Below are 72,089 nucleotides of genomic sequence, written 5' to 3' on the forward strand. Positions count from 1 at the left end.
TAAGCCAGTCTGCTTCCTGGAGGGGGTTTGTTATGCTAATCGTATTTTTGCAATCATCTTTGCTTTGGACCATTTTTATGAGTCTTTGAAAGACGAAGGACTCTTTTATACCAAGTGTCTGAAGAAAAACAAAGGCAGCAACAGCTGTAAAGTTACAACAGACCTCCTCAGAGTGTTTGATCCGTGAAAGAAACTAGACTATGCATGTGTACTCACTGTGGGAAGTGACCCAGACAGAGCAAAGAGAGTCTTGCCATTTAACACATTGAACACAGATGTATACCACCTTAATCCCACCCAGGAACCTAGGACCTTTCTCTTCTTCTTACTTCCAAGTGCAGTTCATCATGAGGCCACTGAAGCAGTATAAAACAAGACCACTTAAGGGGGCCACTCAAGCACAGTTTGTGCTCACTCCATGATCCCTTCCAGAAAAAACTGACGGAAGAGGGGGAACATGCAGGCTCCTAAAAATCCTTAGCTTCTCCAATTCAGAATTCAAAGCGATACTTGAAATTCAGACATAAGAAAGGGCTTTCGTGAAAGAAATACAAAAGAATGTAAATATCAAAGGGGATTTGTGTATGGAAGATGATAGAATTTACCATTTGGTCCCTCGGTCATGACCACACCCATCCTTTCCTTCCTTGGAAACTAGAGGGTTGGCCTGAGCAGCAGAATGAACCCCTCTTTGGTCTAGCCTTCTCCCCTCGCCATCTTGTCTTCCCGTTTCTGCTTAAATAGACTTCCAAAGAGAAGGGTTTGTTGTTGTTTTGTTTTGCTTTCAAATAATTGCCCCCTTTAAATCACCAATGTTTCATTACCACAGGACCCCTGCATCTAAAAGGGTAAGGTTGTCTTGGCAACTGGAAGATGATAGGCATCTCCGATGTTACCTGTCAACGGAATGTACTTTTGTCCCTGTGGGTCTTAGTGACCACAGAGCCACCTTCCAACCTGTTTGATACTTTAGGGAAAATAGAGACAATTTATTTTTATTTCTCTTCTGACTCTCCACCTTCTTCCCTGAGCCTATTACCATACTCTCTTGTCACCCTGGTATCTAAAACTGGGTCTGGCAATCATGGGACATACCCTGTTACCATTCCCTGTTACCTGAAAACATGACAGGGTAAAACAGTTATCTATGTCTCATTGTTTTTTCTCCTTCCCCTCCTCCTTTTCTATAATTCTTTACCATATTTAATAACTTATTGGAGTAAATATATGCAATGTATTGCATCATTATAAAGATATTACACTCTTGATGTTTCTCTGAGCCCATCTTCAACTTCTGTCTCCCTTTGGACACCAATAATATGTCACTAGGAAATCATACAGTATGTTTTTATTTTATGCAAGGCTTCCTTTTACTGGCATAATAATTTGAGATTTTATTAGGCATGTGTAATGGTTTGTTGGCGGCGTGGCTCTTTGGTGACCTACAGTCCAGTGTGTAGGAATGTCACTTTTCTTGACTGATCAGCCAGTGGGCATTTGTTTGTTTGGATTTTCACCTTTGACTCTTATTATGTGATTGAAAAATACTATAAAAATCTACCTGTATACATAAAAAATGCTTCAATGTCGCTTCCGCAAAAAATTAGATTGAATGGTTAGATCATATGGCAAACATATGTCCAAATGCTTAAGAAATTACCAGTTTTCAAATGTGGTTTTGCCACTTTTTTGGTCCTGTACTGGCTAGTTTTGTGGGTCAACGTGACGCAAGTTGGAGTTATCACAGAGAAAGGAGCCTCCCTTGAGGAAATGCCTCCATGAGACCCAGCTGTAAGGCATTTTCTCAATTAGTGATCAAGGGTGGAAGGGCCCATTGTGGGTGGTGCTATGCCTGGGCTGGTAGTCTTGGGTTCTATAAGAGAGCAAGCTGGGCAAGCCAGGGGAAGCAAGCCAGTAAGTAACATCCCTCCGTGGCCTCTGCATCAGCTCCTGCTTCCTGACCTGCTTGAGTTCCAGTCCTGACTTCCTTTGGTGATGAAACAGCAAGGTGGAAGTGTAAGCTGAATAAACCCTTTCCTCCCCAACTTGCTTCTTGGTCACAATGTTTGTGCAGGAATAGAAACCCTGACTAAGACAGGTACTAAAAGGAAGGCATGGATCAGTTCCATTGTTCCAAATCTTCAGTACTGGGCAGACTTTGTGATTTTCTCACTCTAATGATGTTGGGTGGTTTTATTTTGTAAATTTCTAACAGTTAATGTATAAGGCATCTGTAGCCTAGAGAGATGGCTCAGCCATTAAAAGCCGGGCTCACAACCAAAATAAATGTTGATGTGTGATGATTATCTTTCACCTATCTGTCCTTCTTATGTCATATTTCCTAAAGTGATTACATAATCATTTTTGTCCATTTCTATCACATTATTGTCTTATATTTTAATAACTGTATAGTCTGGGCTTTTAAAAAAGTCTATACACATTGTGGAGGGCTTCTGTGGTTCCACAGCTGGGTGGCTTTAAATGAGAAATTGCCTACTCTGCCCCAGAGTCTCAGACATTATGACACTTGCTCTCCGGTTAGTGGCGCTGTTTGGGAAGGTTGAATAGTGCAGCCTTCCTGAAGGAAGTCTGCTATTAGGATGTGGGCTTTGAGATTCCAAAGTCTCTCTGACTTCCAGTTGACCCCCTGCTTCATGCTAACTGTTCAAGATGTGCTATCAGCTTCTGGCTCCTGCCACCATGCTGTCCCCACCATTGTGGACTCTAACAATCTGGAACGAGTAAACCAAAACAAAGCCTTTCTTCTATAAGTTACATTGGTTATGGTGTCAGATCACAATGTAAAAGTAACTCATACAATGGCACTTTGATCTCCTTAGCAGTGCCTTCCAAAGAGCACAGATTTGCATTTTAAGGAACCAAGTAGCGTTTTTCAGACTTTTGTGGCTCCTTTTATTTGTGCGACACTGTAAAATCTTTCCTACTTTACTATTGTAAAAAAATAATTCCTCCTAACAGTTTCTGCTTTACATTTAACATTTAGACATATTGTCAATTTAAATAGGATCACATTGTGTGTGATATGAGGTAATTATCAATATTTTCCCCCAATTTCTAGCATCTTTAGTAACATTAAGTAAATTTTCTTTTCCCAAAGTAATAGTATGCTTTGGTCAAAAATAAAGTACATGGGGAAAGGGGATAACATTTAAAATGTAAATAAAAGAAATATCCAAATAATAAAGTAGTTCTCCTTCCTTTACAGTAAAATAAATAAATAAATAAATAAATTACATGTGAACCTGGTTTAGGTTTCTCTTTTCCATTTATTGCTATATTGCCTTCCTTTAACTAACTGTTAATATGAGTTTTTCTTGTTAATTTTATAATTGGTGATCTTAGCTTTACTTACATTAGTAATATTTTACTTTTTCTACTTCAAGTATAGTTGACAGATTAAAATTGTATATATTTAAGGCCTGTTTTGATATACATAAACCACTACAACTATTACCATCAATTAATAAAACATATGTAAGAATATATATCACTTCATGTATACATTGGCAATTCAGGAACCTTTCTCAGAAGATATGCTGTCGCTCAGATATCTGGGAACTTATAGTTTTGGGGTCATTTGAGTTCTCTCTATCAGTTGTACAAGATACAAAAGAAAGTCTGACCTTTCCCTGTGTTGCCTGTAAGCCTCGCCTCTATTTTCCTGTTATGTTTCCCCTTCCAGCCCATGCCACAATATTTAAGGTGAGTAATGTGTCCGCTGTTTACCCTGCTGCTGGAGCTGACTTTTTCCTTATTAAACATACACACTGAAAGGTTGTCACGAGAGCTCATTTTCCACAGCAAATCCCTGACTCTGTTTTCTTTTAAGAATTTTTATCATAAATGGGTGGATTCCCTCAAGTATTTTTTTTAAATGTAATCACAAGTTTTTAAAAATAATCATATTTTCTACCTTACTGTTGTATGTAGTAGATGACACTGTTGATTTTCTTTTAATCTCACATCTTCCACATACAGCCCAGTGTTCCAAGATGCTACCACCACCTTTAAAACACACCTTAGTTTTCTAGCTTAGGCCCTTATAACAGTGGGCAGACTAACAAGAAAACTGGCAAATTTATTGAAACTTTAATGATATAGATCGCTCAGAAGCAAAGGAACACATGAAACAATTGGCAAAGTTATGAGTTTTAAGGTAGATTTGATGATGAAGTAGACAGGAACTAATGTCTTTGCTCAGATCTTTTCCTGAGTCCTTGGGTCTCTGAGAAAAGCTAATTTCTTTCTTCTTGGTAGAGGGAGGGCACCACTCCAATGAGGGTGACATTGGGAAAGATCAGGAAAATCCTTGCCTGACTCTGTTACTTGCTCCAGGAATATAAAGGGCAAAGGTAAGGGTGAGGCCCGGTTTCTGCAATTTTGTTCAAACACCAGAGTGCCATAGGTGGGATAGAGTGTGCTTGAGTTGATTTGACTGTAGACCTTAGTAAAGAAATGCAGTATGATTGTTCACAGATTTACCACACCCTTAATAGTTTACAGAATGAATGAAAAGAGAGAGGGAAGAAAGCAAGGGAAAGGAGGAAGGACAAGGAGGTCAACTACTATAATTATGGTATAAGATGAGCTGTTTTTTGTTTTGGGTAACTACTTGAGTATTGTTGAGAGTTTCAGATGTATTTGTAGGTTTGTTAAGAGGAAGGGATTTCTAAAAGGAAATATAAAAGAATGGGAAAGGATGTGTGTTCCTCTATTATAAATATTGCCTTTTAATTTAGAGTAATAATTTAATTTATGATTGGATGTCTGAGTAAGTCAGAGTGCAAGACCCCAGGTTCAACCATCAATACTAGGAAAGTCTGTACTTAGTTGAGTTTTCTTTTTTAATCTTAAAGTTGGGGGGGGTAGTCAGAGAAAATTAACAATAAGAACAAACAGAAAAAAGTTGAGAAAATATTTAAGTTTATGTTAACTGACATTTAAGAAATCCCTAAGTTATTGATGTATAATTAATAAAAATTAACTTATTCATAAAACTTTCAATTAAAAAAACCCATTCACTATAATATTAAGTTTCTTTTTTTCCTTTATTGGATATGGTTTTATTTACATTTCAAATGTTATCCCCTTTCCTGGTTTCTCCTCCAGAAACCCGCTATCCCACCCCAACCCCTGCTTCTATGAGGGTACTCCCTCACCCACCCATTCACTCACTCCCACCTCCCCACCCTGACATTCCCCTACTCTAAGGCATCAAGTCTTGATAGGACCAAGGGGTTCTCCTCTCATCAATGCCTGACAAGGTCATCCTCTGCTACATATGCAGATGGAGCCATAGGCCCATCCCTGTGTACTCTGGTTGGTGGATTACACCCTGGGAGCTCTGGGGCATCTGATTGGTTGATATTGTTGTTCTTCTTATGGAGTTGCAAACCCCTTCAGCTACTTCAGTCCTTTCTCTACCTCCTTCATTGGGGACCCTGTTCTCAGTTCAGTGGTTGGCTGGGAGCATCCTCCACTGCATTTGTCAGGCTCTGGCAGAGCCTCTCAGGAGTCAGCTATATCAAACTCCTGTCAGCATGTACTTCTTGGCATCTGCAATATTGCCTGGGTTTGGTGGCTATAGGATGGATCCCCAGGTAGAGAAGTCTCTGGATGGCCTTAATATTAAACTTTCTTAACAAAAAATAAACAATTGTTCAAATATATAATTTGGGCTCTAAACCTATTATAATACTTTATAACTATTTATTCATTCAAGAAAAAGGCAGATTTTGAAAAACACTCTTCCTGAGGAGACATGGTTAAAACAAACATCTACTCACCCCAATTAGGAAACCAACCACAGATCAAAGTATGGATATGACCCAAGTTCAACTTGATGAACAAGTGAGTTTTATTGGAGTTAACAGGATATGAGTGAGGGGCTACTGAGAGGAGTGTATATGACTCACAGACAGCTACATCACTGCAGCCCACCACATCCCAACATGGCTCATGAAACCTGGAACACACTGTGCAACTTACAGACATCTCGGTAACTTGGAAAGTGGGGCTATCAGGAATTCAGATTATACAAGCCCATCGTGGGTGGCTTGGATGCCTCTTCTAGGCAATACACTTTGTCTGAGTGTATCTCTTAGTAATCCAGCCTGCTAATAAAGGCTTGTGGAAGGAGAGACTTGCAGAAACTACTCAATTTCATGACCTTCCTGAAGCTTTTAGTTGTTAAATTCCTGAGGTTAGGGAGAGCTTTGCAGAAAAAGAACGTTTGACTTCCCCTTAGACCATCCTCGTTTTTACTAAGCTTCTCTCCAAGATGGAAGGTTTTATCTCATAGGAAATTTCTGTGCAACACCGACCTGTTCTCCATTTTATTTCCTTCTTATACCTATGGTTTACGGCTCATCTCAGACATTCCTAGCCAATACATTGATTAGTATGATTAAAGAGATTTATTAAAACCACAAAAGAGCCGGCCTCTTTTTTTTTGCCTCTATTTCCTTAGCAGACACTACTTGTGTATCAATACATTGTGTCCCCCATTGTGATCCTTCATCATTCCATAATGTTTGCTTCTGAAAACATTTCAAATAATAAAAGTCCAAACCACAGAGAATAGAAAGTGAGCCACACATAAGAAATAAGTGACCGAGCTAAAAAGATGCACCCATACTTGAAGAATTTGGATGGTTTTGGACTCAGAAAGGGCTCATTGTTTTAGTGTGTGTTTGTTTGTTTGTTTTCAGGAAGTCTAAAGAAATTTCTCAAGTAAACCATACATCGGGAGTGTCTCTCTCACCTGCAAAATGCTCAACGGAGTTTCAGATTACACATTGGCACACCAGGTCCAATGCAAGATCCAACTGTGTCTTTAGAATAAATTATTCTAATGGAAATTATCAAGATCATCGGGCTTGTCCAATAAGACAACCCCAAAATCTCAAATTTCTTGTAATCCAATGTTCGAAGGTGGAAAAGGAGCCCGGGTGAGCACAGATGTTAAATGGGTTCTCTTGCTAAATGCCTGAACCAAAAAATAAAAAATAAAAAAAAATCAGGTCCCAATCTCCTTACAAATGTGTCCAAGATGTACTACAAAGAAATTCTTCAGTGTGGCATAAAGTCATGACTAGAGAGTGTAAAGGAAGCAGATTCTTGGCAGATATATTTGTCCATGGTGAACTTTCAGGATGTTGTAGTCTAACAGGTAAATGACCTGCTCATCTCAGGAAATACTGAAGTTATCAGCAAGCTATCTTTCTGACCACCTTCCACAGGCTAATGCCTACAGCCAGCCATCAAGAAAGCTGGGTGTCTCTTTACTGTAGTAAGAAGAAAGGCATTCCCATAGCTAAGCACTGTCTTCTTATATCATCAACTGAACAAACAGAATGAATGATCCACAGTCAAGTCAACGGTTCAAATCTATGTCTACTGTTGGGATCGGGCCAATATCTTCATTGCTTTCATATCTGTTGCTTACAGACAGGGATAATAGTTTGGACTTGTCTTTTGAAGGTTTCAGGAAAGACTAAAAGAATGAATACAGTAAGGTGCTTATAACTATACTGGCATAGTATAGTTATGTCCTAAAAACATTCATATTCTAAGATCTAGTAAACAGGTTTGGAGCGATGGCTCAGTGGTTAAAAGAATGTGTTGTTTTTTGCAAAGAAATGGTGTTCAACTCCCAGCACCCACATAGTGTCTTACAACCATCTGTAACTTTATTTCCTGGAGCTCTGATGACCTCTTCTGAACTCCACTAGCACCAGGAGTGCACATGATACACATACATACATGTGGGCAAAATATTCATACACATAAAATAAAATGAATAAAGCTAAAAGTCACTTTAGAAAATCTAGCCAACGATAGACAAGTCAGCAAAAACACCATAAACATCAGTTATGAGACATTTCTGAGACTGCAATAAGTACCTGGACAGATTTATAAATACACCATGTTACTTCACTGCAGGTGCCTTTAAATACTTAAAAGGTAAGACATTTCACATGGCATTTGAATAGATTAGAAGCATCTTTCCTGAGAGGATAACCAAAAGTCTAAGGGACTATATTTTGCTAGTTTTATGTCAGCTTGACACAGCTAGAGTCATCAGAGAGAAGGAAGCCTCAATTTAAAAAGAAAATGTCTCCATGAAGTCTGTTTTTTCTTAATTAGTGATGAGGGGAGAGGCCGAACACTGTGGGTGCGGCCATCCCTGAGCTGGGTGGGTGGGGGCTGTAATTAAAAGCAGGCTGGCCATCCTGAGCTAAAGTTGGGGATTTAGCTCAGTGGTAGAGCGCTGCCTAGGAAGTTTAAGGCCCTGGGTTCGATCCCCAGCTCGAAAAAAGAACCAAAAAAAAAAAAAAAAAAAAGCAGGCTGAGCAAACCATGGAGAGTAGGTCAGTAAGCAGCACCCATCCATGGCTTCTGCATCAGTTCATGTTTCCAGGTTCCAGCCCTGTTTGAGTTCCAGTCCTGACTTCCTGCAATGATGGACTATGACCTGGAAATGTAAGCCAAATAAAACCTGTCCTCCCCAACTTTCTTTGGTCATGGTATTTCATCACAGCGATCGTAACCGAAACCTAAATGACCCAGTCTGCTCTCTCTCCCCCTCTCTCTCTCTCTCTCTCTCTCTCTCTCTCTCTCTCTCTCTCTCTCTCTGTCTCTCTCTCCAACAGAAGCATGGCTCCTGAGTGTCAACATGCCCAAGGTTAGAGTTAATTTTTAATTATGGCACATACAAACCTCACCTTAAATGAAGGCATGCATCAGAATCTCAGCACACTTTTACAAAAACACCTGATATACCTGTTGCATTAAATATTTTTAAAAGGGGGCACCATCCCAATCTAGCACCAGCTTCTCTCTGGCCCCAGAGGTCTCGCTACCTCCATGGCTAGCCCCACGCAGTGACTACCCATCTCATGGTTAGCTGTTACGAATCCCTGTAACCCAGTAAATTTAAAACTCTAGAGGCTTGTAATTTATCAGCCAGATTTATATCAGTAAATCCTCAACCCACAAAACACCCAAACGAAGAACTCAGAGCCAATTGATATTGATATAAGCTGCCCACTTAGATTGGAGAAGTTGTCCTGTAATAATCCATCCTTTATATGATAGTCATGGCTACCTGTGGCTGTTTAAAACCACACGGATCTGGATTGTCCTTCTCTTCCTCCATCTTCCTTCCCTCTCCCCTCTCTTCTATCTCTCCCTCCTCTCAAAAACTCTCAGCCCGCCCTCCTTTTCTACTGTCCAATCACAGGCTCTAGCCTTCTGGCTTAAAGACAACAATCTACACATAACATTCCAGCTCATGAACTGCAGTTGCTCCTAGCTTAGATAGCAGCCGTTGTTCTACTGTTTACATTATTATGAAGATATCTGGTAATAGCCCTGTGTTCTACCCTTCTACATAATGATTTTCGATAACATTAATATCACGAAGCGAATGAGTAATGAAGCAAACTGTGCCACTTACAGCCCTGTGTTTGTGTGGGCGGTTTTCCTCTAGCAGTCTGGAACATCTGAAAACCAGTAGCCTTCTAAAGTGGTGCCGTGATTCCCAACCTCAGAGGACTGTGCTCAGGGTCAAGAGAGCCTTGAAGAATCTACAACTTCCTCTTCGCACCAACTGGTAAAGGTAGATCAATTCTCTTAACAACATGGCAGACACGAGACTGTGGCATGGTAAGATATTTATTACCTAAATGCCAAATTAAATTACATCATTCATTAATATATATTTACATACTTCCCTTTATTTATACATATATGAGAACCACTATCAAAGGTCAAATCTGACAACCTTAGAAGAGTCCTTTTTGTAAAATATTTGAAGAGAGATAAATTCAAATTTTAATTTTTTAGGTTTAAAGCAGAATTCATCTTCCATGTGGGAAAGATCCTAGAACCTTGGCCTTTTAAGTTACATTTTGGTTTAAAAAGAAAAAGGTTTCTTCTCTCCAAGAGACATTTGTTGAATTGCCTGCAATATCACCTTTCTAAGCCGTTATTGATGTATACTAAGTTACATTTAGATAAGACATGATGTCACTTTAACTTAGGAGCTGAAACTGTATTTCAAGGAATAAATAAAATCTGTAGAAGTCCTTCTCTGTCAGAGCTGCAGCCTGCCAGCTCATTTTCGTAGCCGAATCAACATCAAATAGGGAGAAGCACCTTCAGTCTTCAACTCACTGTAGAAAAGACACATAAATTATCAAAGCGGAACAAGGAAGAGCCTCCTAAGACAATAACTACACCACCATTATCTAGGGTTAGGACTAGTTGAGGTAGGCCTCAACGACCACCATCCTAAAAAGTCTGATCTAAGAGACAGCCATTAATGTATCTATTTTGATGAATTCCCCAAGGGATATATGGTAAAATCATATCAAAACAGCATTTACCGTCAACAATCTCATCTAGGTTGACTTGGGTAAGTGTGAGGTAGAGTGGGAGAAGGGCGAGAGTTGAAGCCTTTCAACTCAGTGGAAATATGAGGGCATTTGTGTTAGTTGACACTGTTGGTCTTCCTGTGGGGTTGCCATCCCCTTCAGCTCCTTCCATCCTCCCCCTAACTCTTGCATAGGGGTCTCCGACCTCAGTCTGATAGTTGGCTGTAAGGATCTGCGTCTGTTCTTAAAGCCAATGCTATTTTGAAAGTGAAGGACAAGCTTTCATGCCCTGGAAACTTTTATGTTTAAAAGATCAAAAAAATGTCTAGTTTTAATGTTTCAGTTAGGAAGTTTCTCTTAGATTACTTTTTCCAAGTCATAGGGGGAAAAACCCCTCCTAACAGTGTAATCTTGAGCTGTTAATTAGGTGTAGCTAGAAACCACCACCAATGAAATCGTCTTGCCAGTGTACCTCCTCTGTACCGGCCAAATTTGTAGCATTCAATACAAAATCATTGTAAATAGATAGATCCAGCACTTTCTCCAAGACCTCATTCTGCCTCTGTTTCCCCAGAGCCAAAGCCGCTTGGCTCTGACATGGTGCTCACCAGGTTCTAAAGAACAGTAATGCAAAGCAGGAAACAGAACACTGACCACTCTCCCTTCTCCGGGAGAACTGGCTTTCTCTTCCAGTGCCTCTAGGGCTTAATTCTTTACTCATTTTAGGAGTCGCAAGGCTAGTGACCAACTAGTTGAAAATTTCGCACCTGGAGATCTGAGAGGCCTTGATTCAAAATGGCCTTGATTCAAAATGGTCTCTCTAATTATGTGCAGCATTAGCCAACTGAATCATTGTTGCTAGGAGTTTTAAAGAGAGAGATGAATCAGTCTGAATTCCTAGACTAATGTTAATCAGAGCGAGTCTGATTTTCCACCTCAAGCCTGTGACCAAGAGACTCTGAAAATGAGAATCTTCCCTGTAGGGACCAGACAGTGGAATTCAAAAGCAGCTAGGACAGGAAGTTTTTAATCACTTTCTAAATGATTCTCGTAATTACAAGCTATGCTTTCTCTTAAATGAACATTTCCTAAAGCTTATGGAAATGAGATTGAAGTCCAGATTCAAATTCTGATTCAGCCAACAATAAATATCATACACAAAGCAATCTGTCTGGCTTTAAGTATCATTTTGATTGCTTCCTTCGGTCCTTATCACTGCTTGAAATCAGCCATTGGTAGCTGGTAGTTTTTGCAGTTATCTGTTCTTAGCAGCACAGAAAAGAAAAAGCAACAGGAAGACCTGGTCCCTTTCTAGGAATACTTAACAACCCATTTGGCTGAGAGCTGACATGAAAATTCTAGAAACGACTAACAACTCGTGATTAAAACATCCATGGATGGCACAAAGAACAGAGCAGCCAAGGAAGAAGGAGAAAAGAGAAAAATTATGGGCAATATTTGAAGAAAGTTCTGAAGTTAAGTCTGGGCTTCATGTAAGTAAGGCAGAGAAGGGGAGAAGATAAGCATTTTTTTTTATTTGGTATCAATATATCCAGTCTCAAGTACTCAGTAGTGGACAGTATGTGCAGGCAATGCTGAACAGTACTTGGGTGATAGAGGGTGTGGTGGTCAATCACCATCGACCTGATGGGTTTAGAAGAACTGAGGGGATAGACCTCTGAGGGTGTCTTGAAGGGAGTTTCTGGAGAGAATTTAAGGCGGAAGATGGGACTGAAGGGGGAAAACCTGTACCTTGTAGAGACGGCCTTAGATACTGATGTCCTAGGAGGTTCCGTCCAATGTGCCACCTTGGTTTTTAGTTCTTTATTCTAAAATTGGAAGCCATAAGGACAGAGATCAGACAGCAAATCCACAAACTGCCTCCATCCACAATGCGCATGCTCTGCTCCCCTCCTGCATCCTGCCTCCAGATATAGGATATTTGTTATGGTTATTTTATTAAAACCAAGGAAAACAATATGTAAATGCACCCCAAAAAGTACATAATGTACCAAGGGGTTAAAATGTAGTACTATGAACATCATCAGTTTTTGAACTATTTGAGTTTATAACCATTCCTTTTCACAGGCAAATGAAAATAATCTTAGTGATCCACACGATATTAATTACATAATTATCTTCCTGATGCAACCTCTTGATTATAAGCCCTATAAAAATGGGCACAATATCTTCTTAATAGTTCACGGTGTCTTCATCTTCAACTCTCTTGATATCTATACTCTTGGCAAAGATATCAGGGTTGCCTTTCTTACGTAAGTTACTAAAAGAACAAGAAACATATGATCGATGGTACATATTGATTCAGAGAAGTCACTAATTTGAAGAAAGCTAACACTAAAATGCAAAGTTTCAAGAAACAGACATTATTTTTGTTAAAAGTTCAAAAATTAATGAATGCCTAGGATATGAAACCTTTGTCAGGTACTTTATATACATTACTTCCCTTCACATGACTAGCTCAGCTCTACAAAATGTATTATGTATTAAAAAACTCTTTATAATATGTAACATAGATTATATAAAGTTAATACACGTGGCTTTTAACAAAATAAGACTAAATAAACTCAAATTGACAAAGTAGCTACTTTGGGTAAACCAGGGGTAGTGCATACAGCCCTCAGACCTAGCCATGTCTGTCGACAGGCTGTTTGACCCAACAGCACGTTTTCTTTTCCCTGTAAGACATCATTTTTCGCCGGAACCATCAAATTTAACTCAGCTTCCCCACTTTGCAACTGAATAAGCAATGGTTGCAAAAGGTACTGATATTCGAGTGTGTCTGAAGGGAGTCAGGTATCATAAAAATGTAACTGAAAAAATAAATAAAAGCAACAGTCAACTGCACTGGCCATTGAGCATCATATCCCATGCATCTCAGTAATCCAGTAACTGCCACACACACGTCACTAATGCAATACCAGGGGATGTGAAGAAGCCAACGAAAGCATTGGAAAATTCCTTTCAATATGCAGGATGCATATTATCATTGAAGTGACAGCAGAAATAAATCAAAAACAATGTAACAGTTGTCATAAAACAATCCATAACTGATGATTACAGGAAAGACGTAAACTAAATCAGAGTGAGTGGAATAATTTACGGCATTTTCAAGCACATAGAGATTGAACCTGGACCTTGAAGGCAAAGGGAAATTGGTGAAGTAGAACAGGGAAGAGGAAAAAAAAAAAAAAAAACCACATGGCAGCTGTTCCTACCGTGTAAGCCCAGGGTCCACAACCTGAGAATGGGCCACCTGAGAACTTGTGGGCTCTACACAGTCTCCATCCCTGAGGACACAGGGAAGCTGAACCAAGCGCCTACTGATGAGCATAGTAAAACTCAGCTGGCCCGTCAATTTTGGTCAATTTTGAGAAGTAGCAGATTGAGGCTGAATCATTGTCTCTAACATGTATTAGAATTTCAACACTCAGGGGGGCAAGGGGGAGTGGCAGGAATATCCAAAATTCAAGGTCATTCTTGGCTGTGTAGTAAGTCCAGGGTCATGTATATGTGTATACGTGTACGTATATGGATATGTATACATATACATGTATATGTATATGTATATGCACATGCATATATATGTATATAATGCTTATACTTTTATAGCTTTTATATCTCCAAGGGAATGACTATACTGCTCACAAGGAGAACATTTATCTACTGAAGAAAATAAGAGTTCAGAACATAAAAGCCAGGGTTCGTCTATACTCAGAGAGGCTAGGGAAACACTGAAGGATATCATCACTATGAAGTCAACTAACAAGTTTCCACGAGGGGCAACACAGGTCTGTTCAGTCCCCACCAAATGACACCAATAATCGCTGGCTCAAACTGAAATATAAAGACAGAATGGGATGAAAAGACACACCTTCCTGGTCCCACTGCTGGACCGTGACTAAATCAATGCACAGCATCTAGGATAAATTATAATAAACTTATAGGATGACGGGATTCTTCTTGGAGGGGATCCACTTTTGGAGGGCTTTTCTGTACTTCCTGTGAAGCAGACGGAATCTACTATGAAAAGCCAGGAAGGGTTTTAGAGGAAAGAAAATGAGTGCGTGGGAACAAAACCATGTCTTCTCACAGGAAATTAAAATACGTTGTTTCTGTTTTATTTTTAATTCTTTTTATTTTTAAGTCTTTATAATAACATTTCATTTAAAATGGTTATCCGCGATGAGCTGTTAAGTCAAAACTAACGAAAGTGGAATTTAATACAATTATAAAACTACTTTGGTTAAGTTTTCAAAGATCAATTTTTGATATATCCTCCATGTGGCAAACTCTTGATTTTTACCATTGCAGCGAACTTTCTACTGTGAAGGAAAGCAAGCTCACGCCACTTTTCCAATCAACTCCCAAGAAAAGCCTCTCACTTTACACTGAGTAGTAAGAACGCCGAAAAGCATGATGTCAGCAGACGTTGGGATGTAATTGAGCCTGGAGGCAAAGCCAGGATGGATGAGGATGGAGGAGACACGGGCCAGGAAGAAGTATGAAGAAAAGGAGTCTAGAAGCCTTACCATCGGGCTAGAGAATTTACACCAGAGAAGCCTTAATCGAGCCTTAAGTATGATCCTGTCCTTGCCAATACAGTGAGTGTCCAGGGACAACCTGGATGAAATTTTAACATTTACTTAGTGTCTAAGGCTAATAAAAATAAGTTAGTGTTTGTTCAATAATAAATTAGTCCTAATGTAATAGTTTTTTGAACAAGCTATACTTTTTCATACATAGCATACACTGCTAAAGACACTGCACCGGGGTACATGTACTTACCCGGAGACACCAAGACACAGTCAGATGCAATTTTACACACATTCACAGTCACACAGGCACAAAAGCCGTGCACAGGCATATACGCTGTGGTAGTTTATCGTTTACACACAGGCACACGCTTACACATACATGCCCAGGCATGGACCAACACACACCACACAGATTCTCTTCTTACCTGGGCTTCAAGCACGGTGACCTTTTCTTTCAAATTTTCAATTTTTTTATCTTGTTCCTTTAAAGTATTTTTTAGTCCTTCCATCTAGGAATCGGGAGAACAATTGGGAAATCCTGTCAGATCGTGGGGAATAGTTACGTAAGTCAAGAATTTCCTTTTCTTTTTCTTTTCTTTCTTTCTTTCTTTTTTTTTTTTTGTACCAGCATATAAAGTGAGTCCTTTAATTTTTCAAGTGTTTTAAAAAACAAATTTATATTTAAGCCAGCCTTGAAGATAAACATAAAAATTACCATTTTAAACCAAAAAAAAAAAAAAAAAAAACCCAAACCCACAACCGAAGCACCGACTTTGTGCATAGCGCCACCTAGGTGTGCACAGAGGGGACTGCAGAAGTAGAGAGGCGTCATTGTCTGGAACTGCTTCATCTCCTTACCCGGAGAGGAAAAAAATAAACAGGGTCACCACTGTTTCCTACGAGTCTGCCCTAAGAATTTCCATGGTCAAATGCTGCCCCTCAAATAGAAAGACACAATCCCATGGTGTGAGCGGAGCCAGCAGGTCACTTAAGACCCCAAGCCAAATAGGCGCCCAGGGAGAGAACAATCAGAGAGGTACCACTCTCCCTTCCCGTTTATAGGAGAAACCTGTCTGCAGAAAAACCCGGCAAGTGCAGAGGTGGGAGAAAGCTGCAGCAGGTGTCATGTGTCTCATCCTGCAGAAGAACTTGGGTGGGGGAGGATTCCTGCTCTAAAATAACCCCCCGGAGTCACTGTTTATGAGTATACGAGCATGTAGCCGTCAAGCCTGGTCATCCCTGATAACCGAAGCAGGAAGATTCCACAATCACCGCAAGCCGGGCTGCATAGCAATTCCAAGATTAGCATGGTCAGTTGATGAAGACTGTATCCCAAGAACCAAAGTAAAAACAGGCTGTGGCTATGGTTCAGTGTTGGAGCACTTAGCTAGCATATGCAAGGCATGCTTAATCGAAATTAGTGGAAAAAGTTAAATTTGAAAACACACACACACACACACACACACACACACACACACACACACACACACACCATCCCCCCCAAAAAAAACCTGATTACTTAAGGAAGGTTTGAATCTCCTACCATCTTCCAAATAACAGTGAACAACATCTCACTCAGGACACTATGCTTATGCAAAAATCACTAAAATATCTAAAGAGCACATAAGCACAGCTTCTCAAACTCTCTTCGTACAGAACCTGAAAGGTGATGACACTCTAGGCGAGAGAAGCCCCAAGCCAGGTTGCCTGAGAAACCAAAAAGGAACGTCTGTGAGAAGGCAAGCCATGGAGCGTAGCCTGCCAAATTGCCCAGCTTTGGTGTTTGCACCTGAGATCTCTCTGAGAAATTCGCCTGTGAGTCTGACCTCCTGGATGACGTTGCGCAGGTTCTGGTGCTGGGAGTGGATCACGAACTGCAGATGACAGATCTGCTCCTGGAGGATGGAAATCTCCGTTTGAAGATGCTGGCAGCTGAGAATGCAATCAAAGGTGGAGGAGGGAGTGAAGGATTTTTTGATACATCAGCCCTCCCTTCCTGCTGTTAAGCCTTGTGTGACCTCCGGGGATTCATAGACCATACCAAGACACAGGGAAAAGAACAGGTCTGTGCTCTGCTTGACTAGGAACTTGAGTGAGATATGCATTGAGGTCAGAAGCTGCTTCTGGATGGGGAAAGAGATCACTGACTAAAATGACTTGTCATGCAAATATGAGGACCTAAGTTTGGAGTCTCTGGACCAGTGTAAGGCTGAATGTGGTAGCTAGCCTCTGTTTCTGTAACATGGTTCTTTAAAGGGTGCAGTCCATTGCAGAAATGCCAACCTTGGTCTTTCTCTTAGAGGCACTGGGAATTAACCAACTGAATGTATGTCAATGTGTTTCTCCTTTCCATGTGCATGGCAAAAGAGTTGGGACTAGGATAAGCTGGATATGTACTCTTCATGGAAACATTTATTCTCCTCTGATTGGAACAGAGCCGACTGTAACCTCTCAGCCATTTCATCATCCCTGAAAATTCATGTTCAAGGAATGGCTGCTCCTGCATTAGCTCGAATCAACATCAGGTTTTAGTTCTCTCTGGGCTTCAGCGTGAGCAAGTTCATTACCAGGGCAAAGGAACCCTGTGAGGACATTTCATGACACCTAGCGGAAGGTTCACATGTGTATAGAAGGGGGAAGGGGGGACTCAGACCTCACCAAGGACCATGGACTCTGGGGTCTTCAAATAATCCAAACTGAAAATGAGTGAAGCCTCAGGCTAAAGAGGCAGCAATTTTTGGGACTTCAGGGAGGTTAGGGGCAAACAAGCAGGGCAGTTGAGACATCTTAGGGGATGGGTGCACAGTCCCTTGAGAGGGAGAATTGTTGAAGAGATTTGGAGGATGGGAGAATGCAAAGCCTCAACAGAGAACAGTCTAAGCTCAGTGCAGGGCATGAGGAACCAAACAAGGCAGAAGGCTATGGAAGTTGATGTTAAAAGATCCTCCTGTAGCAGACGAAAAAGAAGAAAAAGAGTAGTAATGATGTGCTTAGTGGTCAGATTTGCTCTGAAAAGAGAGGAGCAAGGACTCTGGCTGCTCTGTCGAGACGAAGGGCTTGACCGCTTATGTGTGCAGGTTAGGGTTTTGACCCAAATTAAAGACATATGTGCAGAGTGAACCCAAACTGGGAAACTGTCTTAACCAGGCTGACCTCTAGGCAAGCCTGTAGGATGTTTTATTGATTAATAAACATCTAGGCAGGTTGTCCTGAATTCTAGGAGGAAGCAGACTGGGTAAGCGATGAAAAACAAGCCAGTAAGCAGCATTTCTCCATGGCTTCTCCCTCATTGTCCTACTGGGGAATAAGAAAACTAGTCTCTGAGGTCATAGAAGTTTTTGGAGATGAAAGCCCACCACGGCAACATGCTAGGCTCTGCTATTTCTGGGAAAACTGAAACCGAACCGGACCAACATCTTCTGAAGCGCTCAGAGGCTGTCCTTGAGAAGTACATTTATGCAAAGATGGTTGTTCTGTAAGCTGCAAAGTGCTCTACCTGAGATCACAGCAACAACAATAGGATTCAATTTTACTTAAAAAAAAAAATACCAAGGAGCCTATGTGGGACTGACGTAGGTTCTCTGCATATATGAGATCATCGTGTACCTTGATCTTCTTGTGGGACTCCTAACAGTAGGAGCAGGGGCTGTCTCCGATTCCTTTGCATGCTTTTGAGTTCCCTTCTCTCCTACTGGATTGCTTTGTCCAGCATAAAAGGGGAGGAGAGCCTAGTCTTACTGAAACTTGATATGCCATGTTCAGTTGATATCCGGGGGACATCTGCCCTTTTCTGATGAGAAACAGAGGGGTGTATGAGAGCAGGCAGAAGGGAGGAGGGGTAGACTGGGAGGGAGGAGGGAAGAGAGCCTGCTGTCAGGATGTAAAATGATGATGATGATGATGATGATGATGATGATGATGATGATGATGGTGTTGATGATGATAGTTTTTAAAAAGAAGATAACGTCCATCTTTTCCTTATGTCTGTCTAACCGACTAAGAGAAATCTCTTATTTGCGGCTCATTAAGCAAGCTTTCGTTGCCTCAGCTTCAGAGTCCAGTTCATACTGACTTCACTGCCGCTGTCACCTAGCAAAGTGAACAAAGCCCCCTCACATGGCTTAGAAACCGTAAGAAGGAACCAAAGTGGCCGTGATGTCTGCAGCCTGAGAACGGAGTAAGACTGGATGTTCAGTTACCTTTCTAGAGACACAAAGCACTCATTTCCCCCCATTCCAAGAAACTTCTAAAAGTTCCTCAAAAATATTTTGAGAATTTCATACGGATTGCCCACATTCAACGGAACTACTAGGGAAGATCGGTTTGCTTAAAAGAAACAAGTCTTTTTAAAAATAATTAAAGAAAAGTGTCAAATGCAGGCCACCTGGACACTTGAAGGAAGGAACGTTGCATAAGTCCAGAGTTCAGTTACTTTACGTGAAAAAGATCTTTACAAAGGGAGAAAGGAGGGAAAGAGAGAGAGAGAAGGGAGGAGAAGGGAAAAGCCAAGGCTCCACGGTGACTAAAGAGACAGCAAGCAGGGCTACGCTGCCCTGTCCTTCTTTACCAAGACAGACAGTGGTACACTATTGTTGTGGTTTGCCTTGGAGTTCTCTCTGAATTTGTAAAATAAAGGCAAGAGCTCAAGATTTGGGCAGAGGGAGGAGTCGGGAGCGAGAGGGGAGGAGTCAGGAGAGGTCAGGAGAGGGGGAGAGGGGGAGGAGTCGGGAGAGGGAAAGGAAAGAAGCGAGGAGAGAGTTGTCGTGGGAGAAGGAGAAGCTGGAGACCTGGCAAATAAAAGGTGCAAGGGATGAGGGATTTGGGAGCTAGGAATAGGACAGTGTAGGGTGGATCTGCCCAATCTAGACGCTAGATTGTTTTCATATTAATTGAGTTGCATTTTCTTTGTACTGGCGGATTCGGGTTGGAGAGGAAACTGCAACAAACTGCAACACACTATCACTCCTCTGCTCTCTCGGGATCCATGTTTACTCATAGGGAGGAAGAAAATAACAACAGAATAATAGTATGACAGCACATTTCAAGTATGTGCATCCAATTTAAAGCTCAGCCTCTTTCTGGCCTTCATAAGTGGTCAAAAATGCACAGTTATCATCCAGAAAGAAAGCAGACGAGTAAAGAAAGATGAGAAAATAGAGACAAAATAAGAGAGGAAGAAGAAAAGGAGAGGGGGAAATAAAAAAAATCAAGGAATAAGGATGCCCATGACTGTATAGCAAAATAAATAAAGAATAAAGAAAATTTGCCCCTTGGAGACTCCTAACAGTGCCTGAGAGCCTAGACACTGAAGTTCTAGAGGGTCAAACGGCATAGAGTGCGTGTTATCTTGACATCAGAAAATAGCATGACTATAGTGAGCTTAGAATCAAAAGGGAAAACACACAAAAAAAACTCAGGAAATGTGATACGAATCAGGACCTACCACCATCACAGAGGATTTCCTAAGAGCAACTGAGGACAGCTGCTATGGTGACCATACTCCCTTTCCATGAGTAAGGACTGAGACAGACCCAGTTGAAAATTGTGAATAACAAGCCAGCCCAACGAACCAAGGCTACTTTCCATCGCATGTCTTTTACTTCCTGTGGAATTCGAAGGCTGCCAGCCTATAGTAGGTTCACCTGATGACTGGCCAGTTTGACGAGCATAGCCACTCACAAAGAGGAAAGTAAGCTTGTAAGATAAAGATACCCCTGGCATCTTTGAGAAAATGGAGAAGTGAACAAATCACTCTTCAGAAGAATCAACTCTCCAAGTGGCTCTCCGGGACTCTTCTGTACTCTGGCCCGAATGTCTGTTAATATAAGACTTTGTCATCTCATCCCCCTGCATCCGCACCACTTCCTTTAGTCCAGTGAATCTCAACCTGTGGTTCACAACCCATCTGGGGTTCACATCAGATATCCTGCATATCAGATATTTACATTACGATTCATAATGGCAGCAAAATTAGTCATGAAGTAGCAAGGAGGTAATTGTATGGTTTCGGGTCACCTCGAAACAAGGAATTGTACTAAATAAAGGGTCATAGCAGCGGGAAGCTTGAGACACACTGTCCTGGGCTTACAAAGCCAACAGGCCTGCAGCCCAGCACAGCCACACCCAGGAAAGTTTTCAGAAGCTACTCCTTTGGGAGGCAGACTTTCAAACCTTTTTGAATTTGCAGCGTTGGACTTGAGCTGGAGTAGCTTGCTTTCTAAACATAATTTTCTCTCTAGGAGTGCTTTCTTTTCCTAGGGAAAAAAAAAGAGATACATTTTTGTTTGTGTGTGTGTGTGTGTGTGTGTGTGTGTGTGTGTGTGTGTGCACGCATATAGGCACATGTGTGCTTGCAAACTGTTCATAATATGTGTGTTTTGTGACGCTAGAAATATGGCCTGTGTTTCAGAGCTCATGGTAGGTGTAACAATGTGCCCACCAAGAAGCCTGGTCAGGCAATGTCCCTCGTGTTTCAAAAGTCAATCAGGGCTGTGTTGTTAATGTTTAACCTGGGCGTGTTTCTGCATGCGGTTAATCCTAGCACTTTGGAGGTAGAGACGGGAGGATCAGGACCAGCAAGTTCAAGGTCAGTCTGAGTCGCATGAGACCCTGTCTCAAAACGAACAGAAGTCTCCATAACTTACTCATTGAGCCTGAAAGAAAGAGCTCGATCCTTCTCCAGCCCAGTGCCAAAATGGAGACCTGGTTGCACAACTTTGCCCACCCACCTTCCCATGCCACCTGGAGTACCCAGCCTCCCCTGATGTGAATCCCCTTATGTCTGCACCTGCCTCTTTACCCCATTAGGAGAATTGTTGCTACCCAAGGACACCACCGCATGCCTTTGACGCTTCCACCTGCTCTCCTAGCATCTGTCGCCACATAGTAAATCGGTAAATGTACGCCTAAGGAGGGCTTGAGGCCACCAATGTTAAAACTGCTTCCTAATGAGAATCCGGGGGAAACTAGAAGACTGAGAAAAGATGCTGTGATTTATTTATGGAACCAAACCGTTCACCCCAGGGGAGAAGTAACAAAGTCCATGAAAGACCGAGCGTGGGTAACCAGAGTTTTTTGAGTTGCCAAGTTGGGGGAATCAGGAATGGTGGCAAGAGGCAAAAAAATTGGTATTGAGAGCACGGGCAGAACTGACTGGAAACGTTTCGGAACCTGTCCAATGCTGTTTCAAATCACTGCCCACCACAGCGTGGAAATGGAGACCGCACGACACACTGCTCTCCCACCGAAACCAGAAAGCCCCTGCTACACACGGGTCTGTTTTTGAAGCTTTGGCCAAGGTTTTAACCTCCCTCAACATTCTCACTGCTAAGAACCCAGGCACACAGAAGCAGGAGTAGTCATTGAGTCCATTCTGACCCACAGCCCCATTGTAGTAAGGGCTGGAAACACACTCATTGTGATTTGTCTCACAGAAACCTTCTAGCATAACAAGCAGGGCAGATACAGACAGGGTACTTGGGGTCTTTACGGCAGGAGCCTCCATGTTGGCAGGGGTTCCCTCCACAGGAATTAGTGACAATTTCACAGGTAGCCCTCTGTACCCAGGAGGACATTGGCACAGGAAGCTCCTTTCCCCTGTAGCAATTTCTTCAAGTAGCAATTCCTTGACAGAGACTGGAGAAGTAAGGGTCTTTTGGATCTCCACAGTCTTTGTCCAAATTATTAGCTATGTCTAAGCAACAATTGTAGTCCTGTGGAAAACCCTTGGGCATAGCATTGTTTTAGCAAGAATTTAAGAGACACCTGGTACTGTTTTTATTGCAAATTGAATCCTGGTATCTCAGATCGCACTGTAGATCTAAGTACACCCTCTCCCTCTGAGGTCAGTCAAGACAGCCCAGTTAGGGGAGAAGGATCCAGAGGCAGGCAACAGAGTCAGGGTGAGACCCTGTTCCAGTTGTTAGGGGACTGGTAATAAAGATCATGCTGCACATCCACTATACATACATACATACATACATACATACATACATACATACATACATACACACACACACGCACGCGCAGGTGTCTAAGGCCAGCCTTTGTATGTCCTTGCTACTCAGAAGTGGATGAATATGTTCCTGATTCCTGCATGAATGAGGCCCTGTGCCTCAACGGCATAGGCAGATACATGTGTGTCTGTCCTCAAGAGTATTCATGCTGGTGTGAACTGTGAGTTGGAAATTGATGGATGTGAATCTCAGCCCTGTCTGCATGGTGCCCCATGTCAGGGTGCTCAGGGGACTTACTTCTGTGACTGTACACCTGGATTCCTTAGAGACCACTGGGAACTCAACTTTGATGAATGTACCAGCCAGTCATGTCTCCACGGAGGTCTATGTGTGGAGAGTGGAAACAACTACTACTGTGACTACCCAGGGAGTGGATTCACAGGGACAAACTGTGAGACCCTGATGCCTCATCCTTGGTCAAAGCCTTGTCATGAGGACACAACATGTGAAGACGCTGTTGACAGCTAGAGTTGTCACTGTTGTCCTGCACACACAGGTGCCCTGTGTGAGACAGATGTAAGTGAATGCAGTAGCAACCCCTGCCAATTTCAGAGAGAATATGCCAAGCAGTTCTCTGAGGATCAATAGACACACTGCAGGCCTGCCTTCCTCCTTCAAGTACCTTGGAGCCTCAGGCTACGTTTGTATCTATCAGCCTAGATTCAGAGACAGGAGCCCAGCATAATTGTCCTTTAAGAAGCTCCACCAATCAGCTATCCAACACAGATGCAGAGACCCACAGCCAAGCATTAGAGGGGGCTTGGGCAGTCTTGTGGAAGAGTTGGGGGAAGAATTGAGGAACCCAGAGGGGATAAAGATTCAACAAGGAGACCATCGGAGTCAACTAACCTGTACACTTGGGGATTCCCAGAGACTGAACCACCAACCAAAGAGCATACCAGGGATGGACCTAGCCCCGAACTCCCTTGCACATATGTAGTAGATGTACAGCTTGGTCTTTGTGGGGGTTCCCCAACAACAGGAGCGGGTGTCTTATCTTGATTCTGTTGCCTGCCTGTGGATCCTGTTCCCCTAACTTGCCTTGTGTGCCCTCAGTGGGAAATGGTGTGCCTACTGCTGCAGTTACTTGGGGTACCAGGTTAGATTGGTACCCAGGAGGGCCTCCTCCTCCTTCTCAGAGGTGAAGGGAAGGGGGAAGGGAAAGGGGCTTGTGGAGGGGGCACTGAAAGGAGAGGAGGGCTGCAACTGGGATGTAAAACGAATACATTAATTAACTAACGGGGAAAAAGTAATCTACAGCATGGGTGTTTAACGGCATGCTGGGCCATTGTCCAATAGTGGGATGTAACAATTAACTTAGTTTTATTTATTTATTGTGCGTGTATACACATGCGCCATAGTACATGTGTGGCAGTCAGGGGACAGTTCATGGGAATGAGCTCTCTCCTTCCACCACACATGTCTTAGGAATCTAATTCAGGTTGACAATTTCCATGTTTTACTCTATTATTTATAGACCAGAACCTGGATTCTCTGAAGTCGCATGTTGATTTTAGATTTTTCTTCTGTTTTACTTTTGAGACAAGCTCTCTTGTCGTATAGACTAGCCCTCAACTCACCAAGTAGTCAAAGCTGCCTTTCAACTCATGATCCCCCTGCCTCAGCTTCCTTAGTACTGGAGCGATAGGTGTGGTCTTCTACATCAAATTTAATTTATAGATTTTTATTCGGTAGAAAAGATAATCCTAAAGGTTATAGTTTCATTGCTTTAAAGAATATTAATTAGCTATACCTAGACTAGCAACACAACATTGTATTCTGTCCATCCCTGTGCCCACAACACACAATATGTATAAATACCTTATTCAAAAGAATTTTATTATAAGGTTCCAAAATTGGTGATGAATCGAATAAATTCTAATTGTATGAGCCATGTCTTTTAACTATATGAATATCCCTAAAATGAGGTTAAGAATGGAATAAGTGGTGACAATATGTGTGAGATGAGAAACGTACTCCCTTCCCTGACAGATATTTGGATTTCAATACAGAGTAATTTAAAGATACCAGTTACTTCCTATCCTGTGTGAGTTGCTACTTTTAATTACGCTAACTTATTTCAGTTATTTTCTTAGAGCAATCTTCCCTCAGAGAAATTATTCCGTACTAACCACATCCATGTTAGCCTTAAGTGTCTTTCAATAATTTCTGAGAGATGTCACCTATATCTTGAGGTTGATGTTGATGCCTCTGTCCTCAAAGAAACACTGCCAGAGATCATGTATTATAAATTCATAGGGTGCCAAGAACATGTACATCACAAACATTCCTCCCAGAGGACTTTCTCCTGATTAATGAATGCTCAGGGCCAGAGACCGGGTAACTAAAAAGAATGAGTTCTATCCTGGCCAGGGCTCTTGTACATGCCATGACCTCTTCATAAACTGCTCATGAAATAAAATCACACTTGCCTAGCACACACATCTTGGCAGTGGCTTCCTCACACACGTAAGTACCTGTTTTGCCTCTGGAGCTCAAGCTCACTGTTGATCAATGTAGACTGGCACCAATTTAAGACATTGTACATGTTAACATATGAATGCCTTGACAACCCAGAATTTAGTCTTTTTTAAAAAAATTCCATTTGTTTTACTTATCGTATATGTAACCATGTGTTCCGGCATGTATGTAGTAGTCAGGGGACAATTTGAGAGAATGAGTTATCTTTGTCCACCTTAGGGATCTAACTCAGACTGGCAGACTTGGTGGCAGACACATTTACCAGCTAAGCCATCTCATTGGCCCCAGAACATAGAATTTATCCAACCTCAGAAAACAGGCCACAAAAGGAAGTATTATGAAGTGGAAATGGGAGAGTGTAGAATGGTGTCTTGCTGGCTCTGTCCTTGTTTATAAACCAAAGGTAAGGAAGAAGGTGGTCTCTGAAGTGCCTTTGAGCCCTTAGATCCTAGTGGAGCCAAATCAATGACACCAGCAAAGAAATGTGAACCAACAGAAGTGCACTGCTGGCAAAAGGAACATATGCCATGCAAAGAAAAAAATTGCTCTTCCTGGGCGTTTCTGCTCGCTTCTTGCTGTGTGTTCGGAATTCATTCTCGCTGCATTCCTGATTAAACCGGGACAGATGGCGGAGGTTTTAAGTAATGTGTTCATTACCAGACCTCACAGCACTAATGGCTATTTACCGGAGTGGGGCCTTGCTCAAGTGAGTAGCAAATGAATCCTTCTCAGGAGGCAGCCACGGCTAGAGCGGTATCTATCCGCCTTTCTGAGGATGTGCGCTTTTCACCTTCACTTCCGCTTCGAGGTGACATCCGTCCCCATTAATACGGAGGCCGAGCATACGCTATTATTCCAATATGCATTCCCCGCCCAAAAGACTTGCAGGGAACGTGTCTTCTCATTATCTCCTGAGCCCGAGAAGGTGTCTCTGAGCTTGGCTGCTTAGCTTTCTCATCTCCACGCTGATTTGGAAAAGACGGAATAACATATAGGCTAGATGTGTTTTAAATTAGTCTTGCACATTGCTCCTCTATTCGATCGCCATTCACTCCCATTAACAGGCTCCACATTAGCTCGAGAGAGAGAGAATTTGGAAGGTTGTCCCCCGGCCTTGCTGACCCTGGGTGCCATCCTCGCTACTTACTGTGTCACTGAAAGGGAACCACAACTGTTGTTCTTGGATGCACTGCCCCACCTGAAGCCGGCTTTCCGCTTCTCCAAATGACCCATTAGCCAAAATAAAAACAGGAAGTCTGGAAAGTTCCTCGTGCTCAGCACAATCTAATTATATACACTGCAATCCTCATAAACGGTGATTCTTTCCAGTTTATTCACAAGTATTTATATATCTCCTGTGCCTGGCTCTGTGCAGCACATGCATGGGTAGCACAGGATAGGTGCTCAAATATCTTGAAATAACACTGCTTGACACAGCCAGTGTAGACAAGAGCTTGCCTCTGACCCAGAACTGGAATTGTCAGAGAGGGAATTTTCTTCTTCCACTGTTTGCTAAGTTTGATGCACTCACAAGCGGCTACCAATTAATTGCCATTAACACGACTCTGGGTTTTAGAAGGTAGTGATCTCAAGTCTAATCTCCCATTCCAAGTTGTTCAATCAGTAGCCCGGGCTAGATAATTCTATTTGTTTAACAGAATTGTCTTCCTTTTCTTAATGCAAACATGCACTGTGCTGTCTCAGCCCTTCAGATTATTTACTCCAATATAAGATATGCTAAATGCTATTGGATACTCAACAAATACTGCAGTTTTTCCAACAATTATAGACTTGCATGCTTGGGTAAGCCAACTGCCAAGGATGATTCAGTGATTCTGGGAATGACAACTGTGGCCCGGGGTATAACAAAGGTAAATGCTATTATCATAGCATTAGGTACTGTTATATTTGTGCACGTGTGGTATTTCTGATTTCCTCATGTAATCTTCACTAGAACTATACATTTCATAGTCACGCTGTTAACAAATTTTATATTACTGGACTATATTTTAAAATTAATTAAACTTCCTTTGGTCAGAAACCTGTATAGTACAGAAGTGTGACACTCAGGAAGTGAAAGTTCCCTAAAGGTGAAGAAAACTTGGGACAGCTCCCAGGAGGGAAAGCTGAGTCGATTCAGGACCCACCCAGGAGTACAGTGGCTGAGAGGGTGAACAAGACATAACTCACTAGAAGCCCAAGACTACATTCTTATCCACTCCCACTTTGGTTTCCGAGGCGTTTTGTTTTGCTAGTAAAAGACTATGATCCTCATTTTATCTAAATTCTGAATTTGAAGGCGCAGACTAAGTTTATGTGATTTATCTTGGTATTTGTAGTGCTAAGCACTAGATGGGATTCCATGACACTACCAGTGTTTCCTCCACTGCTCCTCCTAAATACACCTGTGGAGAGTTCTAATGTCCACTGAGTTTTCTCACACATTTTATAACCATGGTTTGTTATAAACTCGGAGAAGTCATGGGCTACTGAAAGATACCCTGGCTCTAATAGATCTAAATGCTGGATTACAGGGTTCCACTCTGCTTTTCCTCCTAATGGCGTCATTTTGTGATTTAACCCATGATTTCATCCACAGCCCACCAAAAACACAGAGGGACTAAAAGGAGGAATCAGGCGAGCCCTCAGTACAGAGCACGTCCTCACAGAAAATGTCTAAGGAGAAAAAGCAGACTTGTGAGGCACGCCCATCCCCAAACTCAAACTCCAAGGAAGCCTTCCAGCTTGGTCATTCTTCTCCCCTTTCTACAATGAAATGAATGACTTTACTTCTCACACTTACATTTTCCATCCTCTGGACACGGTTTTCCAGTCCTATGATTTGCCCATGTTTTTCTCCCAGTTTTTCTGAAAGTTGACTCAGATGTTTGGCACGTTGCTTTAACGTCTGCTCTATCTCGAGTTTGTTGACCTGTGGTCAGAAAAACAGTTTGCTAGACTGTTGTTTTTGATTATTTATCTAAAACAATATATAACATCTCGCATATCAGGAAATGCCCTACAAGTAGGGTAATTGCCCCCGCTGTGTCCCAAGGTTGCTTCTTAGATAGGTAGCTGGCATTGAAATGTCAGTCCTGGGAGAGAAGTATGCCCATTAGGGAGGGGGCGTCAGCTGACTTCCGCTAAAGTGCGCATGCTCAGAATGGCTCAGTAAAACCTGAGTATGTATCTGCCCCTGAAAACACCAGGTGAGCCGCCATGCCAGGTCACTGGGTTAGGGCCGAGCCCCTCAAGACCTATATACTTATCCCCACAGGTCACACCATTCATTCACAGTGCATCCCCGGGTCACATATGGCGGGGTAGGACTGTGGTCTCCAGCCCCCAAGCTGCGGCTGAGGTGTTACCTGAAGTACACGTTTACTGTCCTTATGCTTTTTCTCCAGGTCTTCAGACTGCGTTTGGTAGTTGTCAAATAATCTCTGAGCCACATTTCTCAAAGCTGCCGCTCCTGCTTCTCGGGAAGCTTCCAGCTAGGAAAAAAAAAAAAAAAAAAAAAAAAGTGCCAGTAACCCTGCGTGTTGTGATATTTCAAAACTTAAAATAAAAAGAGCTGAAGGCAGAACGGTTTTATGGTCAATTGAAAACAGTCCCTCATTAGAATTTGCATCCTTACAGGTAAGTTGTGGGAGAGAAGTTGCTGGTGTCAAGTAAGAGCAAGAGGCCAAATGATGTGCTCCCTGATAGAGGGTACTGAGCGTCTGACATGGTCAAGCCAAACCTGAGGGCTCCACACAGCAGTGCTTCACATAGGTAGCCAGCACCCTGTCAGTATGTTTAGGGGCCAGCCCCTCATCAGCAGTGTTCCTAGCATGCTAACAAACGCAGCTCTCTGAAACAGAAGTGGCATGACGCTAGAGAACTAGGAGCAGGGAAGTTCAAAGGTCAGTCTTTCAAGGCTGAAAGCGAAGGGAATGATCGAGGTTCACATGGCAAGGTAATCACTGTGGGGGCTGCGTATAAGATAAGCTCCAAGGGGGAACTATAAAGCACTCAACAATAGGTTAATTAGATAATCGATGAGGCATTTGATAATAGAGGTTAGGACCAGTATTTCGGTGTGGGAGCATGTGTGCATGTTCCCACGAACACGTATGTTCCCATGTGCGCATGGGTGGGTGTGGATGCACAGTTCCCACACACATAGATCAGAAGAGTGAAACTTGGAGGTCCTTCCTCAGGGGTTCTCCTGCCTCTGCTTTCCATACACTGAGACTGCAAGCATACAGCTCCATGATTAGCTCTCTCTGTTGCTGCAAGGGCTCTAATTCAGGCTCTCATGCTTGTAGGGTGAGCACTTAGCTGACTAAGGTATCTCCCCAGCTCTAATATTTCTTAAAAGTGCAAAATCTCTTCAAAAATGCATTGTGGTAAAAAGCAAGTTAGCCTGAGATCTCTCCCCTTAGTAAATGATTAAGTACACAGTGTGTTATGGTTTGCCTATGCTCTGCCCAGGGAGTGGCACTATTAGCAGGTGTGGCCTTGTTGGAAGAAGTGTGTCACTATGGGGATGGGCCTGAAGACCCTCATCCTAGCTGCCTGAAAGCCAGTATTCCGCTAGCAGACTTCAGCTAAAGATGTAGATCTCTTGGCTCCTCCTGCACCATGGCTATCTGGATGCTGCCACGCTCCCACCTTGATGATAATGAACTGAACCTCTGAACCTGTAAGCCAGCCCCAGTGAAATGTTGTCCTTATAAGAGTTGCCTTGGTCATGGTGTGTGTTCACAGCAGTAAAACCCTAAGACACAGTGTAACTTTAATTTTTTCAAATCCTACTTTTAATAATGGTTCTTAAATGCTTTTAGGCCACCAACCACTAAAGATAGTGGAAAAGGAAGGATTTGGGGGAAGTGAACCTGTTTTAAAATGCTTCTTTGGAGCAAATCCCATCTGAGTTGTCTGGAAATCGGCAGTTCAGTTCACAGGTTAACAGTGGCAGCTCAATCCACTCACAAACACTTCACAGATGCACCAAAATTCCAGTTCAGTAGAGTTGGGATAGCAGACATGATCACTACCTAACAGAGACAGCCAGCCCTCAGCCTCATCACGAGTCAGCAGGAGGGACCAGGGGAAACACCAGGAGAAGTTCTCAGCTGTGCCTCTCTTAGAGAAGCGAAGATCAGCAAAGACTCGAGACCAACAAGCATTGCAGTTAGCTCTATAAGCAAGCCAAGCTCAGCCACAGCTACTGTCCGTCAAACCCTAGTTATACCCTCTTAACATCATGTATCCTCCACCAGTCTTGCCTCAGCATGTGCGTCTCTCTCAGCTGACATCACTCTGACCATCAGCCCGAGTCCAAGGAAGCAGCAAGAAACTGCAGCACACCACCAGATTTTTTTTTGTGCAGTTTCTCTCATGCAGTACTGACAAATGCAGTTCAGCTACACCAGACCAATACCTGCGTGTCCTCAGTGAAGAATCTTTTCATCGTGTGTCCTTTCACGTGTTTGCTTTAGCAGAATATCCTTTCACTTTATGTTTGCTTCAGGAACTATTCCCTCACGAGTCTGCCTTAGCCTTTCGCCTGTATCCACTTCAGGAAAACACTCCTTCACATGTTTGCCCAAGCAAAACACCATCGAACACAAGTGACTCTCCAGAGAACCCTTAAAGTTCCCACTTCAGCACAGTATGGCATAGCACCCTTAGCTGTACATGATTGTACACAGGAAGCTTCCAGAACTTGCTGCTTTTCATAAATAAAACTTTATACCCATGGACCTTCCAAAGATGTCTTCAAAAGTAAAAGTAGTCTCCAAAAATAAGTTTTAATTTAATTCTAACAATTTTGTCATCTGCTTGAATATGAGTGTAGGAGTGGGCGTGTCCCAGTCTGTATGAATGCTAACTACCTATGAGCTCCTAGTAGTCATACCTTGATTTGCAACACTTCATTTTCTTTGTTCATTTCTAGGAGCTGCTGATCTTTTCTTCTCATGTTTTCCAGGAGCAAATCCAACCTGGTGGGGTCTGTTGTAGAATCCAAGCCATTCTGAACATTTCCAGATTGCTGAAATGAACAAACAGAAATCTTCGAGTCAACTCTCCCTTCCCTCTGTGAACATTGGCAATAGTGGTTATCATTCCATACATGAGCCAAAGAGGATTCAAGCCAGAGAAAAGAGCTCTTGGAATCTCAACTCGCAGTGGTCAGTTCTAAATAAGCCAGCTTCTGGGTCTGCTCAAGTTTACACAGTCTTATAAGAACATCGAGCCTTTCTGCAGTGTATACTTTCTACAGCTCTTAAATACACTGTTAAGTATATTGTACACACCAACCATAACCGTGAGACTGGATTAATTAACATCATACCTATAAGTATATTTTGATTAAACAGAATCAGACAACACACTCAATGTAACAGTGTTTCCTTGCAATCATGTCATAGTAAATTTCTAAACTGAGATATCAGAATAGAGCTGCACTGAGATGTAATTCTGTGCATTCATGTCCCTGAAGGTACACCTGGACCATATGTCTCATCTAGAATCCTGGGCACAGGGAGGTGAAGAGCAAACTAGAAAACCTCTCAGCCCACCAGTTTCACAGATGTGGAAACTGAGGAGCAGAGTCAATGTTTGTGCCCGTAGATGAAAGAGCTCATGACCCGGTGCCTTGATCATCAACTGGACTGCTTTCAGTTTATTTCATGACAGATAGAAACATTGTCTCACAACTCTACATACCCTGTAGCTTTGATAACTCCTATTTGTTAAGTGCCTATTATATATACACTATGTTGTCTCTTTAATGTGATGGATGATTCTTTCCCTGGGTGCTTAAAATATGAGAAAGTGTTATACTTCTTATAGAAGGAAGGAAACTTAAAATTGCAGTTTCATAAACTCAAGTGTTCTACTTTGATTTTTGCTGCTGTGGGGAAAAAAGCCACCCATCGAAGGCACCTTGGGAGATGAAAGAATTCACCTTGTGTACACCTTATCTCCATACTCATCATTACGGGAAGTCAGTGAAGGGGTCCAGTGAAGGAGATTGATACTGGAGGGAGGAACACTGCATGCTGGTTCTTTCACACACTCAAGCATAGCTAGCCCTTCTTATACAACTCAGGGCCACCTGGGCATCAAATGGTTCTACTCACCACGGCCTGAATCTTACTACATCAACTGACAGCCCAGACAATCCCACACAGACCAATATAATCTAGGAAATCCTTCAGTTGACTTTCCTTTTTCAGATGAATCTAGGCTGTGTCAAGTTGACAGTTGAAGCTAACTAGGACAGCAAAGTGACACCTATATAAATAACCACGAGAGCAGATTTAGAGTCTAAATTCCTTAACAGCCAAACCTATAATCCCCCACTATAATAAACTATCTATAGTCCAGAAATAAAAGCCAAGCACATAAAATATACACAGCTTTTTCTTTTGTGGTCATGAACACCTTCCCTGACCATATACGGATATATACTGAAGAATAATTGACAGACACTTGGAGAAAGGTAAGTTACTTGCTGTGGTTGATGGTTTACAGGTTTAGATCAATGTTCTCATAGGAGTCATCTGATGGTAAAAGGCTGCAGATTTTGAGTCAGGAGGTCTGGGTGGAGGCCTAGACAGTACAACTCTAATAAGCCTATAAAGATGTTGCTACCAGGCTACTTTACATGGTAGCAAGGCCCTATATCACAACAGCACCATGTCCTCTCCATTCATACAGAGATACTCCTAGCAAGATCAACAAAATGCCATTTCCATTGGCCAGTCCTTGCTTTACATGGCCCAGCAACCACACTGAACAGTTATTCCTTTCACCCACTCTCGGGATTCCATCCTCTAAAACTTTTTCTCCTAATTCTCCACCTCCTTTTCAACCTCTGTGCTTTGGAAAGCTCACCATAATGCACTTAGATGATCTATCATTTCTACAGACACTCACATGCTTTAAAATCCCCACTCCTGTCAAAACTACTGTCTTTTATTATTTATCTGGAGATAAAGCCTTGCTATTTCAAACAGGCAGGCCTTGCACTCTTGTCTTCCTGCTCAAGTGCCAAATCCAGCTCTAGTTTCAGAAAGTTACCAACCATAATGCCCTGTGTATTGTAGCCTAAACCTTCTCATACAGATTTGTACTCTCAAATTTAAAATTATATGCCTCCTGTGTTGGTTTGAACATGCTTGGTTCAGGGAGTGGCACTCTTAGGAGGTGTGGCCTGTTGGAATAGGTGTGGCCTGGTTAGAGGAAGTGTGTCACTTTGGGGGTGGGCTTTGAGACCTTCCTCCTAGCTGCTTGGAAAACAGTCTTTCCTGGTTGTCTTCTGATCAAAATGTAGAAATCTCATCTTTTTCTCTAGCACCATGTCTGCTTGGATCCTGCCATTCTTTCCACCATGATGATAATGGACTAAACCCCCAAAAGTGTAAGCCAGCCACAATGAAATGTTTTAGTTGCAATATTCCAGCAAGGCCTGGGCATTCTGAGCTGATCCATCTAATGATATTCTTAATTAACATATCATACATGGAGGCATTAACATCTTTTGTGCATGAAGTATTTTATCACCTAGCTTCATAGAGTAATCCTGGCAGAGCTGATGGGATAGAACTCTATATGGCTTCGTGTTAATTTTCTGAAACAATGAAAGTACTGAGTCTTGACGGACTTATTACCTCTGCATCTACTTTGTGCCTTACATTGCCACGGCCGCCTTCCTCCTTAAACATGCGATTCCGGATCTTTTCCAGGGTAGTTCGAATCTGGAAGAGGAAAAAGAAATAGTCAATTTGTTTTACAAGGTGTTTAATTCCACATGTATTTTTCTTTCTCTTTACTAGCGACAGGCCCTCTTATTTACATGTTTATTCTGATGTCAGATTTAAATGCCATCCTCCAACCTAAATTATATTCAGGCTTATATTGCTTAGATTAATAGAAATAAGTGTTTGAGTTTTGTATTTTCTTTTTTTCAGATAAAATATAACAAACTAAATTAATAGTATACAATAAAATAATTTGGTGAGTAGTACTTTAAAACTGTTCATTTTTATCAATTTTACCAACAATTTAGTACTAATTTAGTGTTTGGTAATTACTATAAGACAATTACTACATAGTAATCACTACAAAATAATTACTATATAGTAATTACTACAAAATGATTACTACATAGTAATTACCACAAAATAATTGCTATTAAGTAATTGCTACAGAAAAATCACTAAGTCATGATCACACAAATCCATGCATGAAATCTGAGCTCCGGTCTTGCTGACCTGGGGAATTTACTAGACAGTCCAAGATAATTTAATTAGCTGATCTGAACAAAGTCATAGACTACCAATGTCAGAATTTTTCTATCTACTGTAACAGGCAGTTTACGGGACCATTTCTCCTCCGTTCTTTTCATAGTGGAGTCTCATAAGTTACATTTTTAATGAAGTCGTTGGCAGAGAAAACCCTGGCATTAGCTAGCTGGAGTTGTGCAGAGAGACAAGGTGAGGAAAGAGCTGAGCTCAGCGGGAGACATAACATCTAGTTGGGAGCCCAGCATCCCATTCAGGAAACCACCAGGGAAGGGTATAAAACAGCAGGAAACCCAGCAGCAAACGACGGGGTGTGAACTAAATGCTGAGAGGTGTTCTAAACCCTCCTGGCCATTATTCAGTTTTACTGAGCGGAGAAAATCATTTTACTTCACATGTATGTGAGCACGGGCTTGCATTCTAAAGAAATGAGATGGACCGAGTTTAAGTCTAAGCTCTTGACTGTCCTGAGCCAAGCGAGATTCATCCCTTTTCATACGTTACATGGGTGTGGAAACAAAACCCACAGTCCATACTGGTACTTATCGTGAGACAACTGTGCCTTGCGCATGACGACTGGCGCCCTCATACCTTCCTCACATACTCGGTTTCTTCAATAATCTGAGCTGACGACGGTCCACTGAAGATGGAGCGGTCTTCTGTCTTACCCCCAGAAGGAACTTCCATGGTCACCGTGACAGTTGTCATGGTGAATTCTGGCTTTAGGGAAACATAAATCAGCTTAGCAAAACAACGTAAAGGAGGTTTATTGTAACCAAAGTTTTAGTGTCATCTTAGACTGCAAAATCTCGAGCGGGCCCCTGACTTATTTGTTTTCCATTAGAGCATACTGGAAGTGCTTAATAAATGTCTGTGAAACTAAAAATACAGTTATAGTCAAACTGTGTAGTGTGTATCCTGCAGAAACTCGATAAAGGCCATTTATCAAAGGATGTTGTAATGGAAGAAAAAAAAAACTGGAAGAAAATCAAATGCACACAGATAGGCCTGGTAAGTTGATTGCTGCAGTGGAATAATATTTACAGTGTGTGAGTCAGTTAAAAACCATAAATACATAATATTGTATTTTCTTATTTTTTTAAAAAATAAGTTAAAGAATATGATGAAGAGAAACATATGTCTCTCAGCTTTGACAAAGTGAGTTTCAGATCAGCCTGGGCTCTAGAGTGAGATCCTGCTTACACACACACACACACACACACACACACACACACACACACTCACGAGGAGAGGGAGAACAGACACAGGTGACCAGTGTATGCTCTCTCTGGATATCAAGTTCTCCTGCAGAGAATCTAGGGCTTCTTGGGTAATTCAGATTGAGGACATGAAGTTCATAAAACTAATTATGGCAGGAGATCAAACACAAAAGAATAAAGTACAATAGAAATAAAACTGAAGAGGAAGAAAAAAACAAGGCATAGCAAGCACATGCCATGTCTTTAGCACATGAACTGTATTTTACGGTCACCAAATAGTTAATAAGGGAAAGGTTTTATGGTATGTCAGTTAATAAACTCAAAAGGATTAACCGAGTTAGAAAACATAGCATTTGTAACTGCTTAAGAAAAAATGGGTCTGAATTAATCCTGAAGCTCAGCTAAGAACACAGGGTTTAACAGTTTAAAGAGAAACCTAACATCCCAAGGGCCTTCAGAACTCAGGCATCGTATAAGTAAATCACTACAGACTGTGTCTCAGGACTGGAAAACCACTCAGTGTCAACAACACTGCTGCTCTAAGAGGATCTAGATTCTGTTCCCACCATTCACATCTGAGAGACAGCCCCAACTTAGAATTTACCACCCAGCCCTAGGGAAGGTCCCTGAATCTCCCTCCCTGTACAGCCAATTATCAGGCCACCTAGAGATGTAGAAGTTCCTTGAGACCCCACTTACTGCCCAGACAATTAATGTAGAGGTCACCAGGGCCACCAATCATTTACCTACCTAGTTACCGTTGCTATAATCTGCTCTCAAGAAATTGTATAAAAAGTTTATGAAAGACAGAGAAAGGGTCACCTCTCCTCTGGGTGCAGGATACCCCAGCGCGCTGAACAATAAACTTCTTGCTTTTGCATGGAACTCCATTCTCGAGTCTCATTTGGGGGTCTCCCGGCAGCTAAGGCTCACTTTGAGTCTTATACATCAACAACTCAACCACTTGTAACTTCCGTCCAGCAGCCCAGGCAGTGAATCTGATGCCCTTGTCTGGTCTTCCCAGGCATCTGCATGCATGTGCTATACGTACACACAGAGAACACACAGGCACATACATACACATTTAAAACAGCTATTTTCTTAAGAATCTTAAGAAACCTATAACCAAATACAATAGATGAATCTTGTTCGGATCCTGCCTTAAACCCATTAGGCATATGATGTACTTTTTTTTTTTTTCTTGATTGACTGGAAAAAGCTGGTAGTGAAGAATTCTTATCACATACTGGGGTAGCTATATTGGTAAAGTCCTTACCCCAACATCCCAGGGGTAAGAAATAAACAGATCCCTGGAACTCAGTGGCCAACGATTCTAATGTATTTTATCAATAGTGAACACACATGTACAGGAACACACATGTGTACACATGCACACATCTCTCTCTCTCTCTCTCTCTCTCACACACACACACACACACACACACACACACACACACACACACACACACACACACAGGAAGAACCCTGTCTGTTTCTAAGTTTAAAAGAATTAAGACATCTTTTTAGAAAATCGTGTCTGTTGGTGGCACTTGCTGAGTGAGATAGTTGTGAATAAAATAATAATTGTCCCTAGAGTAAAGATGACATTCGCGTCTTATTCAAAAGTTTGGCAAACTGTAAGTTGCTTGAATCTACCATGTTCTCCATGGTTAGAGTGTTCAGTTACCTGATAGGTACAAGATGATGCTGATTTGGAAGTTTACAGAGGCTTTAGGAGATGGGTTTTGGCTGGAGGAGATGGGTCCCTTGCAGTACTACAGCCAGCCCCTGCCTCTGATCCAGTGCTTAGCCTCCTAGTCTGGCCTCCAATTGAGAAACTCTACTGCAAGGTCCCACCACAGAGCCAACCTTCCAAAACTGCGGGCCAAGGTAAATCTACCCCTCCTTTAAGTTGGACCTCAGATACTTTGTCACAGCGATGAGATAATTAACCAATAGAAGGCTACATTAAAAAAAAAAAGTGTACTGAATTATTAAATCTTTTCTACTGATTTGGAAATGAAGACCCTTATTGTGATGTCAACTTACTGAAATAATAGCAAAACTAACAGAGGCAAAAACAAACAAACAAACAAAAAAACCCAAACCCCAAACTCTGGTTTGTTTGTTTGTTTTTTTACCCCAAGCTCGAGGGTGTTTCCTCCTCCCCATTCATACTGTCTTCCTTAGAAAGAAAAAAATGCCTAAAATCCAGCAAATGACTCAAGCTGCTAAAAGACAGAATCTTTATATTGGCCCGCAGCACATTGAAAGAAGACTGCCTCAAGGGAAGCCACAAAGGCTTTCCTTTATCCTTTAATCTTCAACGAAATTGACAGGGCATGCCAAGAATTTTCCATTTTATTGCAAATCCTCTCAGAAGGCAGCCACTGGTCTTTTTGTTTCAGCAGAACTCAATTTGGCAGCATCCGTGCTCGAAGCAAGTCTGCTGTGTGGAATGGGTAGGGAAGTGAATCCCTCTCTTGGGCCTCTGAAGACTCTTCCAGGATTAGGGACTTGCTCCACAACAACATCTGAATGCTCAACGAAAAATAAAAAGACCCCTAGAGACAATAAGCGACGTGTTCAGAAACTTGAACGTGCGTGGTCAGTTCTATCTGTTCAGAAACTCGAATGCGCATGGTCCGTTCTAACTGGTTCCCCTTGCTCACGCAGCTACAAGCTAAGAGTATTCTTAGATCGTTCTAATGTTTTCAAGTCATCCAAAAGCGTATTTTCTCATGAACTGCGAAGCATCCATGAGGCTGAAATGTTTTTAAGCATTTAATTCAGAAAAGACGCATGTAATTTGAATCTGAAATATACGCAAGCTCATGACAAGCTCGTGCGCCTCTGCCTCTGGCTGGTGGTATTGTTGGAAAGCGACTGCAAGTTTTGAGCCCTGAGGAATAGCTGGCTGAAGTAAGTGACCTCCGAAGGTTATCGATCAGCCCTTTTCCCACTCCCTCTCTGTTACCTGCTCTGTCGCATTGCCACGTGCCTCCGCCTTGAGCCTCCACTCACCTACCTTCCTGCCACGATGCATTGAAATCTCTCAGAAATGATTCGAAAGAAACCCTTGTGTTGTCTGTGGTCAGGGAACACTAAAGTAACTAACATGGTTGTTCAACTTGAGGTTTTGTTGTAACACAGTGGTGGCCGTTTGTTGACATACAGTTCCTGATACTTGGGCCTTACAATGGCACAGGTGAGCATTTACCACAGAAGCAGTACACAACGAGCAAAGCTGAAATATTTACCATCTGTCCTTTTCAAGAAAAAAGTCTGTATCATGGCACGTCAGGGGACAGGGAACAGAGCAGAGGGCAGTCAGTCACACGATCACCTGCTTAGGCTGAGTTCTTTTTTCTACTGCAACTTGCTTCTCCTCAACTCCACTGGAGTGAGGTATTTCCACTTTTCCTTTTTCACATGTGTGCATTTCCTCACTGAAGAGTCTTTAGAAAAAGACACATCCTGCTTTCTTAGTCTTTCCTAATCTGGCAAACACATTGGGCCTCTGCCATAGATCCTAAAATACATTTTCTTCTTTGCTTTTCATTCCTAATAACAAAGATGTCTTTGCCTTCGACCCTGATAAGTGATTCTCATTACTTTTTTTCAAAACCACCATCTTTTCTGATTACCAGTTGTAAAAGGTACATAAAATTTTAGCATGGATGTATATATCTGTAAAATGAAGGGAAATATCCCCCAGAAATGTAAAATGAGTTGCTTTTAATGGCTGATTTCGAGAAGCACTCTGTGAACCAGTGGCAAACATCAATATTACCACATCCCTTGTTTTAGATGCCTAATAACCTCAGAAGGCAAACCATCCACAACAGGGGAGTAAAGACAGGCCCCTGTGCTTTGAAAGCTCATTATCAATATGAAATTAAATCCCAATTTCTCTTTGGTTCAGAAAACTTTTGTGCCTACAGTTCCTGAGTCGAAGAAAGAAACCCCAGATTGGGGGGAGGAGTGAGTGAAGGACAAACAGCAAAGTCCAACCAGCCATATGGCATCATCATCCCAGGGAAAATCCATGTTAGCCTTTTATTTCAGCCAGAAGTAGATTAGACAGATAAAAAATTCAAAATAAAACACAATCAGTTAATTAAAGTGAGGAAAGGCTTTATTTGTTTTATGCTAGGATGGATTGAAGACAGCTTACACAGGGCATCACGCCAAGGGGAGGTGTCTTGTAAACAAGACAGCAGGGATACAGTGCTCCTGGCCCCTCATCTTCAGCCAAAGACAATTCTTTGTCTTACCACACAGCATCTTCCCAAGAACTTTCAATGGATAAAATGGGTTCTGTAGCTGAAAAGTTTGAGAGGGTTCTCTTAGCTTCGTGGCCCCTGGAGACACATCACCGCCCAGTAGACAGTCAGCATGAATGCCCCCCTATCGTTTGGTGCCTCAGTTTCTTTTATGGTATATTAATTATTAATAGTAAAAATCAGCAGTGGGTGGTTTGTGAGTTAATATTTGTCAAGCGCTTAGCACATATAATACATAATAAATGATTTGTACTCGTTTGTCAAATGAGTAAATAAAATATGAGACAATTAACCATAATTAAAGTTGAAGAGCAGTCTGAGGGCTTTTGTTCCCTTTGGGGGAAAATCAGGTAATGTTTGCCATAGTCTGCCCTCTGGGATGGCCTATAAAGGGTGGTTTGCTATAAAGGGGGGCATTTGGAAACCAGTGAATTAAGGTATGGTTCCTTATTGCTAAGCCATCAGTAGCGTGTCAACATAGCCAACGGATGCAAACAAAGTCCACACATACACACTGTGGTGCACTATTTTCTGTGGGATAAACCAACATGGCACTGGCCCGGGATGTTGTAAACGCACTTCACTTTGAGGACCCAAGAAGAGCTCCGGAGTACTAAATGTGCTCACGAGGCTTTAATATGACTCCATCTGTCATCTCTGCCAAATGTACAGGCCCCAGTAGATCAGAACATGACTTCCTTTGACCTAATCATATATGCAGGTACTTAATTAAAAACGCCATCACACAGCAGTGGTGTGAACTTCTCTTCAATTGTAGGCAACTTCATGTGTACGGGAGGTTTGCAGACAGACAGACGCCTAAGAACAAGGCTAAGTAAAGACGAAGTCACACGCAAGAGCGATATTTCTACCAGCCAAAGAGTACCAAGGATTTGTCTCAAACGTCTAGGATCCTAGAGCTGAAAAGATAACATAAAACCCATTTGTCTCCATTTAAGGAGGAGGTCTGATTTTGAAAAGAAGGCCATAAAACACCACATCCAAAAACAGACCATGAAATCCAGAAACAAGGTCACAAAATATCCTCCCAAAGAACAGCCTGGGGATAACCACAAAAATGGGGAAATACCTCATCTTAGGATGGGCCATCTGCACTAGGCAGCCCTGTCCCATCCTATGGTTAAACGTTCATGACATAGGAATGCAGACCACTGACCACCTGTGACCCCCTAGCACCCACCAATGAAATTTTAGATTACCTAATCCTTCCCTATAAGAAGGCTTTGTCTGGGGTCACCATTTTGGAGAATGGTTGAGCCCCGCATGCTGTCTGTCTCTGCAGAATAAACGCTCTTTGTCTTTGGATACTGAGTCTGGGGTCTTCCTTCAGTGATTTTTGGACCCCTACACAGACTCTCGTTCATGCTCTCAAATGGATCTAACCTGCATATGCCTGGATCTCAGACTTCCAAACCTCAGAACGTAAGACAGCAAATTTCCGTTTAAGACACTCAGCTAGTGGCTCTAGATCAAGGCTGCTCTAGCAATATCATGCAAGGTTATTTACAGTCGAGAAACATTAAGAAGAGGATGTCCTTTCTTTACCTAACTGTTGACTCACCCTTCTTGTAGTAAATACTTCCTGGACATTGGTGTGGTGGTAGCTCTGTCTACAGGATTGGCCTCTCAAGACTGCTTGCTACATTGGGCTCTGAGTTCAGGAAGGGAGGCAGAGAGGAGTGAATGAATGTATGGGGGCAGGACAAAAGGAAGTGGGGCTTGTACTAAACATGAGTAAAGCCAACATGGGATTACCTCACTGGAAAAAAGTCTGGAATGGAGGAAAACCCTGTGGCTACCTGGAGAAGAGGATTCCAGGTGGATGAGGAGACTGGGGAAGCAGGATTTGCTGGAGCTGGTTCTGAGAGCACAGTTTAGAGGACACTGACTACCCAAAGCAGGACATCCCCCAGATTGATGGAGTCTCCATTTGCATTTTGCTTGAGGCTTGAAAGAAAAATTTACAAATCCACCAAAGGAGCCTGCTTGGGGTTCAGAAGCAGGAAGTCCAGCAGGACCTCACCTGCTCCCCGAGACCCCAGACCTCAAGTCTTAATCTTGCAGAATTAGCTGCACAGGGACCCATCCACTTTCCAAACCTAGTTTTTCAAGTCCCCCACCAATGCTGGGTGTCGATAACATATCCCTCAAGTAAATAACTCATCTGCAAAGCCACTCAGTCAATTATAGTGTCCTGTAAGCAGGAGCCCTGGCCAGTTTTGCCATATTTTCTGATTTTTTTTTTCAGGTTTTCAGACTTTTTTTCTGAGCTAACAATATTGTTCGCTTTTGATCACTAGAATATACATATGCTTAAATATTAGGTAAACTGTAAAAAGAAAGAATAAAAGTCCTGCAGGATGAGCAGGTTGTAGGGAGAGGGGCCAGCATATCTCCAAGCCCTGCAGAGTTTGCGTACGCCTAGAATACTAAGCATAATACTTGTTCTGGGACATTACATAGCACAATGGTGACATCCAGTGTCCGCCTATAAGCCTCAGGTGACAGGGTTCATATAAAGATGAAGTACAGGACCACCAAAGGCATGCATGGAACAGAGAATCCAACCTCTGCTTTCAAACACTTCTCGATCAATTCTGTTCCAGCATGCGTTTGCTGACTCTTGTGCACACATGCACAGGTTTGTAGTATGTGTGAGTCCTAGAGAAAAGCTCCAGTTATAAAATATAAGGTATCTCTTCTGTCTTAAATAAATAGAAAGTACAATAAAGTATATAATACCTATGTGTCATAGGAATTGCTTGTCATTATATTATAAGTCCCTCCCACTGAAGTCTCTCTGTCCCCAGTGTCCTACAGGGCAGGATCCTTCGTGCAGCAATAAGGCCTGCAAGGCAAGATGAACTCCTTGATCTTTTAGCAGCGTGACTGTTTTGGGGGTAATTAACTGCTTTCTGAGGCCTGCTCCACAGGATGGGATTTGAGGCCTTGTGTCATCCTGGTCAAAAGCCCACAGCTGGGGTTGTCCTATGCTCTGGGGTAAAACTTGCTGTCATCATTTCACTAAATGGTTTTGTTGTCAAATCGCCCTCTAACTACTACGCTTATATCATAGACCCGAGGTGCTCTCCACAGGAGGCTTCTTTCTGCAGGGGGCAGCAGGGTGGATGCACACGTGGGACAACGTTCTGGAAATGAGCGACTGAACCAGGTGATGGGAAGACTGCTGGGAAATGGAATCTTCTGGACCTGATATGGCTATCCCAGGAAGCTGTTGCTGCCTGCAACCAAAGAGGAAAACCGTGGTATGGATGGGCTAAACGATGTCCAGGCCACATGCCTTTCTGAGGAACTACTGACAGCTGACAGGTTCTCAGGGAAAGAGAATCTTAAGGTCGTGAGCCTGGTATGTTTCACATGTTCCAATGAATAGCACCATATTTATACATAGTGACCGGCCTAGTTTCCTGGGAGTCAGCCAAAATGCCTACCATCCCTTTCAGGGTCACCCGGCTTTCAAGCTTCCTCAACTGGGAACTGGGGTGCCTTTCACAGTCTTAAAGAGATTATCTTCTGGTTCCTATAGGCATAAAGACAACATGCATAGGCCCCCACATATACACTTATACCTGTAACACATACACACACACACACACACACACACACACACACACACACACACACACACACACACACACACACACACACACACACACACACACACACACACACACACACACACACACACACACATAAACACACACACACACACACACACACATACACACACACACACACAGAAACACACACACACACACACACACACACTACTGCTGACAAGAATGTATACATAGCAAAATGAACTAAAATAAAGAATGTCAGAGCCACAGAGCAGGCCACTGTGCTGCTGCTAGGTAGACAAGAACATGGACTGAAAAGTTGATACACAGAAAGCCATGGGTGAAACCATCCAGTGTGATGACTGAGATGAGGCTAGCCCTCTAAGACTTTCCAGAAAGTCAACCATTGCTTTCCTCTACACACCCACCTGCCGCACTGAGCTGAGGAACAGGTGATTTTCACTGGCCTTCAGATCCAATCCCCCAGCCTCATCTCCATCCTTGTAGGAGACCACCTGCTGCGGCATCTCCTCCCCTCTGTCTCCGCTCCCAGGGGTCTCCACAGTTCCTGGGGGCACATTGTTGTTTTGCTTTCCTCCCTCCCACCGGTGGACCCCTCAGTTCCCATCTAGCCCACCCCCATTCCTAAGGGTCAACTCCCAATGCCTAGAAACACTTTCTATCCCGGATCCCCACTGTCCACACCTGGCAGGATCTCAGAAGCATTCCCTACCGGACAACTGGCAACGTCACTCTCCTAAAGACAAAAGAGGGCCACAGAAATCAAGGAACGAAGTATACAGCCAACAAGGCCAGGTCTCAGCAGCTGGAATTGCAGTCATCCCAAACCCGGATGCCTAGACAGCAGCCTAAAATCACACATAGCAGACAGAATGATGTCTCCACCAGAGCCCAGCAAGCTGTTTCTCAACAGAGAAATGGGCAGAGAACTCTTCGGAAGGGGATGTGGAAACTGTTGAAGACCCAGAGGGGACGGAGGACACAAAAGAACAAGGCCTTTAAACACAACAGAATGTTGCACATATGAACTCAGAGACCAGGGCTGCACGCACAGGGCCTGCTCTCCTCTGCCTCAGATGGGGTCCTAGACCTAAGAGAAGTAGACACAGACCTCCATCCATAACCAAACCAACCACTTGCAAATGAAAAATTAGTTTTCTCCAAAGGGCTCTTCACTAGCGAACAAACCACTCTGAAGTAAGCCCTGTGCCCCTTTGGGGGTGTTTTGTCAGGGCCTGTTTTTTCCTTCACAGGTCCTTAGCGTATATATATTACAACTTCCGGTTTTGTGCTTTTATAGGATCCAGTGTACACACACATGGTTGTGTCTCTGTGTCTAAATGTGTGCTATGTTTTCCCTTGGTCCTTCCTTTCTTCAGTTTTGTCCCATTTTGGTTTGTTTGTATCTTCTTTTACGTCGTAGTATTTTATTATTATTTTTTAGATGCCTGTTTATTTTCTAAAGAGACACAGAAAGGCATCTGGGTTCTCCAGAAGCTATGCCATCTTATAAGAGTTTCAGCTCAAATACAGTAAAGTTCTTAAGCACTCACCCTTCTGACAAAGGCAGCCGTTGTCATAGAACAAGGCGAGATAAATAAGGGACAAGAAAGCAACCAGATCCCTGATTCCTAACAGGGCTATCCCCAAAGGCATTGCCTGTGCAAAGCTGGGATAGCTTATCTGATTTCCTAGACCGTTTCACACAGAGAATCCCACTGTTTAGCAGGAACGGGATGATAAATTCTTAGTGTTAGTATTGGACATTGGGCTGGGGACATAACTAAGTCAGCACTGTGCTTTCCTATCACGTACACAGTACTGTGCTTGATCCTCAGCTCCTCAGAGAATCAGACATCACGGTGTATGCCCATACCAATAAATAAAGGAATAGGGAACTTGGGCGACATCTCAGACATGCTTGCTGCAGACCGTGAGGACCAGAGATCAACCTCTAGCACTCAAGGCGATGCCGTGCAAGCGGGACAGCCAAACAGAAATTCAGTGCACAGGTGGCAGAGACAAGGAATCCCTGCGGCTGGCAGTTTAGCAAGTTCTGCGTTCAAGTGCAAAACTCTGCCTTGATATACGTGAGATTAATACCCATGTCGGTCTCTGGCCTGCATATACATGTTCCCACACATGCAAACACATACATACTCCACAACAACACACACACATACAGTGTATTAAATACTGTTATGCAGTATATATATACACATATATATAATTACATACTATAATATATATATATATATATATCTCAAATGGAATGGATATTGGTTGACCATAAAGCAGAACAAAGCACAAATACATGCTACAACCTGAATGAACCTTGAAGTCTGTACTCTACATAAAAGAAACCAGATGTTAAGGCGCCAACAGTGTTTGGTTCCACCAGCTTGAAACGTCCAGCAAAGGTTAACTCTGAAGAGACAGAAGGTAGATGAGGGTCTCCTGGACCCGAAGACAGGAATAGTGAGACTGCAGACGTTTAGGGACGGTGACCTAAGTGCACACTGTGCTGTGGTGACTGCATTCAGTGGCTTTACAAACAATCCCTGAATTATACGCCTGGATATGTTTTAGAGTAATTTGCTCTCACCTCCAGTAAAACTGCATTCAAGGAAACCGAATAAAAGCAAGAATAACTTGAACATAGCTGATTTGCTCCCTGTAGGGAACAGTGATCGCTGTTTTGTTTTGTTTTGATTTTTTTCTCATTTAAAGAATGAAAATAATTATTGGATAGGACTTTGTTAAATTTTAATTTTGTTCTTATTTCCAGAATCACTGCTACCCAAAGCGGCACATTTAATTTTCAGTTATTTTTCATGAAACTGATCTTTGACTCTTTAGTCTTAATTCCATGTTAATAATATTAACCCTAGAATTCGTAATTCCTAAGCTTTCGCCCAATCTACACAAAACAGAACAGCACTAGCCAAATGAATGTGGAATTCCTCTCTAAGTTGTAGATTTGGGTGTAAGTGAGGGAAACTTCTGTCGGAACAAAGGTTCTCTTATGCTTCCTGATATGTGATAGTAGGATGTTCTAGAGAAATCCAACGTAAGGAGACAGGAATTTCTCTTCTTGTGCAATCAACATGGCACCATGCCAGGCAGGAGCACTGTCAGTTCCAACCTTACAAACGTGTGCTCTGCTCCACAATCCACAAGCTCACAATCGCTTAAAGTGTTCCTAAAAGAGTATGCGTAGGCCCAGCCCCAAACCAGCTTTTGTTTTCCAAATCCATGGACAGGGCAGATTTTTGTGCTTAGCAATAATTAAATTTATGTGACCAGGTTAAATTATTTAATTAATCAAACACAGGCACTGTTCGGTGACTTACTAATAGAGACTACAACCTGGATGAATCCACATGAGATATATAAATATATATATATATATATATATATATATATATGTGTGTGTTTTATATCATGTTTATACATTATATATATGTTTTTATCATGTTTATACATCATTTATATATATGCTTCAATTAGTAAATGATCATTTTAAATTGGATATACCTGTCTCAGTTCAAAATTACTTGAACCTACAACTTTAAACACCTCTCAGGTCTCTTCAAAATCCTTCCTCTTATCAGCAGTTATCTGAAGTAAACATTTTAAGGCTAAATCTAACTTACATTTTTTTTTTTTTTTTTTTTGGCAAAAAAAAAAAAAAAAAAAAAGGTGTGGATTGCAACCCACGTCCACTGTTGAAACACATTTGAACCAGCCAAGCTGACAAATGCTACCTTAAGGTTTCATTCTGGTTGTAGTCCCTCATAGTAAGTCAGGTAACCCTGCCGGTCTTTATTTCAGTCTCTTTTCAGTTAGAACAGAGGATCAATTGACTTGGAAAAGAACAAATTAAGAATCTTAACAAGTCTGCCTGGGTCTTTCCACACCCAGCCTCTTTCCATTATTTCTGGAGTTGAGGAAACACTGTTTTTCTCTGCCTGAGACAAATTCTTTATCTCCTTCCCCTTCCCCTAACGCCCCCCCCCTCCATGGAGGTGGAGCGACAGGGAGAGGGCAGGGCAGCCCAGCAACAATTGACCAACAGCATCGATTCTACACAGGTACCAGACACTCAGGCCCAGATCAAGTTTCTGGAAAACCAGTCTACACAGAGCTAAATATTTAATAGCATCGCTTAAAATCCGAAGGCTCGATTCCCCTTTTGCCATCCCTAAACTTCCTGTTTGGCATTCCTAACATCATCTGATTAAGTTAATTTTTATATAGCACAGAAGGAAGGAGGCGGGGCGGGGGGCTTGATGCTTCGAATAAGAAAACTATGACGCGATGCTGTAACATCAGTTATGTCCTGGCCTAGAGGTGTGCTCTAGGCTCTGAAGTTTATGTTCACTTTTTCCTTCTGAAAGAGGCTGAAGATTCACCACCATCAGGATCCACTCGAGCATCAGAACTGCCCCTGCAGGAGATACTGCTCCTGCAAAGCTGCCTCAGGCCCCTCCACAATCCAGACTGACAAGTGAGTCGGAAACTGGCAGGGGGCTGTTCCTTGCAGCGCCTGTAGCGAGGCAAGTCCGTGGGAACAACTGAAGTTCGCTCACCTCTGTGGCTACAACTCGCAGAGGCAGAGATGAACGCCAGATAGACTGCAGCTTTTTCTGGGTTACCTTTCCCCGGGCCCCTGAAACAGGCAGACAGACGTCTCGGGATTTCTGACTAAGAGATAACAGCAGCCTAAATAAACAAGCAGGTTTGTGTGCACAGGGAGAAGAGAAAAGTAACTTTCTCTTTCTGGAAACTTTTGCACCAGGGAATCGGAGCCCAGAACCAGAGGTTCAACGAAACACCCTCTTCATCTCTAAGACATTCCCCCCTTTTCCCCGGGAAATGTCCCGGGGTGCTCCGCTGGGTGGCCCGCGCCAAGGTCACCTGATGTCCCCCCCCCCCACCTGGCAGCAGTCCACAGTTGTCCCAGGCTCGCCTACCTTGGAGGCCTCCGCCTGCTCCAGTTCCGGCGATCTGGCAGAGAGCCCACCGTCGGGTCCTCAACTGCTGTAGTTTGGCGACTGAGAGCACCTAAGTGCTCAGTTAGGCGCGCCCAGGGCAGAGTCCGGTGTCCCAGACCTCTGGGAGGAGCCTCTGACTCTCCAATGCCTGGGACGTTTGAGCCGCTGCGGAAAGACCAGACACCGCCCTAGGGCGCCTGTCCCAGGGGAAAGGCTCTACTAGCTAAGGACAAGCCTGTCTGATGATGTTCTAGTAGCGCCCTAAGTCCACAAATTCATTTCTCGTGTGTGTGTGTGTGTGTGTGTGTGTGTGTGTGTGTGTGATTAAACATTTTTATTTGGGAATGATGTGAAACCAAACAATTGCAAATCCAGGAGAAAGAGTTCCCTAGACAACTCAGCCAGAGCCCTGAAGGTACACAGTTCCTTAGAGATGGCTTCGTTGAAACCTATGACATCCACAGTGTCCATTACTATTAACCAACCCCAAATTGTCTGCAAATGTCACGAGTGTTGGAGCTAATGCCCTTTATGTCTTAGCTCCCCTCAAAATCCCATTCAATATACTACTTGGCATTAGTGTGGGTCACCTCGTCTCTGCTGCTCTTTGACAGTTTTTTTTTCTAGTCCTTTCTTGATCTGATTCGCTTTAGAAATTTGAGGTATACCTGTGAGGTTTGGTTGGTATTATTCCACCCGTCTCTCTGCTATCTCTCACGTGCGCATGCCAGGAAGAAAACCTCTGGGACAAGCCCCTCCCCCACACCTCATCCCATCCTGTTGGTCAACGTGACAGCAAGACAGCAATCAGACTTCCGCAGCAAGGCTGACCTTGATTCCCTGATTAGAATCAAGTGGACTAGGTTTCTCTGCTGCATTACTATTCTTCTCTTCTCGAAAGGTCTTCGTCACATTGAATTCACTCGGTTCAGTTTACTCTGGGTGACAAGGCAGAAAGGCCGAGCTCTACTTCCTGTGGCGTCCAGACATTATTCTTCGGGTTATTATTTAAGGGTAATTTTCTTATCTCTCATTTATCTATGCATTCAGTTACCTCAGCATGGACTTGTGTATATTTGCGTATGAGTCAATTCTGCATTTCATTTTGTTGTTCTAATTGTTACATGAGGAACTGTGTCAGTGACTTCCTATGTCCCTTTGAAGTTCATAAATGTTTAGGTCTTTGAGGTAAAAAGAAAAACAAAAACACGAGACAAATGAACATTTCTTTCACCCTCTCACATTTAACAGGATATAAGGAACTTTTGTCAAAGCCCTCGACATCAAAAGACTTTCCAGAATTTTACTTTGAACCCAACAATTCCAACACATGGGACAGAAATTGTATTTTCTTGACAAATTAGTCTGTGTTGATTTTATGGCCCAATTGGAGAAGCGAAAGTTGACAGACTTTTCTTTTCAGATTTTAGTATTTTTTATAAAAGCTAAAGAAACAATTATTTTCAATAATCGGGCACCTTTGTAAAATGAATGAGGACTAGTGAGGGGTGCCCGTGAGGTACGTCTGTGTGTAGTTCTTTCCACCTGAAATCAGCCCACAGACCCCGCAAAATGACAGGGAAAGAAGTGACTGCCAAAACTCGGATTCTGAGCCACATAGATATGCTCAGTATACATACATGTACACACACACACACACACACACACACACACACACACGCACCATTCATTCATTCATTCATTCATTTAAAAATAGAAACAAACTAGCAGAATCATACATTCACCAAGAAAGAGCAAGAAAATTAAAGAAGTAAAAAGGACCTGCTTAAGCTGACGGCTTTTGGGGAATTTCCTGTCTCCTAATCCACATGGCTCTGTTAAACTCAGACATGTATGTTTAAAAAAAAAATCACTACACAAAAATAGCCATGGATGTTTACTCCTGGCTTCAACACAGAAGGTCAGATGATTCCAACCATTTGTTATTTCACTCATGTTTGCTTTTGCCAGTCTGTTCAATAAACAGTCCACTTCCTCCCTCGAGCCTGGGTTTCACTCAGCCATCCCTGCCACCTTGCTGCCTAGGATCCCTCCACCCCTCTCATTCTGGCCTGACTCTGCAGAGCAGCAACTGTTTCTCTATTGACCTCGGACGGACGAGTCAGGGAAGCTCAGTGAGAAGAACCCAGGGAGGTGGCCGGCTTCCTATTTACCACTGCTTTTCTCATTTACATTAAGTGTCATGAGCTTTGCTAATAGAGTAAATATTCCCCACACCCATTGAGCCTCAAATGACCAAGGTCACTTACAAACGGGATCTCTCTTAATCGATAAGGCCTTGGGGCTCTGTAGGTTTGGTGGCTTATTCTTAGAAGAAATGGGAGAGAAGGAATCTGTCATTTGAAGACACAGCCAAGGAGGAAGAGGGTCTCACTTTTCACATCTGTGAGTGCTTTGATCTTGAATTTCCCGGTCTTTCCTTTGAGAGAAGTGAGCGCTGGTTGTTTAGCCAGTAAGATATAAACCTATAGCATGTTCTTATCATCTGATTAAAATGGTGTCCTTGAAGAAATCAGCAAAGGCACGAGTAAGATTCTGTGTTCTTTCTCAAATCAACGTTTGTGTGTGTGTACAGTCTAGGAGCTACGAAGAAGGCCAGTCCACCTGGAATAAAGGACACATCTACTCAAGGTTAAACAGGAATGGGGATAATAGGCAGAAAGTTCCAGAAATAGTTTGTTATTTTTTTTTTCCATCTATGGGAAGAAAAGATGAATAGACATTAAAGGATCTGGAACCGTCATCATCATTATAAGTTCCCTTACAACAAAGGCATGTCCATCTGTATATACAAGTGTGTCTGAACAGGTAAGCCTTTCATACACGACTCTATTCACATCACAGGTGCAGGCACCATGACGTAACCAAGTGTGATATTCGAAATATGTACCTACTGTTACGCAATCAAAAAACTGCTGACCACAATACACCATTGGTGTGTCAACCAGCTGAACACGAACTCTAGATTTCGGTATTTGCTGCACACTTAGCTAGGGATGGTTGTCAATGCTAAGATACAGACCTACATGTGAGTCTAAGCACCACAAACACGCCGTCACCACAACAGTGCTGACTGTACATACACTTGATATTCTACTGGAAATGGCACGTCAAAATACTCGAGTAACTAAAGTTATCTGAACTTAGGAAGTTCTGCTCTCTTTGGGCTTTCTTATGCTGATGAAATTGGTTTTTCTCTTATCTTGGCCATAGCTAGAGTACTAAATTTCACTTCCCTCGGCCCTGAGAGCTTTCCCTGTGTTAAGGGTTCTACAGGGCTGGTTGACAAATACATACCTGTGTTTACGGAGAGGACTGTCAAATTATCTGGACCTATCTCTTTTTTTTTTTCCGGAGCTGAGGACCGAACCCAGGGCCTTGCGCTTGCTAGGCAAGCGCTCTACCACTGAGCTAATCCCCAACCCCGTATCTGGACCTATCTTAATGCCTCTTAGTAATCCTTGTACCTTGCTTACCTCTGGGACCCAACGTTTACCCTGTGCTGATAGGTAAACCTTTGTAAAATACGCCAACAATGCTGTTACCTTCCTCAAGCCTAAGAATGTCCTCAGATCACACCTGAGGCAGGTAGTAGAGACTTTCCTGACTGGCTGTAACCTGCCTGTCTGATGTTCTTACAGGTGTATTTTAAATAATTTGTCTTTTAAGGGAAACTAACTACGTCTGTGTATATGTCTGTGTGTGGACACATTAAGTGTGGTGCCCTCAGAGGCCAGAGGAAACTTTAGATCGTCTTGGAGCTAGAGTTACAGGTCGTGAGCCTTCAGGGGGAATATCCTAGAACCCAACTCTGGTCCTCTCAAAAGAGCAGAAAGTGTTCTTAATGGATGAACCATCTCTCCAGCCCCATCAATGTAATTTAAGACTTGTTCAATTATTATAACCACTACCACACTGAAATATAGGATTTAGAGTAACCTAGATTTTTTTATGAGCTATCTCATCTGTAGGCATAATGTTGGTGTGCGTTGTGTAAAGTTCACCCTTGTGTAATTCAAATGCTGATTTCTCTGCCCTCATATCTTGTTTCAGTCTGGACGTGGCTTAGTCAAGGATCTCTTGTCTCGAGTTTATATACACCAGTCTTACCTTTTATTCTCTGCCTTGTCAATAAATGATGATCACCCAAATGGCTTGGCAGAAGAAAGAATAGGATGGACTTTCTGCCAGCCAAGGGAAGGAGAGGGGAGGGAGAAAGAAGGAGAGAGATTCAGATTTGCCATGAGGGTGAAGGGAGTGCGAGCTGAGAGAAGGGGTCTAGAGAAAGATCATGGAAACACAACGGCAGCCCAAACAGCTAGACACACCAATAATAAAAAGCAAGTAGATTTGGGGTCATGGCTGGGAGGTAGCCATATTAGTATAGAGGATTAATAGATTAGACTGTCCAGATATTGAGGTGAAGCTTTAAAAAAAAAATCTTGGTTTCTCCATGTGGTTACTGGAGAATAGCAAAGGTAAAAAAAAATACAGCTGCCAGATTAATTCACTGCTTACATTGATGTTAAAAAAAATAACCCATTTTATAACAGATTTGGCTGTAGAATGAAAGCATCCATTATTCCCTTTGAGATGAGGGGCTGCATTATTGAACTGACAGTTGAAATGCCAACTTTGAATGCTTTATCCAAAGACTGTCTGGTAGCACTTTCAGCAGCTCTGACGTGTAACAGATCCTGAAACTAAACTTTGTTTTGCTTTTGTTTTGGCTTGTGTGTATGCATGTTAACATGTGTGGACACGTGTGTCTGTGAGTGCATGCGTGGGCACGCTCATTAAAAGACGCAAAGTTGACATCGTATGCCTTCCTCTATCTCTCTCTACTTGCTTGTTTATTGAGGCAGTCTTTCACCTGAGCACAGAGAGCATGGATCTGCTTCTTGGCTTGCCCTGGGATCCAGTCTTTGACTCTGAGTGCCAGGGTTACAGGGGGCTACCACACTAGCCTGGCTTTTCTGTGGGTGCTGGGAAGTAGAACTCTGGTCTTCATGCTCTCACATCAATCTCCTTCTGCACGGAGCGATCTCCTCAGCTTCTCTGGCTTCAGCTTCTGTAAAATCAGCCCAGACTTTGCTGGTTGCTCTCTCTCTGCTCCAGCTGCTGGATTGTTTCTGTTCTCAGTTCTGATCCCAAGAGAGAGGTTCCATTGAAACCTGATTGTTGCCTTTTAAAACTAGAGAGCTTTTTGCACACATTTCCATTCTAAAGGTACTATGTGTTACTACAGATCTCAACACACACACACACACACACACACACACACCCCACCACCACCACCACCATTACCAATAAACAACAAACAAAACAACCGTCACTTTGAAGACACTTAGTTAGGGTTTTATCACTGTGAAGAGACACCAAGGCCACAGCAGCTCTTAGACATTTAATTAGAGCTGGTTTATGGTTTCAGTTTATTATCATTTCAGGGAGCATGCAGGCAGACATGGTGCTGGAGAAGGAGCTGAGAGTTCTACATCCGCATTGTCAGACTGAAGGTCTTAATGTGATTCTGAGCCATTGAACCTGTGCTCAGAGAGAGCTTCTGAGACCTTAAAGCTCGCCCCCACATTGACAGGCTTCCTCCAACAATCTAACAAGGCCACACCCACTCCAACAAGGCTACCCCTCCTAATAGTGCCACTCCCCATGAGCTAAGCATTCAAACATGTGAGTCTATCGGGCCATTCCTATTCATACCACCACAGAGGCCAAACATCTCCTGGAAAGGCATAGTCAAGTGACCCCAATAGCATGCTCCAATGTAGTGTGATGCAAAGACGATCGTCAATCAAGAAACTTTAAACATTTCTTTGCTGGGGAACATCAGGATGGGACAGCCAATCAGAGAAACCAGGCATCATCTGATGACGTTTTTATCTTTAGAGTTTGGGGATCTCTGTGTGCATTCCAAGGTGGGTTTACATAGTAGTCCCAAGGATATTAGGTCATATTCTGAAGTGGGGATAAGATACCATAGCTTGTGTCTAGACCTTTTGGTAAGTCTGTTTCAACTTACCAAAGCTACTGATATCATAAATCACATCATAAATCGACTACCATTGAAATGGGTGTGTTTCTCTCCTCTGTCTCTGTCTCTCTGTCTCTGTCTCTCTCTATTTCTCTCTGTGTCTCTGTCTCTGTCTCTCTCTATCTCTGTCTCTGTCTCTCTCTGTCTCTCTGTTTCTCTCTCTGCCTCTGTCTCTCTCTCTCTCTCTAAGACTTAGTAACTATGCAGCACTGACTTCTATTGGAGAAAAAACATCAACAGGAACTATAATGTGACAGGTCCTTAGAATAGAAACTCCAGTAAGAAAGCACTATGACTCATGCTCCAGCACAAGGCAAACAAGGAGAGAGGCCAAGGAGCTTGTCCTTGGGCTGGGCAGGAGTCTGTGGCACACCCCATACTCACTTCCTCTCTTTCCTTTACCCAAGGAGGATTCTGTGGTGGCTTTACCTCCAAAGAAGAGATAGCTATGACGTATACCAAAAAAGTACTTTGCGTGGTCCTGACTAAATTTTGTTTGTAGATTGATTATAAAAGATAATAACAATAATAATAGTTATTATTATTACTATTATTATTTTGCAGAAAAACAAAAAGAGTGAAAACTGCCAAACAAGGGCTGTTATCACAATGTGTATTTGTACGTGAAAGAGCAGTTGTCTCCAAACCTTAGCTCAAGTACTTCAAATAACTGCTCTTCACCAAACATGCCAACCAACAGAAGATAAAGGAGAGGGGCTTTATCTGACAGTAGCTAGGTCTTTAACACAGTTTGGAAGTGAGGAACTGTCCCAGGGCTGTCCTTGTTCCAACCATGTTCTCTGCAGAGATATTCCAGCCTGGTTTCCAGAAACAGAACCATCTTTTTTAAGGCATCTCTGTCTTATTCCCACTGCTCTCAGTGAAAGCCGGGTCCCTCTGTCACCATTTCTTGGGAATGTGTAATTTCTGCTTGAAGCTAGTCAAAATTTAAACCATATCCCCATCAGTAGTAGTTCATGCCTTAGCAATTCCTTTTTGTTATGCTACACAAATTGTAGGTGTCACACAGAAGATTGTATACCAGCTAAAGAAGAAAGATACCTTACCTGTCTCTAGGAAACAGAAGTTGAAGTTTGGGACATGTTTTACTCCTCGTGATGCTATATCTTGGTTAGTGTTCTGTTTGCTTTGAAGAGATACCACAACTAAGGGACTATGTAAAAGAAGGCATTTAATTGGAGGTTCCTTACAGTTTCAGAATCTTAGTCCATTATGATCATGGTGGGGAGAGTGGCTGCTGGAAGGCAGTGTGCTGGGAGCTCTTCATCTTGAGTCACAGACAGCAGGCAGAGAGACACTGGGCATGGAATAGGCTTTTGAAATCTCAAAGCCCAGGGACCCTGTTGTTGTAAAAATATAAAAATAAAACGGTAATGTTGGTCTTTTACCCCGCTGGGTCTACACCTCGGTGTCTCTAGATATCTGCTAGATATCTTGGCGGAAACACAGCCCAGCCGCACACTTCCTTACACTCAAATCCTCACATAAAAGAACACACAACACAATAATCTTAGATCCAATTGGTAAGATATAATTGCCCACTTAAACATACAAAGTCCAGTACCATCCATCCCTTGAGAACATTAATAACAACCTGTAAATACACAGAGCAGAATCTTAACATCACCTGCCATCTTGTCCTGCCACGGCTTCTCCCCTCTCTCCTCTGTCCCTCTCTCCTCTGTCTTGTCTCTTCCTCTCCTCCTTCTGTTCTAGTCTCCTCCTCTTCCTTCAAACTTCTCTCCCGCCCATCCTTCCTTCTCCTCCAATGACAGGCCTCCTTCTATCCTGTACCTGCCCCTCACCTGTACTTTACAAATTCAATGGGGAGGCTCTGGTGAAGTCCAACAAGGCCACACCTCCTAATTCTACTAGTTATTTAAATATTCAAATCTAAGGGGGTATTCTTATTCAAACTACCACAGCAGTCAATGCAGACCTCTGCTTCAGGCTCTACTAAAAGAATGAATGGCCATTTTGTTCTTGGCAATGACCTGCAGATTGCACTGGCAAAGACAGTGACTAGGAACAGCATTTGATCAGTTGTGTCCTGTTGCTAGGAGCTGGCCTGGCACTCCTGATCAGACTACAGAGAACACAACCAGAATACTGCAAGAAAGGCCAATGTCTTTCATTCTCTTACATGTAAATCTCTCCAACATAGTATTGTGAAATTAGTTCCACAGGAAAAGACAACTACTTCCCAATCAAGTTAGATTCACTCCAGGGCAGCAAGATTGACATAATTACTAAAAATCAACAATATAATGGACTGTGTGAAGATACTAAAGAAGAAAATATTTGATCATTTCAAAATCGTGAGGAAAGCATTTGCTTAAATGATTGTTTACTCTAGACCAGCAGGGGCCTGTCCTCCCTGTCTGTGTCTGTTCCCTGGGGACTCTACCGATCCTTACAGGACCCAGCCTTCCTCACTCATGCCATCCCTCTGTGTCAACCAGCAATAATGGAGGCACTGTCTACCCAGAGTCCTGCTGGCCTAGGAATCAGACAGTTCACATTCGCTCTGCTTTTTTTCTTCCATTACAAATTTCCCTGTCAACAGACCATTGTGATGGCTACTCCTGGCTGTCAACTTGACTACATCTGGAATGAACTACAATCCCGGAATGGAGGGCACACCTGTGATCCAGACCTTGAGGCTGGAAGACACAGGTTTCTGACCTGGATCTTGACATGGAGATCTTGAGACAGAGTGGTCAAGAAAAGCTTAGGCCCAAGCAAGGTAGCACACACCTTTGATCCCAAGGTCATCTGATTAAATGCTGAAAAGGCCTTTGACAAAATCCAACACCCTTTCGTGACACAGGTCCTGGAGACCTTTAGGGACACAAGGGACATAATTAATGAAGGTAATTTACTGCAAGCCTGCAGCCAATTTCAACCTAAATGAAGAGACACTCAAAGTGTTTCCACTAAAATCAGAAACAAGACAAAGCTGTTACCGCTTTCCGTACCTACCAATATAGTATGTGAAGACTTAGCTAGAGCCATAAGACAACTGAAGGACCTAAGGGGACCCAAAGAGGGGGTAAATCTACAGATTCAACACAGTCCCCATGGAAATTCCAATACAATTCTTCACATGTGTTGAAAGGGCAATTTTCAGTCTCACATGGGAACACAAGTATCCAGGATAGCTAAAACAATAAGTAGTACATAATAACAAATAATAAAAGAACTAATGGAGGCATCACCATCCCCGATTTCAAGCGGAACTACAGAGCTAGAGTAATAAAACCAGCAATGATACTGGTACAAAACAGACATGTAGATCAGTAGATTAGAATTGAAGACTCATAAAGAAGTCCACACACCTATGGACACCTGCTTTTTTGAGAGAGAAGCCACAGACACACACTGGAAAAAAGATAGCATCTTCAACAAGTAGTGCTGGCCAAACTAGGTAGCTGTTTGTAAAAAGATTGCAAATAGATCCGTATTTATCACCTTGCCCAAAACTCAGCTCCAAATAGATCAAGGACCTCAAAATAAGGCCAGATACACTGAATCTGACAGACGAGAAAGCAAGGGATAGCATCGGCCTAGGAGGTGACTTTCTGAACAGAACACAATTAGCACAAGCATTGAGATTAACACGTAGTAAATGAGGCCTCATGAAACTGAGAGGCTCTGTATGGCAAAGGACTCTGTCATTTGGATTAATGGTAGCCTATAGAATAGAAAAAAAAATATTTACCAACTCCACATCTGATAGAGGGCTAAACATCTAAAACGTATAAAGAATTTAAAAGCCTGGACATGTCAAGAAAACAAGCACATTTAAAAATGGGGTACAGATATGAACAGAGATTTCTTAACGGATGAAATACAAACAGTCGAGAAACACAGAAATGCTCGACATCCTGGGTCATCAGAAAAATACAAATCAAAGCTGCTCTGAGAAGTCGTCTCACACCAGTCAGAATGGCCAAGATCAATAGCAAGTGACAGCTCCTGCTGGTGAGGATGCAGGGAAAGGGGAACACGTATCTGTTGCTGGTAGTAGTAGCTACTGTAGAAATCAGTGTGGTGATTTGTCAGGAACCTGGGAATGGTTCTACCTCAAGATCCAGCTATGCCACTTGGGTGTATTCCCGAGGGACTGTACACTGTGCTTCGGTGACACTTGTTCATCCATGCTCATTGCTGCTGTACTCATATCCATCAGATATTGGAAACGGCCCAGATGTCTTTCACTGGATGAACAGATAAAGAAAATGCAATGCGTTCACATAGTACAATATCGCTCAGCCATCAACAAACAAGGAATGAAATTCTCAGGTAAAAAGATGGAGCTAGAAAAAAATCATCCTGAGTTAGATAATTCACATACACACACACACACACACACACACACACACACACACACACTGTATTATTCATATCATATTATATGTGGATGTTGGCTGCTAAGTCTTTGATAAAAACGCTACAACTTACATAACTACAGAGGTCGGGTACAGAGTAAGGAACTACAGGGGAGGGGAGGGAAGGACCTCCATAGAAAGGGGAAATAGAATAGATAGTTATGGTTTGTCAGTGGTGTGGGGGCTACAACAGGAGGATTAAACTGAGAGGGGTAAGGTACACACCTATGTACCAGCACACACACATACACACAGTTAAAAAACTAAAGTTAAAGCCTTTAACAAAAGGGAATGACTTCACCATGTCTGTTAAGTTATAGAGTGAGAACTCTTTGCAGTGAAATAAGAAAGGAAAAATGTGCGAAGACAAAAAAGAGTAAATCCTGTTTCTATACTTAGAGACTGCACGATCACATGCATGGAATAGACACATTGATATACAGACAAACTGTAGAATTAAAAAATGAATTTGCCTATATTGCTGTATACCTAGATGACTCAAAGGATTAAATTTCGTTTTTTTATGATCTATTTATTTTATTTATATGGGTACACTGTAGCTGTCTTCAGACACACCAGAAGAGGTCATCAGATCCTATGACAGATGGTCATGAGTCACCATGTAGTTGCTGTGAATTGAACTCAGGACTTTGGAAGAGCAGCCAGTGCTCTTAACCACTGAGCCATCTCTCCAGACCAAAGATTAAATTTCTGTATAATAGCAATAAATTATAACATAGTTTTTGAAAAAATTTACAATAACATTAGTAAGTATTAAATACTTGTATGTATCAAATAACAACAACAACAACGAAAACCCTATAGATAGGCAACTATTACTATGGACTGTGGCAAACTGAAGAAGACATAGAGAAAATGGAGAAATACACTCTGTTCATAGATAGTGCTGATTTGTAACACGGAAGATATATTACCAAGTTACCAGTGGTCCTTCATATTGAAGTCTCCACCTTCAAAGAGATCGCAATTAACATAACATTTTCAAATACAGGATGTCGAGTTGCTTATAAAATGTATGTAGAAAGGCGACCATCTCAACATAGTCGAGACTGTCCTGAATAAAAGTGAACCAAGTTGGAAGACAACACAGACACTGAAACATTATGAAAAGCTGTAATAGTTATCTTTCTACGTGACTCGAAAAGATCAATGGAAGTACACACTTTATATGCGGCTCAAAGCATGTCCAGCCGTTTTCTTCACAAGGCAGAGAGGGTCCATGGCAGTTGGAAATGGTGTGCTCAGTGCCAGCACCAGCGAGGACCTTGAACCCAGTCCTCATTGTGTGTGTGTAAGTGATTCCAGGCAGACCTCAGATCTAAATGTAAAAGGCAAAGCAATAGAGGTGCGAAGAGTTGTCCTAGGAGAGCTTCGAATTTTGCTTTAGGAAGCTTTTAAAGCAAGATACCAAAATCACACCCCGCCGTGGGTAAAAATGAATAAATCCTGTCCATTAAATCACACGGGGAAGACAGTAGGGTACAGTTGAGGAGAGGTACTGTGTAAAGGCACTCTTCTGTGTACGATGGCATGGATGAATCTCGCGAATGTGTTCATAGAAGAAAGCCCACACTGACGAGTGTACACGAGAACTGACTTTAGTTATGTGAAGTTCCAGGACGAGAAAAACAAACTTGTAGACTTGTCCTCGTAAGTCAACCTTTTGGTTATTTTGGGGGTACTTAATACCTGGAAGGAGGCATAACCCCGTCTTCATGATGAGGTCCGTTTCCTGATGTGGATGTCATTGACCTTGTGAAAATACTTCCCAGATTGATGTCTATATGCAGGTGAGGGCAGGCACAAGATAAGGCAAGGCCTGTGATTGGACAGTGAAAAAGAAAGGCGGAGACAGAGGTTTTGTAAGGCATGAGAGATGAGAAAAAAAGAGGGAGAACCAAGATAGAGAAGGACGACCCAGATCTGTGTGTCCTTAAAGGGCCACAGGTACTAGGACTATTTCATAAGGGATGGAACATTATAGGACGATTTGTCTTACCTAAATGGTCAGTTTATATCAATATTAATTGGCTCTGAGTTTATTGTGCGGACGTTTTGTGGAGTGAGAATTTACTGATATAACTCTAATCATTAAATTATAAGCTTATTGAGATTTAATTTGACTGAGTTGCTGGGCATGTGAGCAGAGTCCGCAGCAAGAGACCCGTGAGAAGGGTGGTCTCTCTATGGAACTGGCGTGGCAGCCACCCGCCTTGGGAACTAGATGGATGGCTGACCCAGAGAGTAGCCGGCGGGGTGGAGGCAGTGTGGGGTGGAAACTGGAAACTTAGCAAGTCAGTTGAGATGCTTTGCTGATTAAGATGAAAATACCCTGCAGATGCCAAGCGGCCCACCGGTGCTGGCACTAGCGTGGGTTGGTGCATTTTTATTTAATTTGTACTGCTACACCGGAGTACTTAGGGTTTTTGCAAATCCCGTCTGTTATATTACAATTAAATGTTTAGTAAGAATAAAGAAATCCGGATCCTATTTTCTCCCTCACTTTCCTCTACATTTCTTGTGCCAGCGAGGAGCACGAACCCCTGGAAAGAGTTTGAACAATCTCACAGCTTTTCTCCTTCTCACTTAAGCTGGTTTCAGTCAGGCTTTTGCTGGGTCTTCCATCATCCCAACAAGATGTTGCTGTCACGGACTCCATTGATGAAGCATTGCTGAGGCCAGTCCACCTCTCCTGGAGTTCACTTCCGTCCCAGTGATTGCAGCCCCGCCCCCACTCTCTCACCCACTCTATGAAGGCACAGGTTTTCTCCGAGCTCCAAGACATCACACCTTGTTCGCTGGCAATTTCTCAGTCTTTCTGGATGATTCCTCAACAAATCCCCAAGTTCTTAATTTTGGAATGTCCTTTCCTCTCTTGGTCCTTTTTGTTCATACGTTTAAACTCACTGCCTTGTTGAAATGTAATATATATTTTGATGACCCTGAAATATAAACTCCCCCCCCCGGGGGCCTTTTATTTGAGCACACACACATTTCCAATGATCTGTTCAGTATCGCCATTTGTGTGTCTAATAGAAATCTCTATATTAAATATAATAAACCTAATTCATAATCTTTACAAAACCCTGCCACTCTAGCTATCTTCATTACTCAGTAGATGTAACGTCATCATTCCCTCTGTTTGGATTCTAAATATTAATGACATTTATATTTGAATTATTTCTATTAAGTGTCCCGTATACTTCTTTTTTTTTTAAAAAAAAAAATTATTTAGCCAGGCATAGTGACACATGCCCTCAATTCCAGCACTGGGATGGGTTGGGAAGGTAGAGGAAGAAGAGGGTAGATCTCTATGACTCGGAGGCCAGCCTTGTCTACAATGTGAGTTTCAGAATAGCGAGAGCTATGGAGGGAAATTCTGTCTCAAATAAGGACTTATTTATTTTATGTTTCTGAGTGCTTTGCTGCATCTGTGTATGTGCACCACTTCTGTGCAGTACTAGAGGAGGCCAGAAGAGGTCACTGAGTGCAGTGGGTTTGGTCTAATGCTTCTTGTATTATAGTGTTAATTTTGGTCCCCAAACATGAGTACCGCAGTGTCTGCACTTAAGACACTGAGGGACCCTGCCCCCAATTGGTTCTAGTTGGTAAATAAAGATGCCAACAGCCAATGGCAGGGCAGGGCAGACAGAGGTGGCACTTTTAGGATTCCTGGGCTGGGGACAGAGAGGAAGGAGAGGGATATGCTAGGCCTGAAGAAAGGAGAAAGACAGGAGAGACCCTGTGCCTGAGAAGAGTGGAGGACAGGGAGGCATAGCCGGCATGAGAAGGAGCCGGGAGAGTGCAGCCCAGTTGGGTCAGGGCTGCCAAGCTAGAATAGAGAATTTAGTAAGAAATAACAGGATTATCAGAGGGAAGTGGGTTAACCGCGTGGAGGTTAGGAAGTAGCTCAGGTGTTATGCTGTTTAAGGCACATCACAATATAAAGGCTGTGTGCATATCTTTCATAGGGGAACGTGAACCATTGGGGCGGGTAGCAGAAATGTGCCACAGGGAAGTATATATATATATATACATATATATACATATATATATACACATATATATACACATATATATATACACATATATATGTGTGTGTGTAATGTGTAATGTGTAATATGTAATATGCAATATAATGTAATATATAATGTGTAACATGTAACATGTAGCATATATATATATGTATGTATATATACTATTGCTATAACTGAGTCTCCTGGGATTGCCATTACAGAAGTTATGAGCCATATTCATGCTGGAAACAGAACCAGGATCTTCTGCACGAGCAGCAAGTGCTCTTAACTGCTTAGCCTGCTTTCCAGTCCCCTAATCATTAACTTATGTACAGTCTATGAGGAAATACTGTAGCTCAACCCTGGTACAACCCTGGGATAAGTCACCTTTGTTTCCCGCTCTAATTTTAAGAAAATGCCCTCCTAAGGCAGTGCCCCAGCAGTGCTCTTGTTTCCTGTCTTTGTGTTCGCTGGTGTTTTCTAAGCCATAATATAGCATGTGACATATACCCAATAATTAGTGAATTTGTAAGACAAAATTAACAGAAAAATTTGAGTTATATAGGGGAAATTGAATATTTAAAAAATTATATCTAAACTGGAAATAAATATCCAGTTGGAGAGTGATAGCTTTTAGGTGTTGAATATGAGTCTAGAATTCAAAATTGTATATTTATGAATTATTCGGTGTATGGAATATGAAATGCGTGAAATAAACTAGGGGTTGAATATAGGCAGAAAAAATTTATGTAAATGGCAAAGAGATAAAAACGATAGCCTCAAACTAAGCTTTAGAAGCTTCAAAATTCATCTTTCTCTTTCAGTTTCACGATGGCAATGAATGCACAAAGGTTCGATCAGAAGCTCAATAAGTCAATCAATTAGTGTGAATTGTAGGGTCCTATTCGAGGCTCGTGCGTGAGAGTTCTTTTTGATGATGCTCTCTGAAATAAGTCATTAAAACTAAAAAGGGAAATTACGTAAGCTAGCTCAAACAGGTGAATCGGTTTGTAATTGGGAAAGAAATTGAGCTCGGTGCTGTTCTGGAGAACGGGTGAGGCTTGAAAGTCACGCTTACCTAGCAAATTACTGTCCCCTTTGTGAGCGGATGACCCGATATCAAGCTGTCCCAGAAGCCGGGTGTAGCATTTCATCTGGCTCTGGTAACGGAAGCAGACTTGAGGGCTCTAGTGTCCACCGCTGACCCTGAAATGCTCCCTCCACATCCTCCTTCCTCCCCGCCTGAGCATCTCTGAGTCTCTCTGGCTTTACTCACTCCTACATATCCTGCCTTCTGCTCTACAGCTGTAGAGACCCAAGACGAGAGGCACGTCTACTCAAAAACCAAGTGACCGTTAAATTACTACAAGGTGAAACATCTCAAAAACTTAAACAAAATAGAGTTTTGTCAGAGGGTGAGTTTAACGATTGTGAGTTTAACGAAGGAGGATCCGCAGCCAGTTTCTGAAGTGACTTCCTTCTCCGAGATGGACCCGGTCCTTCGTAGGGGCATTCTTATTTTCTAGGGTCTATTAAGATGCGCTATTTAGCAGAACATTTAAGAATAAAAAGGAGATGACCACTTTTCTTCACTGACTTTGGTCCTAGAGGGCAAGCTATCACGAGACCCATTTCTCCCTGGGTCTCTGCACAATGGCCCGTGCCTCGCTCACAGCTTTCCATCTGGAGAGTGAGTTTCCTTCGTTTGCTGCATGGAGATGAAGCCTTCTTGCTTCACGCGGCTGCCATGTTGCCCACTCTTAATCTTTAGCACCTGGGCAAGTTCTCTTTTAGCAGCTAGAGGAAGACGCCTAGACTGATTTCCAACTCTGATTCTTCTTTGGATCCTTACAGTAAACTCGTTGTCAAGCCGACGAAGACCCCATATTGTTGTTGTTGTTGTTTGTTTTTGCAGAGTAGAATTTACTATGTCAAATGCCAATAACGTTACCTTTCCTTAGCCCTTAAGACTAACCCTAATTCCTGCAGGCTGAATGTGCGGAAGGAACCCTGGATACACTGGTGATGGGTTCCCTACCAAGAGCAGAGACCTGGGTATCTTTGTAGATGGCAGATACCTTGTCAGTTTTAAGGATGTTGTTTAGCCTTACCTGGGATAACATAAACAGGGTTTTGAAAAATCGAAGCAAGAGTAAGTGAACGTAACATCTGACATTCCAAAGTAACGAGTTACAGTACTATACATTTTCAATCGCCTTGGTAGGTGGAAGCAGATAACATTTACCAAGAACTGAGAATTAAAAGTAAATTCGGCACCAAGGTGGCTGGAGGTTTAGTCCCAGCACTCAAGAGTCAGAGGCAGGCAGTTCTCTGAGTTCTTGGCCAGCCTGGTCTACTAAGAGAGTTCTTGGCCAGCCTGGTCTACTCAGAGAGTTCTAGGGCAGCCTGGGCTACACAGAGAAATCATGTTTCAAAAAAAAAAAATGAAAAAAATTGTAAAAAAGTAGGTTAAATATCTGAGTGGAATTAAGGATGAGCAGGGACTTCAACTATTTAAATATTGATTTTTTTTTTCCACTGCAAAGAAATACTGTTCCTTGCCTTACAAAATTAATTAAGCTCTGTGTTAATTAATCACTATGCTCTATAATGAGAGGCTGCCAATCACCTTGTCAGATTGTTTACACCTAAAATCTTAGCCTAAAATTTGTCTGGTTAATGATGTAAGTTAAATTTAACCCGTGCCTCGGGACATCACTCCTAATCAAAGCAGTGCCGGGGACTTTAGAATCCCACACAGGCTCTGAGCCTCTGCACTGAAGGAAGCAGGCCCTAGATTACCCTTCTGGGCCTAGGCCTAACTGCACCCTGAAGGGAGAAAAACGGTGATAATTTTATGAAGATTTGCCTGTTCTTTTCCTACCCTGCAGAGCAATCTATTTGGTAAAGAATGTTTCTATTGCCAAATATAAGATAACTGGTACCAGGATACCTTTAGAGCTAAAAGATCTCAAGATGGAGATACATGCGCAAAAGCCTGTGTAGAGCAAAGGTTTAAGGGACTGTCACATTTTGGCAAGTTCCTTGTATTGGATGGGCAGAGGGTCTCTGAGTAGCTTGTGGTTTGGAGCAGGGAGGTTTCCGAATAATGTTTTCCTGTGGAGCAATGACTAGGGAGATGAGAGTGGGGCCATGAGTTGAGGAAAGGGGAATTCACATGATGCAGCCCAAGCCTGTGTCCGAGGGGAGGCAGGAAGTGTCAGCTGAGCAGGCTGTTGTTAGGACCAGGCAGAGGGTCCCAGCATCCTTTCCAATAAGGCCATTAATAGCCACCCACGGCTATGGAGTACACAGAATGTGCTCATCCTAATTGAAATAGATAATTTCGGGGCTGGAGAGATGGCTCAGCAGTTAAGAGCACTGACTGCTCTTCTAGAGGTCCTGAGTTCAATTCCCAGCAGCCACATGGTGGCTCACAACCATCTGTAATGAGATCCAATGCCTTCTTGTGGTGTGTCTGAAGACAGCTACAGTGTACTCATATAGTAAATAAATAATTTTTTAAAAAAGGAAATATATAATTTCAAAGCACAAAAATATAAGTTATCTCACTTACATTTTATATAGTAATGCAGATACAGGTAAAATGATGTCTTAGCAAACATATTTGTCTATTGGCAAAAATAAAATAATAAAAATGAGTTCGCCATTTTTTTGAATTGTTTTAAGGGAACTTCTAATATTTAGAGAGGTGTGCTTGCTTGCAGCTCGTGTTTTGTCTCTGAGACGGCTGTGCTTGAGAACCAGAATCTTACTCAAGACAAACGAACTTCAGAGCTTCCACAGAAAGACCTCCAACAGAGGTCCTATGAGCACCCGAAGCCTGCCAAGTTCAAAGAGAAACTTACCTTCTTACTGATCCTGAGATGACCCTCATGTCCGCAGCAAAGCCCTTCACGCTCAGTATTACCGATGAAGACAGTGATGGTAATTATTTAGTCACTTAGCCTGAGGGGAGGAGAGGAATCTAAGGATGGAGCAGTTGTTCTCAGATACAGTTCCTTGATCAATAGAGGCCAAGTGGAAAACTTGTCAGACTGCGAATGTGTGTGTGCCTGGCTCGAGATCCCCTTGTCAGAATCCCTGAAGGTCAGTGGCTCTGCAGCTGCATTGATAACACTCCTCCAACTGATTCTGATATGTGTGTGTGTCAAATAAGAGGACCCGGCTCTCCTCAAGGCTCTGGGGGGTGCTAGCCACTATCAAAATCTGTTAATGTTAATCTCACCATTAGCGTTAGTTATGCTGTGTAAGTTTACATTGTAAGTACTCCTGTTTTTCCCTTCCCCAAAAAGAAGCAAAGATGTTGAGGTGGGACTATTGGACTCCCCAGTTACCATCCCCTGGACTCAGCCTTCCTGCCCTACTCTGTGCAAGAGGACCAGCAGTCCAACAGCCAGCCAGCTGCCCTTCGTCCAGCACCAACCACCAAGCCACCTTGAGAAAACAACATGAACACTGGACTGTTTGCCTCAGCTTCTAAAGGTGCTGCCTCCCTCAGCCAAGGATGTGTGGAATAGTTGATATCCGATTTTTCTTTTTCTATTGGAAGCTGGAAAGCACTGTGGGTGAACCCAGCCACCATCCCCCCAGCTAGAGCATTACTTCCTCTGGTGATCTAGCTGAGGGACTGTTATGACTAGTTCTGAGGCAAGGCTGTCTTTAGATCAAAGAGGCAGTTATGATTGGTCCAAATGCCCCCTGGGCCTCCCGTTGACTCATTTAATGGTGCCACTCACATCACTTAGAGAATTGCCTGTGTGTGATACTCACCCATGCTGCTTCCCCTGGCTTTGAAGCAACAGCCCCCCAAAAGACTTCTGCCAGTGGTCTTTTCTTCCTTGTTTTCGGTAGTGCGGGATTAGCTGGTTACACAGGGCAAGGAGCAGCAGAGACAGAAAGAATAATGGCACCCAAGGAGCAGGAAGGTGGCAATAGAACATCCCCCCTGGCATGGGCAGCAGGCACCAAGCGGTTTCAGCAAAGGCAGATGCCCCAAGCAACTCCAACTACAGGAGTCAAGCAGTAAGCTGTCTGACAGCAGAAAAATTCACCAGTGGCTGAGATGGGCAGAAGGACATCAGAAATGATGGGCAGAAGGGGAATTGGGAACTAAACAGTTATGGGAGGTTGGAAAGAGCCAATGAAGGGGAAGTGGTCCTCAGAAGACTTCCAGAGAACTCTTAATAATTATAGGACTGAAGGTCCTGATACCCAATCCTTGCATCAGGACCGCTGTGCCAGCTGCCTTTATCATGCTGCTGCCAAACCTGAGATAAGCACTTGGCTGCAAAGCAGCATCTGAACATCTGCTTCCTGACCAGGAAGCTGTGATTTTTATCTACCTGGAGGAAGGGAGCCCCCAGCTAGATGATTGGTAGCAACTATACTCTTTTGAGAGCTGTCAGATGAAATCTTGGTGAAGTTGTAGCTCAGTCGGCTTGACTGGCATACAGGATGTTCCTGTTTTGATCCCCATCTGTGTATAGGCGTTTAGCACACACCTATAACCCTAGCACTAGGCAGGTCAAGAGAAGGAGCAGGAATTCAAGCTCATCCTTGGCTACATTGTGAGTTTGAGGCCATCCTAGGATCCACGACACCCGTTCTCAAAGCAAACAAACAACAACAGCAAAAGCTGCCACCCCCATCAAGAGGTGGAATCTTGGATGCTCATCTACATTTGAAATCCATATCAACAGTAGACTTCATAGAAAGATGACATTTATGGTCAGCTTTTAAATTATATCACATATCCAGAGGTCCTGAGTTCAAATCCCAGCAACCACACAGTGGCTCACAACCATCTGTCATGAGATCTGATGCCCTCTTCTGGTGTGTCTGAACACAGCTACAGTGTACTTACCTATAATAAATAAATAAATCTTTAAAAATATATATATTATATATATTACATTTACAAATCTAACAACGGTGTATTGTACTTAAGACAGAACTTGGTACCTAGAATTTTAAGTGTTAGCACAACAGTAAAATGTATCATCTTCTTTGAGATCAGAGGGCAGAGTCTAGGAAAGCCGGGAATAAAGAAGGGCAGCAAAGATACAGCTAAGAGAAGCTGAAATGTGACCACCTAGATCTATCCCCTGTGGACCTAAGACAAAAGGCCAAAACACTCTGCTAAATGTCTTTCGAGAGCTAGGAAAAAAGAAGTACATGGTAAATTTACTACTCTGACTAAAGAGAGGGGAACGGCATCTGTTTCAGTTACCCAGTGCTGTGTAACAACTACCCTATCACTCTGTAGTTTAAGATGAAAATGTCAACTGTTGTGATTTAATCCAAGGGATGCTTAGTTCACTTCTGAGGCTTTAGAGACTCTGCCAGGACCTGAGAAGCTCATCCTTTGAAAGGAGATGAAGACATTTGACTGCTTGATGGCAGCTGTGTTCCAAGCATTACTTAAAACTTGTTTCTCATGTTGTTCTGTTGTGTTATTGATTTTTAATTGAACAAACAGCACATGCTTATTATGCACAACAGAGTTTGAACTATATTTACAAGCCTTACTGTAGAGGAGTTTTTAATCCATCAACATGGTTGCTTAGGCTCACATCCAAACATATGACCTGGCTGGAATATAGCCACACCTTTGTACATACCTTTAATCCCTGACAATGGTGGTAAAGTTAGTTAGTAGAAAGAAGCAGCCATGTTTGAAAGTGTCACCTCATTGAGGGGCAGAAAAAGTAATGAATCAGAGACAGAATACTTCCAACTCCCACAAGAACAGACCAGGAAAAAGAGACTACTTAAGGGGAGCAGTGGAGAGAGAGAGAGAGAGAGAGAGAGAGAGAGAGAGAGAGAGAGAGAGACAGAGAGAGACAGAGAGAGACAGAGAGAGACAGAGAGAGAGAGAGAGAGAGAGACAGAGAGAGAGACAGAGAGAGAGACAGAGAGAGAGACAGACAGAGAGAGAAAGAGACACAGAGACACAGAGACACACAGAGAGCAGTTTTACTAGGACACTTTTACAGAGACAGGTTGCAAGTGAAGACAAAAGGAGCCAGGTAATGAGAAGGAGACAGAAGATTGGAACAAATTGCCAGAGTTAATTAATGACCAGGCAGAGCAAGTCAGTGAGAAGATGAGAGAAGCCAGTTTGAGTCAGTCAGCTTATTGAGGAGTTTGAACCAGAACTGCTGAGTTGAACCAGCCATCCAGAGTTCAGAAAAACAATAGAAAGGATGAACTTATTCAGCAGTAAATCTCTGAGATGACAATTACTTCAGGTGAACAAAAGTTACATTTATACCTTATGGAGTGGTTACATGGAACAAATTATATTTATGTTATGGGGCATCACTAACTTTTGTGATGAAGACACTGAAACTCTAATACAAGAATACAATGTTTCTTTTGAATATATTCTTTCTTTTGTTATAAATTTATTTTATTTTTAATTTTTCTGTGTGTGTGTGTGTGTGTGTGTGTGTGTGTGTGGTACAATGTATATGTGAGCGCAAGTACTTGCAGATTTTAGAAGATTGTAGCCTATCCCCTGTAACTTGGTTCCTCTGTACCAGTAATATGCTCTCTGAATCACTAAACTATATGTTTAGACCTGAACACATTATATCTAGCTGAATTCTTTCCCAATCTCCAACTTCCCTCATATCCATTATCTTATAAGACAAAGCAAATTGATAGTCAATCCCAGAGTGAGTAGGGCTTACTATTGTCACCACAAATGGATGATATCAGGTAATATATTAACTGAAGACTGGGATGTAGTAGGAAAACAAATATAAAGTTAAATTATTATCATTGGACTTACAAGGCTTTAAACATTATATTGAGGAATATACACTTAAACACTTAACTGGTACAGTTACATTATTCATTAGTGCATTAATAAATTTGATATACTCAGAGCAGGCTGATTCTGCAAAATGGAGAATCATTTTGTGCTCATGGAGAACAGGCAATAAAAACTGTCCCTTGAGCAGAATTAAATGACTTAATTTATTTAAATGAGTTCTCGGAATTGCTGTAGACCCTGGCCTTAGGAAGATAGATAAAAAGGTTCTACTGCATCAGGGCTCAATGAGCAGGAGTTATTGGGAGTCTTTCCAAGACACTGACTTAGGAAGTCAATTCTACCCACCCATCTTCACGTTCTCCACCTGTAACAGTTGCTTTTCTTCTCACTGGGACAGAGCCCTAGACAGAAACTACTCAAAGAAGGAAATATTTACTTTGGCTCACTTTGGTAGAGAATTCAGCCCATTGTGTGGAGAAACCATGACCAGTTCGTGGCAGATGAGTGTCCCTGGGATTCTTCAAATATCAGTGGGCCAGAAACTAGACTACTCATCTAGAAGCGGGACTAAACGTCATCCCTCAAGATGAGCATCCCAGCAACCATATTCCCCAGTCAGGTCCTTCCCCCTAAAGTGTCACCACCTCCTAAAACACATCGTCAGCTGGATACCTGTTCTAGCATAGGAGACTGTAGAAGATACATCATGTTCAAATAATAACACCTAAAGTTCAAATCCTTAGACAACATTGTATTAGTCTCTGTGTATCAATTGCTAATCATTTGACAGCATTGGAGAGGGCATCTTGATCAGCAGATTCATAAAGAATGCATTTAGTGTGGGCAGTTTATTTACCAAGGAGTCTCCAAAGATAGAAATACAAGGAAG

At 42.4% G+C, this 72,089-nt stretch overlaps 1 protein-coding gene across 1 annotated transcript; it reads right to left on the reverse strand.

The window, feature by feature from the left end:
- Window positions 1-9,681: 9,681 nt before the first annotated feature.
- Ccdc68 (coiled-coil domain containing 68) lies at window positions 9,682-37,247 on the reverse strand. Its single transcript, XM_032885759.1, has 11 exons — window positions 36,794-37,247; window positions 35,343-35,467; window positions 34,119-34,205; window positions 31,358-31,492; window positions 28,821-28,946; window positions 28,256-28,384; window positions 21,128-21,210; window positions 16,783-16,888; window positions 15,382-15,465; window positions 12,153-12,229; window positions 9,682-10,199 (listed from the first exon to the last, which is right to left on the reverse strand). The coding sequence occupies exons 1-11, from the start codon at window positions 36,873-36,875 to the stop codon at window positions 10,142-10,144; spliced, it is 1,092 nt and encodes a 363-aa protein (XP_032741650.1). The 5' UTR covers window positions 36,876-37,247; the 3' UTR covers window positions 9,682-10,141.
- Window positions 37,248-72,089: the final 34,842 nt, after the last annotated feature.

Source organism: Rattus rattus, chromosome 15 (genome assembly GCF_011064425.1).
Source record: "Rattus rattus isolate New Zealand chromosome 15, Rrattus_CSIRO_v1, whole genome shotgun sequence".
NCBI lineage: Eukaryota > Metazoa > Chordata > Mammalia > Rodentia > Muridae > Rattus > Rattus rattus.

Excerpts from the sequence above, each read along its gene's own strand:
- Ccdc68 (XM_032885759.1), bottom strand. The coding sequence starts at position 36,875 with ATGAGACTCGAGAATGGAGTTCCATGCAAAAGCAAGAAGTTTATTGTT. Across the intron at positions 16,889-21,127 it reads AACGCTGCAAATTCAAAAAG|CTGCCAGCATCTTCAAACGG; the intron begins GTTTGAAAGTCT and ends TTGCATTCTCAG. Across the intron at positions 15,466-16,782 it reads TGCGCAACGTCATCCAGGAG|ATGGAAGGACTAAAAAATAC; the intron begins GTCAGACTCACA and ends CCCGATTCCTAG.